Here is a 71294-nt window from a genome sequence, read left to right on the forward strand (position 1 = left end):
CACAGTCAGCAGGGAGCAGCACCAACACTGGGCTCTACGTCAGCAACACTCACATAGTCAGCAGGGAGCAGCACCAACACTGGGCTCTACGTCAGGAACACTGACACACAGTCAGCAGGGAGCAGCACCAACACTGGGCTCTACGTCAGGAACACTGACACACAGTCAGCAGGGAGCAGCACCAACACTGGGCTCTACGTCAGGAACACTGACACACTGTCAGCAGGGTGCAGCACCAACACTGGGCTCTACGTCAGGAACACTGACACACTGTCAGCAGGGAGCAGCACCAACACTGGGCTCTACGTCAGGAACACTGACACACAGTCAGCAGGGAGCAGCACCAACACTGGGCTCTACGTCCGGAACACTGACACACAGTCAGCAGGGAACAGCACCAACACTGGGCTCTACGTCAGGAACACTGACATACAGTCAGCAGGGAGCAGCACCAACACTGGGCTCTACGTCAGGAACACTGACATACAGTCAGCAGGGAGCAGCACCAACACTGGGCTCTACGTCAGCAACACTGACACACAGTCAGCAGGGAGCAGCACCAACACTGGGCTCTACATCAGGAACACTGACACACAGTCAGCAGGGAGCGGCACCAACACTGGGCTCTACGTCAGGAACACTGACATACAGTCAGCAGGGAGAAGCACCAACACTGGGCTCTACGTCAGGAACACTGACACACAGTCAGCAGGGAGCAGCACCAACACTGGGCTCTACGTCAGGAACACTGACACACTGTCAGCAGGGAGCAGCACCAACACTGGGCTCTACGTCAGCAACACTGACACACAGTCAGCAGGGAGCAGCACCAACACTGGGCTCTACGTCAGCAACACTGACACACTGTCAGCAGGGAGCAGCACCAACACTGGGCTCTACGTCAGGAACACTGACATACAGTCAGCAGGGAGCAGCACCAACACTGGGCTCTACGTCAGGAACACTGACATACAGTCAGCAGGGAGCTGCACCAACACTGGGCTCTACGTCAGCAACACTGACACACAGTCAGCAGGGAGCAGCACCAACACTGGGCTCTACATCAGGAACACTGACACACAGTCAGCAGGGAGCGGCACCAACACTGGGCTCTACGTCAGGAACACTGACACACAGTCAGCAGGGAACAGCACCAACACTGGGCTCTACGTCAGGAACACTGACATACAGTCAGCAGGGAGCAGCACCAACACTGGGCTCTACGTCAGGAACACTGACATACAGTCAGCAGGGAGCAGCACCAACACTGGGCTCTACATCAGGAACACTGACATACAGTCAGCAGGGAGCAGCACCAACACTGGGCTCTACGTCAGCAACACTGACACACAGTCAGCAGGGAGCAGCACCAACACTGGGCTCTACATCAGGAACACTGACACACAGTCAGCAGGGAGCGGCACCAACACTGGGCTCTACGTCAGGAACACTGACATACAGTCAGCAGGGAGAAGCACCAACACTGGGCTCTACGTCAGGAACACTGACATACAGTCAGCAGGGAGCAGCACCAACACTGGGCTCTACGTCAGGAACACTGACACACTGTCAGCAGGGAGCAGCACCAACACTGGGCTCTACGTCAGCAACACTGACACACAGTCAGCAGGGAGCAGCACCAACACTGGGCTCTACGTCAGCAACACTGACACACTGTCAGCAGGGAGCAGCACCAACACTGGGCTCTACGTCAGGAACACTGACATACAGTCAGCAGGGAGCAGCACCAACACTGGGCTCTACGTCAGGAACACTGACATACAGTCAGCAGGGAGCAGCACCAACACTGGGCTCTACGTCAGCAACACTGACACACAGTCAGCAGGGAGCAGCACCAACACTGGGCTCTACATCAGGAACACTGACACACAGTCAGCAGGGAGCGGCACCAACACTGGGCTCTACGTCAGGAACACTGACATACAGTCAGCAGGGAGCAGCACCAACACTGGGCTCTACGTCAGGAACACTGACATACAGTCAGCAGGGAGCAGCACCAACACTGGGCTCTACGTCAGGAACACTGACATACAGTCAGCAGGGAGCTGCACCAACACTGGGCTCTACGTCAGCAACACTGACACACAGTCAGCAGGGAGCAGCACCAACACTGGGCTCTACATCAGGAACACTGACACACAGTCAGCAGGGAGCGGCACCAACACTGGGCTCTACGTCAGGAACACTGACACACAGTCAGCAGGGAACAGCACCAACACTGGGCTCTACGTCAGGAACACTGACATACAGTCAGCAGGGAGCAGCACCAACACTGGGCTCTACGTCAGGAACACTGACATACAGTCAGCAGGGAGCAGCACCAACACTGGGCTCTACATCAGGAACACTGACATACAGTCAGCAGGGAGCAGCACCAACACTGGGCTCTACGTCAGCAACACTGACACACAGTCAGCAGGGAGCAGCACCAACACTGGGCTCTACATCAGGAACACTGACACACAGTCAGCAGGGAGCGGCACCAACACTGGGCTCTACGTCAGGAACACTGACATACAGTCAGCAGGGAGAAGCACCAACACTGGGCTCTACGTCAGGAACACTGACACACAGTCAGCAGGGAGCAGCACCAACACTGGGCTCTACGTCAGGAACACTGACACACTGTCAGCAGGGAGCAGCACCAACACTGGGCTCTACGTCAGCAACACTGACACACAGTCAGCAGGGAGCAGCACCAACACTGGGCTCTACGTCAGCAACACTGACACACTGTCAGCAGGGAGCAGCACCAACACTGGGCTCTACGTCAGGAACACTGACATACAGTCAGCAGGGAGCAGCACCAACACTGGGCTCTACGTCAGGAACACTGACATACAGTCAGCAGGGAGCAGCACCAACACTGGGCTCTACGTCAGCAACACTGACACACAGTCAGCAGGGAGCAGCACCAACACTGGGCTCTACATCAGGAACACTGACACACAGTCAGCAGGGAGCGGCACCAACACTGGGCTCTACGTCAGGAACACTGACATACAGTCAGCAGGGAGCAGCACCAACACTGGGCTCTACGTCAGGAACACTGACACACAGTCAGCAGGGAGCAGCACCAACACTGGGCTCTACGTCAGGAACACTGACACACTGTCAGCAGGGAGCAGCACCAACACTGGGCTCTACGTCAGCAACACTGACACACAGTCAGCAGGGAGCAGCACCAACACTGGGCTCTACGTCAGCAACACTGACACACTGTCAGCAGGGAGCAGCACCAACACTGGGCTCTACGTCAGGAACACTGACATACAGTCAGCAGGGAGCAGCACCAACACTGGGCTCTACGTCAGCAACACTCACATAGTCAGCAGGGAGCAGCACCAACACTGGGCTCTACGTCAGGAACACTGACACACAGTCAGCAGGGAGCAGCACCAACACTGGGCTCTACGTCAGGAACACTGACATACAGTCAGCAGGGAGCAGCACCAACACTGGGCTCTACGTCAACAACACTGAAGAAATGCTCTGGAACTTTGGCGACTAAGTATTTTTATACCTCCTGCTTTGGGCTGGATGTGTCATCACATGCATAATGTATGAGCATAATTACTGTACGAAATGCCTAGTTTGAAAGCAACAGTTTAACTGGAAGCAGTGCTGTGCCATTTCCCCTACGTGGGCCGGCCCCCTAGCAATTCCAGTTCAACCAACGAGCTTCAGCCCCTCGCCGTATGAGTGACAGCTAGCAAGATGCACATGATGCACCCACAGCAGAGAGAGAGAGAGCTATGACGTGGTACACATATCTGCACATATGTGATGTATTATGCAATTTTAGGGGACCACTTTTTGCTCGTGAGTGCTACTTTCAGAACTACTGGCTAAAAAGTTAACAAAAGTACAGGAGTACCCTTTAACATTTCCATGTTAGTCATTTAGCAGATGCCCGTATCCAGAGCGACTTACAGGAGTAATTAGGTTTAAGTGACTTGCTAAAGGGCACATTGACTGATTTTTCTCCTAGTCACCTCGGGGATTCGAACCAGTGACCTTTCGGTTACTGGCCCAACATTCTTCACTGCTAGGCTACCCAGCAATACATGCTTGTATCAAACACACACTCAGAAATACACACACATACTGTACAGTAGTGGGAGTTGAGAGAGAAAGGCAGAGGAGAAGTTTCTACATGTTGGGCAAAGGAATGTCAGTGTCATTCCAGTTTTGTAATTTGTCAATCGCTCTCACCATTGAGGCTAATTTTAGATCTCCCTTTGTGTGCCTCTGTCTGATTATCCACTCTGTCATCCTCTCCTCTCTCCCGCCACCCGCCCGCAGCTAATGTGCACATATAAAACACCAACAGAGTATATGTGTGTGTGTGTGTGTGTGTGTGTGTGTGTGTGTGTGTGTGTGTGTGTGTGTGTGTGTGTGTGTGTGTGTGTGTGTGTGTGTGTGTGTGTGTGTGTGTGTGTGTGTGTGTGTGTGTGTGTGTGTGTGTGTGTGTGCCTGCGCATGGCGTCTGTTTCCAAATATCCTCCCTAAATCTGGTCCCTATCAATAGTTGAATCAACAGTGTAACTTTCTCTTCTGCTTTATGAGGTATAGGCTCCCTCCCTTTCTCTCAGCCACTTGCTGCATCATCAAGGCTTGTGTGTAATTAAATGTGCCCAGTACAATGACCCATCAACACCCAGTGATCAGTGTTTCCTCCAATGGCTGATATGATGGAGGAAGAACATCAGAGACAAAGACATCTATAGAAAGACTCAGATAATGACAGGGACAGAGCAGACCAACCGTGTGCTTCCATCTGAAGAAGGTCCTTATAATACAACCTCATAATAATCCTTATAATAACACAGTCTTATAATAATACTCCTTATAATAATACAGCCTTATAATAATACAGCCTTATAATAACACAGCCTTATAATAATACAGCCTTATAATAATCCTTATAATAACACAGCCTTATAATAACACAGCCTTATAATAATACAGCCTTATAATAATCCTTATAATAACACAGCCTTATAATAACACAGCCTTATAATAATACAGCCTTATAATAATACTACCTTGTAATAATCCTTATAATAATACAGCCTTATAATAATATAGCCTTATAATAATACAGCCTTATAATAACACAGCCTTATAATAATACAGCCTTATAATAATCCTTATAATAATACAGCCTTATAATAATCCTTATAATAACACAGCCTTATAATAACACAGCCTTATAATAATACAGTCTTATAATAATACTACCATGTAATAATCCTTATAATAATACAGCCTTATAATAATATAGCCTTATAATAATACAGCCTTATAATAACACAGCCTTATAATAACACAGTCTTATAATAATACAGCCTTATAATAACACAGCCTTATAATAATACAGCCTTATAATAACACAGCCTTATAATAATACAGCCTTATAATAATCCTTATAATAACACAGCCTTATAATAACACGGCCTTATAATAATACAGCCTTATAATAATCCATATAATAACACAGCCTTATAATAACACAGCATTATAATAATACAGCCTTATAATAATACTACCTTGTAATAATCCTTATAATAATACAGCCTTATAATAATATAGCCTTATAATAATACAGCCTTATAATAACACAGCCTTATAATATCTCACGTCACACTTCTTCCATATTCAGCTCTACAAACCCTTCCCACAAGGACCCAGGTAAACCACCTGTGTGTGTGTGGGGGGGCGGGGTGGGGTGGGGTATGGGTATATGCAGGTTCATTCAAATGAAAGTAGATGTGGATATATACAGTAAGTGTTTGAAGTCACAGGTGCAAACGCCTTTGGATGCACAGCAAAGTGCACAATAGTGTATGTGCATATGGATGGATGGATGTATCTAAATGTCTATGTGCATGTTGGAATACATGGACAGGTGTCTCTGTGTGGCAGATCATACGTGGTAGTTCTACCCATGCAGTGTTCCCCTGGCATCATGACTGCCACTGTGTGATTGACTACGTGGTTTCAAATGGTTGTGTCTTCTGATGTGAGTACCAATCACATTCACCAGCTGCCTTGACTGTGCAGCAGTCCATCCCCATCCCTGCATGGGTACAACAGCCTTCAGTAGACTAATGAATGCCAATGGATGTGGGTGGGTGTGTAAATAACACTTCGCTGATGCCTTGTACTGAACACCACTTCCAGTGGGGCTGCCTACACAAATTGCCATCTCAAGCCAATCCTACCTTCGAGTCCTTCACTGAACTACATCTAGAAAAGGTCCCACTTTCTCTTTCCGTCCCTTTTTCCATCTGAGAATGTGAGATATATGTACTGCTATCAGAGAGTATTCTGCTGCCAAAATGTCAATGTTGCCCAACTCTCCCTTATGTTTTCTGCCTTCTCACCACCTCCTTTATCTCTCTGTCATCTTGTTCTGTCATTTATCTTCTCTCTGCACAGTATTTGCCTGTGTATCTTCCTCTACAGTCACAGTATTGATGTGACTCTCTGTCAACCCACGTGACCAATGAATTAGACACATTTACATCAACGCTGTAACTTGAATAAACAACCCGCAACCGCAACTCCCTCTAACCCTGTCCATTCTTTCCTGAGACAATCCCTGCTCTCGTCTGCTTGCCTTGCAATATTCCCCCATGCACCTCTCTCTGTCTCCCTCGGATGCAGAAAAAGCGCTTCACTTACTGTTCTTCTTCTGTTGCACTTGATTCACAGATCCCTCCTTTGGAAATGGAGAGAGTGACAGAAGTGGTGGAGGGAGGGAGGGGGGAACCACACACAGAAATAAGGAGAGAGGAGGCAGCGCAAAATAAAACTAAAAAAAGGAATGGGAGAAGTGGAAAAATCACCGCTGATAGTGAGGCCTTTGAATCACATTTTACGTGGTGTTCGGTGTCTGGTGTCCGGTGTCTGTGTGTGCTGTGGGGCGATGCATATTCTCCATGTCGGTCTTCTAGAGCCAGGCAGCACAACCCAGTAGTAACACTTCTATTTCCTCAGTCCCTCTCGCTCTCCCTCTCTCTCTCTCTCTTCCCCTCTGGCACGTTCAAACAGCCCAATCTCTCTCTCACTTTCATCTGGTTGGTTTATTTCCCTCTATCCCCCTCCCATACCTGTGTCTCTCTCGCTTTCTAGCGCTCTCGCCCCTCCCCCTCATCCTCTCCTCCCAGTCTCCCTCTCTCGCCTACACCAGCACCCAGATACAGGGCACACCCTTCCCTCTCTTTCTCTCTCGCTCTCTCTCCCTCTCTTTGATGTTTTGAAGAGTTCTTCACTCTTAGTTGGGAATAAATAAATAAAATAGACAGAACTGAAGACACTACAGAACACAGACAGTGGGAACCACCCAACACCACAGACTTCACAGGGAAACAGACCCAAACTGTCCAATTAACACGTCATACAATATCGACGGCACAAATACAATGGATAATAAAATTATCCAATTATTTTCATCATCTCAATGATTGTTTTTCCTAATCAAATGATCCCAACAGACACAGTCTGAGCAGATGCAGCAGGACTGCCGAGCGACACACATAATGAAATATAAATTAAGAATGAAAAGGATGTGTATAAGAGGATAAGGGGGGCCACTGCAGCAATGCTGATTTCCATACACAGAGACAGTGGGGAGAGACTGTATGTGTGTGTGTGGGGAGGGGTAACAGTGGGGAGAGACTGTATGTGTGTGTGTGGGGAGGGGTAAAAGTGGGGAGAGACTGTATGTGTGTGTGGGGAGGGGTAACAGTGGGGAGAGACTGTATGTGTGTGTAGGGAGGGGTAACAGTGGGGAGAGACTGTATGTGTGTGTGTGTGGGGAGGGGTAACAGTGGGGAGAGACTGTATGTGTGTGTGGGGAGGGGTAACAGTGGGGATAGACTGTATGTGTGTGTGTAGGGAGGGGTAACAGTGGGGAGAGACTGTATGTGTGTGTGTGGGGAGGGCTAACAGTGGGGAGAGACTGTATATGTGTGTGTGGGGAGGGGTAACAGTGGGGAGAGACTGTATGTGTGTGTGTAGGGAGGGGTAACAGTGGGGAGAGACTGTATGTGTGTGTGGGGAGGGGTAACAGTGGGGAGAGACTGTATGTGTGTGTGGGGAGGGGTAACAGTGGGGAGAGACTGTATGTGTGTGTGTAGGGAGGGGTAACAGTGGGGAGAGACTGTATATGTGTGTGTGGGGAGGGGTAACAGTGGGGAGAGACTGTATGTGTGTGTGTAGGGAGGGGTAACAGTGGGGAGAGACTGTATGTGTGTGTGGGGAGGGGTAACAGTGGGGAGAGACTGTATGTGTGTGTGTAGGGAGGGGTAACAGTGGGGAGAGACTGTATGTGTGTGTGGGGAGGGGTAACAGTGGGAAGAGACTGTATGTGTGTGTGGGGAGGGGTAACAGTGGGGAGAGACTGTATGTGTGTGTGGGGAGGGGTAACAGTGGGGAGAGACTGTATGTGTGTGTGTGTGGGGAGGGGTAACAGTGGGGAGAGACTGTATGTGTGTGTGGGGAGGGGTAACAGTGGGGAGAGACTGTATGTGTGTGTGTGGGGAGGGGTAACAGTGGGGAGAGACTGTATGTGTGTGTGTGGGGAGGGGTAACAGTGGGGAGAGACTGTATGTGTGTGTGTGGGGAGGGGTAACAGTGGGGAGAGACTGTATGTGTGTGTGTGGGGAGGGGTAACAGTGGGGAGAGACTGTATGTGTGTGTGTGGGAGGGGTAACAGTGGGGAGAGACTGTATGTGTGTGTGGGGAGGGGTAACAGTGGGGAGAGATTGTATGTGTGTGTGGGGAGGGGTAACAGTGGGGAGAGACTGTATGTGTGTGTGGGGAGGGGTAACAGTGGGGAGAGACTGTATGTGTGTGTGGGGAGGGGTAACAGTGGGGAGAGACTGTATGTGTGTGTGGGGAGGGGTAACAGTGGGGAGAGACTGTATGTGTGTGTGGGGAGGGGTAACAGTGGGGAGAGACTGTATGTGTGTGTGGGGAGGGGTAACAGTGGGGAGAGACTGTATGTGTGTGTGGGGAGGGGTAACAGTGGGGAGAGACTGTATGTGTGTGTGGGGAGGGGTAACAGTGGGGAGAGACTGTATGTGTGTGTGTGGGGAGGGGTAACAGTGGGGAGAGACTGTATGTGTGTGTAGGGAGGGGTAACAGTGGGGAGAGACTGTATGTGTGTGTGTAGGGAGGGGTAACAGTGGGGAGAGACTGTATGTGTGTGTGTAGGGAGGGGTAACAGTGGGTGATGGTACAGTGGGTGGATGGAGCCTTCCAACTGACTAACTGAAATGAATATCAAGTAGAAATCCCTTTGACATGAGTGAGGCATGTCAAAGCTGCTAGGGGGACTCTGATAGCAGACACGCCCCTTTCATGGCTCAAACACACTACCCTCAGAGGGAATCAGTCAGCATGGACGCCTGTGGATGTGTTCAGAAATATACATGGAGATGAAGTCTTACCTCCTAACACTCTGATATTAATATGAGTTGTGTGTGTTGGCTTGGTTAGTATCTGGATGGACAACCACAAGAAAGAGCTGTCAGTCATTCCTATGTATCCCAGGACTATCCCAGTGCCCCAGCGGTGTGCCCATCAAAGCTATCTATCAAAACCATCTCACTGGCTGAAAAATAATAAATATAAAAGTGACATATCAAAGTGTGGATAAACTCTGTACTTAGTAAAAACACTGAGAGCTAAGTTCAATCAAATCTGCTTCAAAATGTTTCCCCTGTGGGAAACGTCCACCCTTCACTCTAGCGAGTTACCTCATACAATATCAAGCACAATGTAAATGTGATCCATCATCATTGTCACTAAATTGAGATTGCATTGATTTGTGTGTGTACGCACTGCCGTTGAATAATTTGCTTTCCCCCTGCGTGATTGGGTGAGTCTGTGTGTTTACACAGGCAGACAAATTCTGATCTTCTTTCCACTAATTGGTCAATCCCATCATATCTTTTCACATCAGATATTTTTCGGAGCTGATCAGATTGGTCAAAAGACCAATTATTGGAAAAAAATATCTGAATTAGGCTGCCTGTCCAAATGCAGCCCCTGTCTGTGTCTATCTGTGAGAGTCTGTGTGTGGTTAGCTGAATTTAGTATACAATGAGTAGGTTTGCAAAGGGACGGAAACTTTCCGGGAAATTTCCATGGGAAGTCAAGCCTGGGAATTTAGCTTAAATTCATCAAAAAAGTTAGCTTATAACAGTGAACCTTTTTTGTGGGATACTAATATGTCAATTCTAGGTCTTCTGGCATATTTTGGTTAAACTATCCCCAATTTGATGGAATTGCAACCCTCTGCATGCACAGTGTCTTTTTCCATTACATGTGCAGCTGATTCCCAAGATCTTGCACACTAATGAGATGCTATTGAGCCCATACTACTACACTGTCTGAGCTCTGAGTTTTGATTATAATACTGGGTGGGGTGAATATATTCTATATGACATATATGATTTTTTGTAAACTAGTAAATAGTAGCCTCCAGCAAAGTGTGTTTAAATCATTTCTAACTTGTTAACAATTTCTGCTAGTTAGTTTTTGCTACAGTGTGGGTTTTATCTTGCTTAAGCCTGCTAACTGAGGAGTGTTAATTCACCTGTTTCCATACATGTGTCACGACTTCCGCCGAAGTTGGCTCCCCTGCCTGTTCGGGCGGGGCTCGGCGGTCGTCGTCACCGTCCTACTAGCCGCTACCGATCCCTTTTTCGTTTGTCTGTTGGTTTTGTCTTATTAGTTTCACCTGTGTGTATTTTAGTTTAATGAGCTTCCCTATATGTAGTAGTTTGTCCCGCCCTTGTTTTGTGCGGGATTGTTTTTTGTTACTCTGTTGGATGTGGTTTTCATGTGTGTATTCTCCGGACTGTTTTGTCCTGTGTTTGGGCTGGTCTGTTATATGCGCCCTGTATGTTGGCGTGACCGTTTTTTTGTCCGGAGAATAAATCACGATATACTGAACCCTGCTCTCTGCGCCTGATTCCAACCCACCACTCCTAGTATCCCGTGACAGAATCCCGCACCCCTACACATGGAATTAGCAGGAGCAGCCGCATCTCCTCTCCCATCGTTGGAGGAGAGAGTCCTCCATCATACCAGCGTTCTTCATAGGATTGGTTCGGCCATGGACCAAATGATGGAGAGGATGGATCGATGGGAGAGGAGTGGCCTCCCCACCTCATCTCCAGCACCCCCTCCTCCAGCACCTCCTGTTCCTGCTACCACATCTGGCTCCGGGGCTCTTCGGCTGACGCTCCCACGGGAGTATGATGGAACGGCGGCGGGGTGCCAGGGTTGCCTTCTACAACTGGAACTGTACCTGGCTACCGTGCGTCCTGCTCCCTCCGGAGAGGAGAGCGTGAGCGCCCTCGTCTCCTGTTTGACTGGGCGAGCCCTCGAGTGGGCCAACGCAGTGTGGAATGGTCCGGACTCGGCGAGGGATAATTACCCCGAGTTCACCCGCCGATTCCGAGCTGTGTTTGACCATCCACCAGAGGGTCGGGCGGCAGGTGAACGGCTGTTCCACCTGCGTCAGGAGACGAGGAGCGTGCAGGACTTTGCCCTGGAGTTCAGGACCTTGGCCGCAGGAGCAGGGTGGAATGACAGGGCCCTGATAGATCATTTCCGATGCAGTCTCAGGGAGGACGTCCGCAGGGAGCTAGCATGTCGGGACACCACCCTCACACTGGATGAACTCATTGACTTGGCTATCCGTCTCGACAACCTGCTGGCTGCCCACGGGCATTCGGATCAGGTCCTGTCGTTTCCACTTCCCAGCGTCCTCCTGCACCAGTTGTGGTCGGCGAGGGCACACGGCCGACCGGTGCTGGAGGAACTCTTCTGGGAGGGCAGGCGGAGCACTACTCGATCACCCCAGGTGAGTAAGCACCAGACTCACCCAGAGCTTCCTGTCGGTCATATGTATGTGTTAACTTCTTTCCCTGGGTTTCTTCCCTCTCTACAGCATAAGGCGCTAGTCGATTCAGGTGCAGCTGGGAATTTCATGGATCGTGGGCTCGCGTTAAAGCTAGGGATTCCCCTGGTGTCGTTAGACCTACCTTTCCCCATGCACTCCTTAGATAGCCGACCATTAGGGTCAGGAGTAGTTAGGGAGGCTACGGTGCCGCTGGACATGGTAACGCAGGGGGATCATAAGGAGCAGATTAGTCTGTTCCTTATAGATTCACCTGCGTTTCCAGTGGTGTTGGGAATTCCCTGGCTAGTTCAACACAACCCGGTGATTTCCTGGCGACAGGGGGCTCTTAAGGGGTGGTCAGAGGAGTGTTCAGGCAGGTGTATAGGAGTTGCCGTTGGTGCGACTACGGTGGAGAGTCCAGACCAGGTTTCCACCGTGCGCATTCCCTCTGAATATGCCGATTTGGCTATCGCCTTCAGTAAAAAGAGGGCGACCCAATTACCACCCCATCGTCGAGAGGACTGCACGATAAACCTTCTGGAGAACGCTGCACTTCCTAGGAGTCACGTGTATCCCTTGTCCCAGGAGGAGACAGTAGCGATGGAAACATATGTTGCTGAAGCGCTGGGACAGGGGTACATTCGGCCCTCCGCATCACCCGTCTCCTCAAGCTTCTTTTTTGTGAAGAAGAAGGATGGAGGTCTGCGTCCGTGCATTGATTATAGAGGTCTAAATTCCATCACAGTGGGGTTTAGTTACCCACTACCTCTCATCGCTGAGGCGGTGGAATCATTTCACGGGGCGCGCTTCTTCACAAAACTGGACCTGAGGAGTGCGTATAATCTGGTACGTATCCGGGGAGGAGATGAGTGGAAAACCGCATTTAGTACTACATCTGGTCATTATGAGTACCGCGTCATGCCATATGGGTTGAAGAATGCTCCAGCCGTCTTCCAATCCTTCGTAGATGAGATTCTCCGAGACCTGCTCGGGCAGGGAGTGGTAGTGTACATCGATGACATCTTGATCTATTCTGCCACACGCGCGGCGCATGTGTCTCTGGTGCGTAAGGTACTTGGGGGACTGCTGGAGCATGACCTGTATTGCAAGGCGGAGAAATGTGAGTTTTTCAAACAGGCCGTTTCCTTCCTGGGTTATCGTATTTCCACCTCCGTGGTGGTGATGGAGGATGACCGCGTTACAGCCGTGCGTAATTGGCTGACTCCGACCACGGTGAAAGAAGCGCAGCGGTTTTTAGGGTTTGCCAATTACTACCGGAGGTTTATCCGGGGTTTTGGTCAGGTGGCTGCTCCCATCACCTCACTGCTGAAGGGAGGACCGGTGCGCTTGCGTTGGTCAGCAGAGGCGGGCAGAGCTTTCAGTCGTTTGAAGGAGCTGTTCACCAATGCGCCCGTGTTAGCGCATCCGGACCCCTCTTTAGCGTTCATAGTGGAGGTGGACGCGTCCGAGGCGGGGGTCGGGGGCGTGCTGTCCCAGCGCTCTGGTGTGCCACCCAAGCTCCGCCCTTGTGCCTTCTTTTCGAGGAAGCTCGGTCCAGCGGAGCGAAACTATGACGTGGGGGACCGGGAGTTGTTAGCTGTAGTCAAGGCTCTGAAGGTCTGGAGACATTGGCTTGAGGGGGCGAAACACCCTTTTCTCATCTGGACTGACCATCGTAATCTCGAGTATATCCGGGCAGCGAGGAGACTAAATCCACGTCAGGCTAGATGGGCCATGTTTTTCACCAGGTTTCGCTTTACCATCTCAGGCTCCCAAAACACCAAAGCTGACGCGCTGTCCCGCCTCTATGATACCGAGGAGCTGTCCGTTGAGCCAACTACCATCATTCCACCTTCATGTCTCGTGACACCGGTGGTATGGGAGGTGGACGCGGAGATAGAGAGGGCCTCACGGTTAGAGCCGGCCCCCCCTAACTGTCCAGCGGGGACTCAGTACGTGCCGAGGGGGGTCCGGGATAAGCTGATCCGGTGGGCTCATACTCTCCCCTCCTCGGGTCATCCTGGCATCGAGAGGACAGTGCGGAGTCTTAGAGGGAGATACTGGTGGCCCACGCTGGCTAATGACGTGAGATTTTATGTCTCCTCCTGCTCAGTGTGCGTTCAGAGCAAGGCTCCTCGGCACCTGCCTAGAGGGAAGTTACAACCCCTCCCCGTTCCACAACGGCCGTGGACACACTTATCGGTGGACTTTCTTACCGACCTTCCCCCGTCCCAGGGAAGTACTTCGATCCTGGTCGTTGTGGATCGGTTTTCTAAGTCCTGTCGTCCCATCCCGTTGCCCGGTCTCCCTACGGCCCTGCAGACTGCGGAGGCCTTGTTTACCCATGTCTTCCGGCACTATGGGGTGCCTGAGGACATCGTTTCTGATCGGGGTCCCCAATTCACGTCCAGAGTGTGGAGGGCGTTTATGGAGAGACTGGGGGTCTCGGTCAGCTTAACCTCAGGTTTTCACCCTGAGAGTAATGGGCAGGTGGAGCGCGTAAACCAGGATGTGGGCAGGTTTCTGCGGTCCTATTGCCGGGACCGGCCTGGTGAGTGGGCACGGTATGTTCCTTGGGCTGAACTCGCTCAGAACTCCCTACGCCACTCCTCAACTAACTTGTCCCCTTTTGAGTGTGTGTTAGGTTACCAACCGGTCCTAGCCCCATGGCATCAGAGCCAGACCGAGGCTCCTGCGGTTGAGGAATGGGTACAGCGCTCCAAGGACACCTGGAAAGCCGTCCAGGACTCGCTAAAGTTAGCGGGAGAACGGCAGAAGAGGAGCGCTGACCAGCACCGCAGTGAGGCCCCCGTGTTTACACCGGGGGACAGGGTCTGGCTCTCGACCCGAAACCTGCCCCTCCGCCTGCCCTGTTGGAAGCTGGGGCCGCAGTGTGTGGGGCCGTTCAAAGTCCTGAGGAGAATAAACGAGGTGTGTTACAGGTTACAACTTCCTAGGTATTACCGTATTAACCCCTCGTTTCATGTGTCTCTCCTCAGGCCGGAGGTGGTTGTCCCCTGCAAGAAGGTGAGGTACCTGAGGTCCCTCCGCCCCCTCTGGACATCGAGGGGTCCCCGGCGTACACGGTTCGTGGCATTCTGGATTTGAGACGCCGGGTGGGGGGCCTACAGTACCTCGTGGACTGGGAGGGGTACGGTCCGGAGGAGAGATGCTGGTTTCCGGTGGGGGACATTTTGGGCCCTTCTCTCCTGAGAGATTTCCACCGCCTCCACCCGGATCGCCCGGCGCCTCGTCCTCCGGGTCGTCCTCGAGGCCGGTTGCGGCGCACTGCGGGAGCCGCGCGTCGGGGGGGGGGGGATCCTGTCACGACTTCCGCCGAAGTTGGCTCCCCTGCCTGTTCGGGCGGGGCTCGGCGGTCGTCGTCACCGTCCTACTAGCCGCTACCGATCCCTTTTTCGTTTGTCTGTTGGTTTTGTCTTATTAGTTTCACCTGTGTGTATTTTTGTTTAATGAGCTTCCCTATATGTAGTAGTTTGTCCCGCCCTTGTTTTGTGCGGGATTGTTTTTTGTTACTCTGTTGGATGTGGTTTTCATGTGTGTATTCTCCGGACTGTTTTGTCCTGTGTTTGGGCTGGTCCGTTATATGGCGTGACCGTTTTTTTGGCCGGAGAATAAATCACGATATACTGAACCCTGCTCTCTGCGCCTGATTCCAACCCACCGCTCCTAGTATCCCGTGAAAACATGTTTCATTTTAAAACATTTTTCTTACAAAGGAGTTGTTTAATCTAACTGCTTAACTATTTATCTGTACATGGAATTGTATTATTTTTTAAATTTCATTTACAATTTCTTTTACAATCTTTAAAGAAAAATGCCACGGGCATTATCTGATGTGTGGAGACATTTCACTGCAGGAAAAGCTGTGTACATTTGCAAATAATGTGCCAAATCATATGTGAAGAATCCAACAAAGACGCAGAATCATCTGGTCAAGTGCATAAAGTTCCCTCAGCGCTCACAACAAGCAACATCTGACAAAAGTCCCTCTACTTCTATTCAAGGTGAAAATGATGAATCAGACACCTTATCGATAGCAACAGCTCATGGTCCTACTGGAATCAGAAGTTTTTTTGACTCAATGAAGGAACGTAGTCAGAGAAATGCTGATGAATGTCTTGCTCGAGCTGTGTATGCAACTGGTTCACCTCTGAAGCTCACAGGCAACGTGTATTGGATGAGATTTCTGAATGTTCTTCGCCCAGCATACACCCCTCCAACCAGACATGCTTTATCTACTCATTTGCTGGATGCAGAGTTCAACAGAGTTCAAGTGAAGGTCAAGCAAATCATAGAGAAAGCAGACTTTATTGCAATCATCTCTGATGGTTGGTCTAATGTTCGTGGGCAAGGAATAATTAACGACATCATCTCCACACCTCAACCAGTATTCTACAAGAGCACAGACACAAGGGACAACAGACCCACCGGTCTCTTCATTGCAGATGAGCTGAAGGTAGTCATCAATGACCATGGACCACAGAAGGTATTTGCACTGGTGACAGACAATTCTGCGAACATGAAGGCTGCTTGGTCTAAAGTGGATGAGTCCTAGCCTCACATCACACCCATTGGCTGTCCTGCTCATGCATTGAATCTGCTCCTCAAGGACATCATGGTACTGAAAACAATCTACAAGAGAGCCAATGACATGCTTAGGTATGTGAAGGGTCATCAACTTATAGCAGCAATCTACCTCACCAAGCAAAGTGAGAAGAATAAGAGCACCACATTGAAGCTGCCCAGCAACACCCGTTGGGGTGGTGTTGTCATCATGTTTGTCTCCTGGAGGGGAAGGAGTCTCTCCAAGAAATGGCCATATCACAGTCTGCCAATATGGACAACCCCATCAAGAGGATCCTCCTGGATGATGTATTTTGGGAGATAGTGGTAAGCAACCTGAAACTCCTGAAACCTATAGCAGTAGCCATTGCATTGGGGGAGACAATGCCATCCTGTCTGATGTTCAGACTCTGCTTGCAGATGTAAGAGAAGAAATCCGTACTGCCCTTCCCACTTCACTGTTGCTCCAAGCAGAGGAAACTTCTGCCTGAAGCCCATACATGCCGCAGCGTACATGTTGGACCCCAAATATGCTGTCAAGAGCACCCTGTCTGGTGCAGAGATCAACAAGGCCTATGGTGTCATCACTACTGTGTCTCGCCACCTTGGCCTGGATGAGGGCAAGGTTCAACGATGTCGCTCTTGATGCGGGTGATTCCCCAATCCACCTCTACGCAGACGACACCATTCTGTATACATCTGGCCCTTCTTTGGACACTGTGTTAACTAACCTCCAAACGAGCTTCAATGCCATACAATATTCCTTCTGTGGCCTCCAACTGCTCTTAAACGCTAGCAAAACCAAATGCATGCTTTTCAACCGATCGTTGCCCGCACCCGCCCACCCGACTAGCATCACTACTCTGGACGGTTCTGACCTAGAATACGTGGACAACTACAAATACCTAGGTGTCTGGCTAGACTGTAAACTCTCCTTCTAGACTCACATCAAACATCTCCAATCCAAAATCAAATCTAGAATCAGCTTTCCATTTCGCAACAAAACCTCCTTCACTCACGCCGCCAAACTTACTCTCGTAAAACTGACTATCCTACCGATCCTCGACTTCGGCGATGTCATCTACAAAATAGCTTCCAATACTCTACTCAGCAAATTGGATGTAGTCTATCACAGTGCCATCCGTTTTGTTACCAAAGAGCCTTATACCACCCACCACTGCGACCTGTATGCTCTAGTCGGCTGGCCCTCGCTACATATTCATCGCCAGACCCACTGGCTCCAGGTCATCTATAAGTCTATGCTAGGTAAAACTCTGCCTTATCTCAGCTCACTGGTCACGATAACAACACCCACCCGTAGCATGCGCTCCAGCAGGTATATCTCACTGGGCATCCCCAAAGCAAACACCTCCTTTGGCCATCTTTCTTTCTAGTTCTCAACTGCCAGTTACTGGAACAAATTGCAAAAATCGCTGAAGCTGGAGACTTATATTTCCCTCACTAACTTGAAACATCAGCTATCTGAGCAGCTAACCGATCGATGCAGCTGTACATAGTCCATCTGTAAATAGCCCACCCAATCTACCTACCTCATCCCCATATTGTTTTTATTAACTTCGCTGCTCTTTTGCACACCAATATCACTACTTACACAGCACCATCTGCTAAATTGTAATTACTTTGCTACTATGGCCTATTTATTGCCTTACCTCCTCATGCCATTTGCACACACTGTATATAGACTTTCTTTTTTTTCTATTGTGTTATTGACTGTACGCTTGTTTATTCCATGTGTAACTCTGTGTTGTTGTTACTGTTGCACTGCTTTGCTTTATCTTGGCCAGGTCGCAGTTGTAAATGAGAACTTAGTTCTCAACTAGCTTACCTGGTTAAATAAACTTTTTTTTAAATTATAATTAAAAGTATGGAAAAGTACATTTCCAAGCAAGGGCTTTGGGATGGAGATACAATATGGCACTCGTACCAACAATCAATCAATCAATCAATCAATCAAATGTATTTATAAAGCCCTTCTTACATCAGCTGATGTCACAAAGTGCTGTACAGAAACCCAGCCTAAAACCCCAAACAGCAAGCAATGCAGGTGTAGATGCACGGTGGCTAGAAAAAACTCCCTAGAAAGGCCAAAACCAAGGAAGAAACCTAGAGAGAAACCAGGTTATGAGGGGTGGCCAGTCCTCTTATGGCTGTGCCGGGTGGAGATTATAACAAAACATGGCCAAGATGTTCAAATGTTCATAGATGAACAGCAGGGTCAAATAATAATAATCACAGTAGTTGTCGAGGGTGCAACAGGTCAGCACCTCAGGATTAAATGTCAGTTGGCTTTTCATAGCCGATCATTCAGAGTATCTCTACCGCTCCTGCTGTCTCTAGAGAGTTGAAAACAGCAGGTCTGGGACAGGTAGCACGTCCGGTGAACAGGTCAGGGTTCTATAGCCGCAGGCAGAACAGTTGAAACATATCTCATCAGCCACCTGGTGGAAGGGACTTTGTGGATATGAGGCTCTTTCCCCTGTTGCCTCCATCATCCTCCAAATCCCACCAACATCAGCCGCCTCAGAGCACAACTGGTCCTTGTTTGGGAGCACACACACCAAAGCACGCAACAGGTTGACCAATACAAGGGTTGAAAAATTGGTGGCCATCCGGGCAAAAGTTTTTTGAGCCTGACAACAAGCCATTCTCTAACAGGTTGGAAAGTGACAGTGAAGATGAGGCCTCAGATTCTGATGTTCAAGAGGTGGACATTGAGGAGATCCAGGCAGAAGACAGAGAAGCCTGAGAGGAAGACAAACAAAGTCGTTTCTAGACTATCATTTTACAGATGCATGTAAAAAAAGTTGTTTGGGAGATGCAATGGATCATTGGGGATCATTCAATATTCCCTTTCTTTTGTTGTTCAGTGAAATCATCCCATGTGAAGAGTCAACTCATTTAATTAAAGTTCAATTCGTAACTAAATTGTTTTTTAAAAATTTATATTGGAAGGATTTAATCATTTGCAAATATATCTACATATGATAAGGTAAAAGCTTCATGTTTCTGTCTCCATATGATATGGTAAATATATCCAATGTAAAAAACATTACATTTAAATGGTATTAATATTACTTTGCATATATTTATGTTAATTCCCATATATTCCTGTTAATTCCACCTCTGAAGATTCCCCAAAATGTGCAACCCTCACAGTGAGTTTAATGACTATGGGGTTAAAGTACAGACTGTACCTTTTATTATGAGGGTATTTTCATCATTTTTGTTTAGAAATAATGACACTTAAAATGTATTTAAATTTTTTTCTAAAATGTACTTTTAGAGGACCAAAAGTATTGGGACAAATTCACTTATATGTGTATTAAAGTAGGCAAAAGTGTTGTATTTGGTCCCATATTCATAGAATGCAATGATTAAATCAAGCTTGTGACTCTACAAACTTGTTGGATACATTTGCTGTTTGTTTTGGTTGTTTCTGATTATTTTGTGCCCAATAGAAATGAATAATAAATAACTCATTTTGGAGTCACTTTTATTGTAAATAAGAATAGAATATGTTTCTAAACACTCCTACATTAATGTGAATACTACCATGGTTACGGATAGCCCTGAATGAATCGTGAATAATTATGAGTGAGAAAGTTACAGACACACAAATAACCTACCCCAAGTAATTAGCCTTTTTGGGGGGGAGATATGATGTAACTTATATATGGGACCAAATACTACACTTTTGACTACTTTAATACACATAAGTGAATTTGTCCTAATACTTTTGGTCTCCTAAGATGGGGGGACTATTTACAAAAAGTGTTGTAATTTATTAACGGTTCACTTGATATGCATGAAAATACCCTACAATTAAAGCTGACAGTCTGCACTTCAACATCATAGTCATTGCATCATTTTGAATCCAAAGTGCTGGAGTACAGAGCCAAAACAACAACATGATTGTCACTGTTCCAATATGTTTGGAGCTACCTTTATATCAATTAACTCAATCTAACAAAATAGTTGAAACCCCAAGCTCTAAGAGCAAAGAGTCTGACATTAAACTACTAACAGGAACTGTCAGAAAGAAAGATGTTCATAATAACGATAAAAGCCATATCCCTGGCTGTGGAGCTGACATATTCATTCAGTCCTCTCTCTCTCCTCCACATTTGTCCAAGCCATAATTTACACTAATGCCCTGACACCACCAGCACTGGACACTCATTTGGAGCTTCAGCCTCCTGTCACCTGGGAAATAATGTCCTGCTACACCACCTTCTTCTAAGCCCTCTCTAAGCCCTCTGCTTTCTCTCTCCTCTCCTCCATTTCTGCCCTGCTCTCGAAATCTAGCTCTTTTCTCTGTCTGCTCTTCTCTCCTCCATCTCTCTTTTCTCTCTCTCCTCTCCAGCTGAGCTCATTTTTCAGGGTAACAAATGGGGATGTTCTCTCTGTCTCTCCGCTCCACTGGCAGAGTGACTGAGCTGTACTCCTACTGTACTGTCTACCGCTGGTCTCCTCTAGACTCCAACACCAAGTCCACTCAGTCCGTCTCAGCCATCTCTAAGACTACACCACTACACTACACATGGCTACAGCTACTCTCTGCCCCTCTGACAGCCTGTAATCACCAGAGGGTGTTAAAAATGGGGGCAGAGGAGCTCATGCTGCTACATACACTATATATACAAAAGTATGTGGACCTCCCTTCAAATTACTGGATTTGGCTATTTCAGCCACACCAGTTGTTGAAAATAGAGCACACAGCCATGCAATCTCCATATACAAACATTGACAGAAGAATGGCCTTACTGAAGAGCTTAGTGACTTTCAATGAGGCACCATCATAGGATGTCACCTTTCCAACAAGTCAGAGCTGCCCCGTAAGTGCTGTTATTGTGAAGTGGCCTAAGATCACAATGCGCAATGCCAAGCGTTAGCTGGAGTGGTGTAAAGCTCACCGCCATTGGACTCTGGAGCAGTGGAAATGCGTTCTCTGGAATGATGAATCACGCTTTACCATCTGGCACTCCGATGGACGAAGCTGGGTTTAGCGGATGCCAGGAGAACGCTACCTGCCCCAATACATAGTGCCAACTTTAAATGAGGAATAATGGTCTGGGGCTGTTTTCCATGGTTCGGGCTAGGCCCCTTAGTTCCAGTGAAGGGAAATGTTAAGGCTATAGCTTACAATGACAGATAGATGATTCTGATAGATGATTCTGTGCTCCGAACTTTGTGGCAACAGTTTGGGGAAGGCCCTTTCCTGTTTCAGCATGACAATGCCCACGTGCATAAAGCGAGGTCCATACAGAAATGGTTTGTCGAGATCAGTGTGGAAGAACTTGACTGTCCTGCACAGAGCCCTGACCTCAACTCCATCAAACACCTATGGGATGAATTGAAACGCCAACTGCGAGCCAGGCCTAATCGCCCAACATCAGAGCCTGACCTCACTAATGCTCGTGGCTGAACGGAAGCAAGTCCCCACAGCAATGTTCCAACGTCTAGTGGAAAGTGTTCCCAGAAGAGTGGGGGCTGTCATAGCAGCAAAGGGGGGGGACCAACTCCATATTAATGCCCATGATTTTGGAATGAGATGTTCGACGAGCACGTGTCCACATACTTATGGTCATGTAGTGTATATTTAAGAGTTGAGTGGGATTGTGAAGTACAGAAGAATAGGAGGAAGAGTGGGTGAGGCGTTATAGAATCATAGAAAAAGGAACATCACCGTTGTTAAAGATGGCCAGTTTCAGTTCCCTGAGCCAGTAAAGGAATCCTTCGCAGTGTGTGGCTATTATGCACATATATGCACTAGGCTGTGTGTAGGTGAAGCTGATGGTGCATGGTGTGGATTAATACCATTTACAAGCATTGATATCACTGATTTGATGTACATGTAGGTGTCAGCAGGTACTAGCATTGATATCACTGATTTGATGTACATGTAGGTGTCAGCAGGTACTAGCATTGATATCACTGATTTGATGTACATGTAGGTGTCAGCAGGTACTAGCATTGATATCACTGATTTGATGTACATGTAGGTGTCAGCAGGTACTAGCATTGATATCACTGATTTGATGTACATGTAGGTGTCAGCAGGTACTAGCATTGATATCACTGATTTGATGTACATGTAGGTGTCAGCAGGTACTAGCATTGATATCACTGATTTGATGTACATGTAGGTGTCAGCAGGTACTAGCATTGATATCACTGATTTGATGTACATGTAGGTGTCAGCAGGTACTAGCATTGATATCACTGATTTGATGTACATGTAGGTGTCAGCAGGTACTAGCATTGATATCACTGATTTGATGTACATGTAGGTGTCAGCAGGTATTAGCATTGATATCACTGATTTGATGTACATGTAGGTGTCAGCAGGTACTAGCATTGATATCACTGATTTGATGTACATGTAGGTGTCAGCAGGTATTAGCATTGATATCACTGATTTGATGTACATGTAGGTGTCAGCAGGTACTAGCATTGATATCACTGATTTGATGTACATGTAGGTGTCAGCAGGTACTAGCATTGATATCACTGATTTGATGTACATGTAGGTGTCAGCAGGTACTAGCATTGATATCACTGATTTGATGTACATGTAGGTGTCAGCAGGTACTAGCATTGATATCACTGATTTGATGTACATGTAGGTGTCAGCAGGTACTAGCATTGATATCACTGATTTGATGCATTTTTATCTGGATTTTTTAAATGTTATTTTGTCTCTCACTGTTCAAATGAACCTACCATTAATATTATAGACTGATCATTCTTTGTCAGTGGGCAAACGTACAAAATCAGCAGGGGATCAAATACTTTTTTCCCTCATTGTACATGTGTCAGCAGGTATTAGCATTGATATCACTGATTTGATGTACATGTAGGTGTCAGCAGGTGCTAGCATTGATATCACTGATTTGATGTACATGTAGGTGTCAGCAGGTGCTAGCATTGATACTAAGGGCTGTAGGATCATTCAGTGGTTGGTGAAACACCTCAAAGGATCCAGTCTCTTAGCACACTCTCACACCTCTCTGCTGCCTGCTTCTCTGCTCTGCTCTGCTTGTCCTCATTATGGAAAAGCTGTTCCACTTGGCATCACATTTAACCCCTCACTTTCCACTGAGACAAGCAAAGTGGGTCACAGGATCTGAAGCACTAAACATGCCAATGGGAAGTACATGCTGCTAGAAACAAGAATGAAAACTGAGTGATGGAGAAGACGGGAAACAGACAGGAGGAGGCTTAGTGACAAGACGTAAATGACAGTCTGTCAATACTGTATGGATAGAGAGAAAGACATTACAGACTGGAAAGGGACACACATCCAGTCAAGAAAGGAATATGAAAGCTTGTGTAAATATGTTGAGTAAATAAGGAAGTAGTTGCCTGAAGGAAGCTTTCATTCAAACCTACAATCAAACCAGCATATTGTTTTTCCACCCTAAACATATACACTGTTAGAAGTTTGGTATTTTCATAAACTGCAGTATAACAAAATGGCTGAATGAACAAATAAGTCAAAATAGAGTTTACAGCATTTTCTGTGGACTACAATGATGGTTGCAACCAAACAAATTCAGTCAAATAATATAATTACTGTATTTAATTAAGCAAAATGATTAACTAGCTAGGCACTATAAGCTAACATTACAAGTTCAACATAGCATGCTTCAGACGATCCACAAATCTATAAATGAATCATGGTTCATAATACAGTTTCATGCCACACGACACAAGGGGGTTTGTTGAACCAATAAATACATGTCATACCACGAAAAAATTGTGAAGACACATCCAAAGCTTAATTCAAAAAAAAGAATGCATTTTTCCTTTAATGATTTACATTTTACAATTCTACAGCAGACCATTAGAATGTTTCCCTCTTCAGAAGGCTGATTATATATCACCACCTGAAGCAACTCTAAATCTTGGTCCAGGGGAAACGTTGGGGAACCATAAATGAAATGTTAGATTTTTTTTTAAAGTAAATAAACAATATGTTCTATCATGTAATATAAACAAACCTTTCATATCTGGAACAATCAATATTATATGTAAAATATTAAATTACAATAAAGCACCATTTTCAATAATAATAATAATAATAATAATAATAATACAGACAGACATGACTGCTTCATGGTTTTACATAAGATGATGTAGTACCTCTGTTGGATTGCTACTGGAACGATGTCTAGATGACGAAGTGGAATGCTCAAATGACATTACAAATGTGTAAGAGCAACGTCCATTTCAAAAATGTGAATCTCATTCATGGATGTAAAAATAATACATGCAACCACGTGGCTGACTACACATTTCTCGGATAACATTTCATTGCGATCACCATCTACACAACTAGCCTAACCAGTGTGATCCAATTAAGTAATGAGCGAGACAAGACTAAAAGCAAGATTATCAAGTAACAAGTCACTGTCCTTGTTCTAATTCACAACAGATTGCTTTGAAGTTGCTTCATAAATAATGCCATAAGCACCAAGTATTCTCAGTGTGGATACAGAGGGGAAAGAAGGGAGGGAACACAAAATGTACCCACTTAGTCCAAGTTGCCACACTAATACAGTATCATCTACCCCTTGACCTACACCAGACCAAAGAAAAAACCTCATTCTGCAGAAAACATTGCAGTCAGTTTCCCACCCACCCGGTCTCCCTCCCTCGTATACTGTGGGTGCTCTGGACAGCGGCTGCAGAGCTGCAGTTCATATCATGCACGCCACCCCTCAGTGGAGTTGTCCTGGAATTTACAGGCCTGGACGTCATTCTACAGTACACACAATGTTGATGCACTGTGCATTTCTTAATGCACCATTGACTGCTAATCTTCACTCAAATTGGCAAGGCAGTGCACAAACATACCATGTACAGAAAAGCATGGTACCTAAAATCCCTCCTCACTCCCACACACTTGCAAGTCTATGTACTTAGAGAAACAGAGAGCAGATCCAATAAAACTGTACATTTTAGAGCTCGTAGACAGTACTTAAACCGACTGGAATCAAAGCCCTACTGCCCAAAATCACAGAAACATGATAGACACACTTGTTTTAAAACTTAAAAACACATTTTTATGTCAAAGTAATCATGTTGTAGAATGTGCAAACGTTTTGTGTAGGCCTATCTTCCTGACATGTCAACTTCAGAGAACAACCCATTCAACTATGTTACAGTACAATAAGAAGGCCTCCACATACTACTAACTAGAGGGTTCAATGTGCCCACCTTGAGGCTAACCTCTGCTATGACAGACTATGAAAGGACGTCATGCCAAAAAAGAATTGTGGAGATCAATTCACTACATATTTTCCTCTTGCAAATCACTGATCTGACACATAAGATGGTTGTATTCCCAAAATAAATAGAAGTAAAACTGTTAAGCATAAGCATTACTCGATCCACACAGATGTCAATAAAACCTCTGAGACATTCATATCATAACAGTATCCAAGAGAGGGATTAGAACAAACACCAGTAACCAAATGACAAACATAACGATAGGTAGACTGTGTAAATTGCTGTTTAAAAAAACATCAGGGCAGAGATATGCTCCTCATGAACAATTCTGTACAATAATGTTGATATATTACAAGCTGCATCAAAGTCAGATGAGAAGAACAGGTATAAATCAGTCTGTATACTGGAGGTCCAGATCCACTAGCCCATCAGTAACCACTAGCCTCAGTCTTTTGGGCTTACGGTCTGAGACTGGGGTACTCAAGGAGTGGGAGGATGTGGGAGCATGGTGGGGTGTTGGTGGGTGGTCTATGGGCTGGTACTGCTGTTGCGTGTCCCTCTTGCAGTGGTCATCCTGGCCTTTAAGCCCTGAAAAGCCCCCCACAGAGAAAGATGGTGAGTGTGAGAGTTGGGGTCCACATGGCTCCAGAACCAGCCTCCCCTGGGTGCCCGAAGGCTCCATGAGGCAGCGGTACGTATAGTTGGTGGGCGGTGACCCTGGGTAATCTCCCAGGCCCATGGTGACTGAGTGGTCACCAGTAAAGTTGACCACATAAGGTGGACCTTGGTGACCATAAGAGTAGGAGAAGGAGGAGGAGGGGGGGGGCTGCTGTTTGTTTGCTGGTGTCTGTGATCCAGAGGGAGAGCTGTGTGCTACTTGGGGGCTATTGTGCTGAGACATAGAGGGAGAGAGCGAGGTGGAAAAGGTCAAGTCTGAGGAATCGTAACAGAGTTTGTCAGGTGACGTCGATGTGGCATAGGAAGAGTGAGGGTTCTGAGAGTGCACAGCACCACAGGGCTTGTCCTGATTCAAACGTTTGCCATGAGAACCATAACTCTGAGGTGCTTGGCTGGGGAAAAAGAAAGGCCTTGGGAGAGTGGAGAAGTTTTTGCTGCCAAAGTTGGTTTCAGTGTATTGAGGTTTGTCAGAGGGAGGCTTCTCCAAAGCTGTCGTTGTACTTTTACTGGATGTCTGGAAATAATCTGGATGGACTTTGTCATTGGGAAGATTTGACTTGATGGGGTAGTTTGATGCATTGAGACGAACTGGATCTTTTCCTGAAATGATGCTATAACTGGGCATGCTACCTTTATGGCCGCCAGTGCTAAAACCTGAACATTTGTTACTCTGGTGGACCTTGTCAATGTCACTGTACCTAGATTTGGCAATATGAGGTTTGGCCGCAATTTTAGGGTTGCCAGCGACAATATTAACTTTAGAAGGGGCACTATTCAAATTCTGACTTGGTTTCCCTCCTTGAAACTTAAGCACACTCTGGATCACACTGGAGCTTTTGTCATACGTGTTGCGAAAAGCATCTCCTACATTAGGATTTAATTGTGAGCCAAACTTGTTAGAAACCACTTGAGGTGAATGGACGGACTTGACTGAGTAATTCTGGGGCACAGTTTTGAAGGAACTTGGCACTGGCTGAGAGGCGGAAAAAGATTGAGATTTATTGGAAGAGCTCATCAGGTGGAAGGGACCCGGAGTTTTGACTTGAGGCTGGACCTTAGAAAAATTGGAATGAGCAGAACTAGCCTTAGTACCATTGGTGCTCTGATGGTGAACATTGACTGGGGTATTGTGGGAATGGGAACCGATGGATGGAGTATTTGTATTAAACATGAATGATTCTTTCTGAGAGTAGTGGGTTTTGGCTGCTGAAGATAAGGCCTGTGTCTTAGAATCTTCTTTTGACAATTTCATCCCAGGATTTTTCATCAAAAAACGATCCATGAAAGTCCCCTCAGCGCTGCTCAGGGGTGTAAAACAAAAATTTGCATTGAGCTGTCCTCTGTCTTTGGAAGTATCCTTAACTCCACAATCCAGAGACTCATTTTTGGAGCACACAAGACCATTAAGAAATTGCTGATCCTCTGCATTGAAGATACTTCCTGGGCTTGGAGGGCCAAGGTATGGGGTTTCTGGGTTCCAAGCATCCGAGGGGCTATGAGAGAGGGGACTACTAAAGGGCCCGCTGGGTGGATCCATTGGACAGAGGTCTATTGGGGAGGTTTGGAGGATGTTCTGTGGATGATAGAACCCTTCAAGATTGAGACACTGGAAGTCGAGGAGATCTTCACAGCAATTAGCAAAGCTGGATTCTGTGGAAAGCATCCTTTCTGGAAAACTGAACGGTGGTGACTGAGACTGGGATGGAATCTTTGAGGTGGAAGCAGTGTAATCAGAAGGTATGTTTTTTTCTAAGGATTGTGACTGACATAACCCTTCTGAGAGTTTAGAAAGACTATTGTCTATCTGTAGCAGGTTATGACTAAGACAAGAAGTTCCCATCTCTCCAATTGCAACCTTGCGAGCAGTCTCTGTTTTCTGCCTTTCTTTCCGTCCCCTTCCCCTTCCCCTTCCTCCCCTATTAGTGATTTTTGGCATGGCCCTCTCATTCATTGTTTCAGGAGCATAGGCCATCACATCAGAACCCAAAGGTTGGGGTGAGTTAAGGGTCAAGGGTGAGAGAGATAAAGTGAGGGGGGGGGGTTCTTTTTTCAGAAGAACAGCAGAGGAATCTTTTAAAGTGTTGCACTTGATTGCACTGTTGAGTTTCTGGCAGGTGGGAGGTTGAGAAGGGCACTCTTCTTTTGGCTTAACGCATGTCATTTCCTTCTTCTCTTTTTCAGACTCTGCTTCAATCTGCTCCAACACCTGGCTGTCCACCTCCCATACACCCTGTATTTTTCTCCGCAGTTTGATCCGTGGTAAGGGTTGGTCTTCATCCTTTACTTTGTGTCCATGCAGTTCCCCACTGTCAACCAAAGTACTCTCTACTCCGATACAAGTATCCTTCACTTGTTCTCTGTCTTCAGCCAAGGATGGAATATCTTTTTCACAGATTCTAACAGGACTTGGTGTGACTTGATAGTCACATTGCAGTCCCCCCACTCCGACAGACATACCCTCACTAGAAATTGTATGGCCCTTTTCTCCTGGCAGTTGCTTTACTCCATAAACAACCTCGTCTAGCACCTCATTTATCTCTACCTCGCTGAGCTCCCCCTGTCCTTTTTTTTTCTCTTTCGAGTCTACAGCTACAACCTCACTCTGCCTGTTCATCAAAATGGGACCTCTATTTTTCAAACTCCCCAATCTGCCTCGTCTAACTTTACGTCTCTTCCAAAATCGTACGTCATGAGTCTCCTTCCCATCTGCCTGGGCACCCTTCTCCATTTCTAAGTTTAAGATTGACACAGAATCTAAAATGGCCCTATAAGGCTCCAATTGTTGTGAATCAATAGACTTTTCTGCTTCAATGATCAAATCCTCTCCTCCTGCAGGTCTGTCCAACTCCCACACCTTGCCCCTCTTTCTCTTAAAACGAATTTTGAAGTTGAGGCTCTGCCCTTTCCCGTTCTCTTCCTTGCATGTTTGTGAGGTGAGTGAATTCAGTAACTGTGATTCTGGCTTCTTCCCTCCTTCATTTACATGTTCTTTTTTAGAATCCAGTGAGATTTCACCATGTCCTGCTTTGTGTTTGTCCTCATCAGATTCATTCTCCAGTACCTCTGAGTCTCGGGTCCCTCTTTTATACTTTCCTGCACTCCTCCGTGGCCGGTCTTGTTCCAGTTGATTGACTCTGGGACGCAGCATTCTGGGCATTGCATTTTGTTTTGCTGTCCTCTTGAAGGTCTGTGTCCGAGATTGGACCCCAAACTCTGAAACGGTAGACTTAGGGTCCCTATTAGACCGCAACCCACCTCTACCGCTGTCCTCCAACACTTTGATAGCTTTAGTTTCTCTTCCTGAACACAGAGTAAGATTCTGTCTCAGCTCTGTGGAGGGTTTGAGGTCCTTGGAGGATGGCTCTGACACAGGAGAGTTGATGCTCTGCTCAGAGTCAGTCTCCACCGAATTACGGAACATCCGTTTCTTCAGAGGAATGTTGGCCTGGGTGTGTGTCTGAAGATATTCTGAAGGAGGGGGAGACTTGGAAAGCCTCTCTTTCGCTGGGATTAAATCATCATTACTTTGTGACGAGTGAATATGCAAGTCTTGACCTGGACCCTCAAGTTTCATCTTATTAGCCCTTCCTTTCCCCCGTTTGGTAGTTATCCCACTTTGTGTTGTTGCATGAGGCAAACTATTTGTCTGTGCATCAGATAATATTTGTTCCCTAACCTCTTTCCCTCCATCATTATTTGCCTCTCTGCCATCTTCCATTTGTTTATGGTTGGAAGAAATTAGATCTTTCTTTCCTGTGTTCCCACTTCCTGAGCCCCCAGCCTTCTGATCCCGCTCTTTTCTTAGAATATCAGAAAGCAGAACCCTCACCTGTTTGATGACAACACCCTTCTTGTCCATAGTTATACTACTCCCCATTTCAGACACCCTCTCATTCTTACCTCCATCCTTTCTGATAATGCTGTCACAACTTTTGCTATTTTGTCCTCCTGCTTTTCCATTACTCTGTTCTTCTGCATCATTTCGCCCTCTAAGCACCATCTTATCACAGCCAACAACTTGAGATTGTACACTTTTACTATTTAGTTTAGCCCCTCTATCAATGTCTTTTACACTCCCCCTATGCCCCTTCCCAGCCACACTAACCTCCTCCCCCCCACCAGCAGCTACTATTTCAATGACCTTCTCACCTGCCCCTTTCTCACCATGTAATAAATCGACCTTCACCACAGCAGTCTGTTCCCTTCCTACATCAACTTTGTTCATCTTAGCCTTGAAATACATTTCCCTCACCCCTTTCTTACCTTCAGCGTCTGACAACTCCCTGCCTGCTTCCTCCATGGACTTCTGCTGGGACCTGGACACTCTGGTGTCTACCTCTCCTCCCTGTGTAGCTGATCTAGCCATCTGTTCTGTTTGCACTGGTACGCTGCTCTCTCTTCTCACAATGCCCTTTCCCTCCAATCCTGGACAGGCCCTTTCTTCTGCTACACTTCCCGGCACAGACACTCTTATCAAGCTAACTGTGACTTGCTTCAGTCCTGACATTACCGGAACATGGTCAAGTGAGGGGGAAGAGAGGGAAATGGTGCTAGGGGTGGTAGTGACAAGGGGAGTACTAATGGGTTTCTGGTGATTCCCAGGCTTCTTGGCTTTGTCCAAAGCACTTTGGCAAACTTCAACTCTTTTACCAGAGGGTTTGCTCGCCACAAGTGTCCCGTCAGTCCCCGATTCTCCAATGGTTTTGATTTCCAGTTTCAGATCCACTGGTTTCTGATCTGCATCCTGAGCCTTGCTGCCTTTGGGCCCGCCTCCACCAGTGTATGTTCTGTTGCTGATGTATGCCACATCATTGTTGTTGCTGTTGGTGTTATTTTCTATGGTTATGCAATTGGTTCCATGAATATCTTTGATAACATTGTGCGTGGCATCTTTTCCACTACAGCTATCCATGTGTTTCTGAGGACTTGCGCTGTTGCTTTTTCTGCAAATGGGTTTGGTGAGTTCAATGCGCTTGCAAATGATTTTGTTGTTCTTCTTGGCTCTGGAAACAGACTGGTGTGTGTGACAGTTTCTGATCATGCTCCTTGTTCTGGAAGAGATCCTTGTCTGGACAGATACTTTTTCCACCACTCGAAGGGGCTTTCCACCCAGTATCTGTCCACAAACTGCTGGTCCAGCATTCTGTTGAGAAGACAAGGAAGGGTGAAGAGTGAAAGGCTTCAGGTTTAACTCACAAGTATTGCTGCTCTTCTCTTTTTTGTCATTCTCTTTGGTTGTACAGCAGAGAGCAGCTTGTTCCTTCCTCCACTTGTCTTTTGTCTCCACATGTTCAAGCTGGTGCAGCAAGGCCCTCTCTTTGCTGGTGGGGTCCTTGCAGCTCAACAAGAAGTTGAACGTGTGGCGCCGTACTCTGACCCGAAGGTCCCTCAACACCACCTCTGATAGGGATGGCATTATCAGCCGTTGCTGCTTCATTCCAGATATCCTCCTTTGCCCCTCCTGTTTCAACCTTTTGGTCTTCCTGCTCATCATCAGAGCATTTCTCTTCATCTGCTGGGTAAATGAATTCCTTGAAGGGATAGCTGAGACAGGAAGACAAAGAACTAAGAAATTCAGGCAAAACCAATAGCATAACAAATAAATGCATACTGCACCTGACATTACATTCTAGTTGCATACTGTCACTAACTGTCTTATCTGCAATACATTTAGCAATAGACAGTTTATTGCTCAATGACCAATACGTAGTACCACTTGTATCTTCATAGAATGAGAATTTCGGGCATTGTTAAAAGACATGAACACCATTAGCTTAATGTTTGAAACGAGAGACACAAACTTACCTGAATTTGAAAATGTAAATGTAGGCCGAAATGTAGGAGGACAGGGTGCTTTCCCTCTGTTAAGACGAAGGTCTGTGTCTCTGAGGCGGTACTTCTGGCCAGACAGGTCATTAGAGTCATCACAACCAGGCTGCCTCTCTCTGTGTCGGAAGTGACCCTCTCCTTTCCTAAATAATAAAGAAATAGTATAATATTACACGTCATTATATAGTACCAGTCAAAAGTTTGGACACACATTCAAGGGTTTTTCTTTCTTTTTTACTATTTTCTACATTGTAGAATAATAGTGAAGACATCAAAAGTATGAAATAACACATATGGAATCATGTAGTAAGCCAAAAAAGTGGTAAACAAAATCAAAATATATTTAATATTTGAGATTCTTCAAATAGCCATTCTTTGCCTTGATGACAGCTTGGCACACTCTTGGCATTCTCTCAACCAGCTTCATGAGGTAGTCACCTGGAATGCATTTCAATTAACAGGTGTGCCTTGTTAAAATTAAATTTGTTGAATTTCATTCCTTCTTAAGGTGTTTGAGACAATCAGTTGTGTTGTGACAAGGTAGGGGTAGTATACAGAAGATAAACTTATTTTGTAAAAGACCAAATCCATATTATGGACTTTAGGACATGAAGGTCAGTCAATGCGGAAAATATCAAGATCTTTGAAAGTTTCTTCAAGTGCAGTCACAAAAACCATCAAGCGCTATGATGAAACTGTCTCTCATGAGGAAGCCACAGGAATGGAAGACCCAGAGTTACCTCTGCTGCAGAGGATAAGTTTATTAGTTACCAGCCTCAGAAATTGCAGCCCAAATAAATGAATAAATGTTACTTGAACCCACTAAGGGTTCAAGTAACAGACACATCTCAACATCAGAGGAGACTGTGTGAATCAGGCCTTCGTGGTCAAATTGCTACAAAGAAACAACGACTAAAAGACACCAATAAGAAGATGGGGCTTGCTTGGGCCAAGAAACACAAGCAATGAACATTTGACCAGTCAAAATTTGTCCTTTGGTCTGGAGTCCAAAATTGAGATTTTTGGTTCCAACAAGTGTGTCTTTGTGAGACGCTGTGTGGGTGAACGGATGATCTCCGCATGTGTATTTCCCACCGTAAAATCATGGAGGAGGTAGTGTTATGGTGCTTTGCTGGTGACATGGTCAGTGATTTATTTAGAATTCAAGGCACACTTAACCACCATGGCTACCACAGCATTCTGCAGTGATGCACCATCCCACCTGGTTTGGGCTTAGTGGGACTATCATTTGTTTTTCAACAGGACAATGACCCAACACACCTCCAGGCTGTGTAAGGGCTATTTGACCAAGAAGGAGAGTGATGGAGTACTGCATCAGATGACCCGGCCTCCACAAACCCCCGACTTCAACCTAATTGAGATTGTGAAGGAAAAGCAGCTAACAAGTGCGCAGCATAAGTGGAAACTCCTTCAAGACGGTTGGAAAAGCATTGGTTGGAAAAGCTGGTTGAGAGAATGCCAAGAGTGTGCAAAGCTGTCATCAAGGCAAAGGGTGGCTACTTTGAAGAATATGAAATATATTTTTTTTTAATCTGTTTAACAATGTACAATGTAGAAAATAGTATGTATGCATGTATGTATGTATGTTAAGCTGGTCATTGAGACAATGAGCAGATATGTCTCAATCCGCTCACCTCTCACAGGTGCAGCATTCACACATTTCATTGTCTTCTCCAAAAAAGCTGTCGCCATAGTAACAGGTGATCTCCTCCCCAGGTGCGATGGGCCTCACCACTTTTACACAGCCTCCATTCTTATCGCCAGGAACAAACTGGAGAGAAGGGGGAGGTGAGGGAAGAAACAAGGTGACATCGCTAGCCCTGGGGATGTAACACTTCAAACAATAAAACCATAATAGTACAAACAAAAGACACAGACGAGGAGGATAATAACAATAATCATGTATAACATAACATAAAAAGGGAACAATGCTTAACAGAAACAAACACACAGAGTGATTAAAAATATAGAAGAGTACCATGACTAATAATATATAACATTGTTGATTACCTTACAGTTTGGTCTGCAGTCTTCCCCCAGGAAACAGAAACAAACGTATGGTTACAATACAGATATAACAACTTAAAAACACTGGAAATTATGCCATGCGTCTGTATAATAAAAGTATTGACCATTAGCAAATCCTGTGAAGCTCTGCTGTAGGGGAGCACATTGAATAACAGGATTAGATTAGTGCATTTGATTTGATCACTCTAGATCTAATATATGACTTGTTAGGATTGCCTAATTAAGAGAAATCCCATAAGCAGATGCTCTGTCTGTGTGTTCTGTGATAGTGTATGCACAGTGGATTTCTGTTTTAGTGTGTGTGTACAGTGCCTGTACAGTGTGGCAGACAGTAACTGGAGTTGAATCTTGAAAAACTCACCGTGGTTGATGAAAGCCGCAGGCCCAAGCCAGAGTTGTGCACAGCGCTTACGAGTAGAGTACATCACACTAAAGTCATTCACCCCTGCTCTCAGAACAGCACTGTCTGCTGGACTCAGCTCGGCTATACAACCCAACAGAACCTCCATCCGCTCACCTACAAACCTGCAGCATTCAGCGTCACAGTTAAACATGATATATAAAAACACAGACAAGATTTATCTAATCTGCAGAGTTACACATGACTATTGAATGCAACTGTTAAAAGAAGTTGATCCTTACCAGTGCTTGGTAGAGGTTATCTTTGCTCCGTTGGTTTCTGAAGAGTATCGGTCACATGACTCAATCTGGACACCACTATCCAACAGGAAGGCACAGAGGTAACGATACACCTGAAGAAATAATAGCTGTCAAGACCATGCATATAGCCAAGCATGTTCATGCACACAATCATGAATACCCACAGAGTGAAAATAGGTCATATTAGCGAACTGCCCAAACTAATAAGAAAAAATGACAGAGGCAATAAAAATAAATGAACAAATGAAAGAAATTACACTGACTAAAGAAAGGAAGGGGCAATCAAAAACATACTTCTAGTGCACACTGATATAACAGGGTTAACTGATCCTGCAAACACACACTTACATGCTGTTTCAGTAGTTCCAGACGGTGTGTTCCCAGTCCAGTGAAGTAGTCACAGGCCCAGTCTCCCACTGTGAGGGCCTCAAAGGTGGCCTGCAAGTCATGTGTGCGTTGGAAGCGTAGCAGAGTCTCTTTGAGGTAGCCCCAACGACGGACCTCTGGGGGGGGACTGCAGGGCGACAAGAATTAGGTGTGTGCTGTTCTTCGCATTTGTGAATTAACTTTTCACCCTCTCTTTGAAGAACGCTGAAGTTGTGCCTTAACTGCCTGATGAAGACTGATTACTAGATGCATAGAGGAACCATCAAGACCAAGCACAAGAACAATGGTACAATGCATACATCTATGGCAAAAGTTTGTCATTTCACACAATTTTGTCAAATATAATGTAATGGATAGGTGTAACGAGATTACCTGACGTTCATTTTATGGGTGCTGAACCCCAGCAAGGGGTCCAGCACCAAGCTGGTGGCCAGATCATCCGTCTCACACAGCTCCATCACACTCATTTTACTGCATCCGTCCATCGCCTCCCACCATCAGCATGCTGAAGGGACAGGGTTCGGGGTCAAGGGACAGGGCGATGCGACTGACAACCACCCACAACTGAGTCAAGTTGCCCTCGTATCCCCATACAAGCTAACGTTAGCCTTTATGTACGGCTTCGATAAGCTAGTTCTAGCTCAAACATCAATAAGGTTGTTAGAAACTAGCAAACTGACCAGCTAACTAGCCTTCTGATTTTGATGTCTAAATTAGCATCATAGCTAGCAGCTAGCTACCGCAGGACATAGCGTTAAGCTGAAAGTCTAGCTAGTTAGCGTCTGACTCAGGCATAAGCAAACATGATAAATATAACTAGCTATATTGATTTATACAAGTTAGTCTGCAGATATATTTAGCATAACATTACCTGGGAGTATTTGATAACGAAAGCCGTTAGCTAGATTGTATCCGTAGTGGTTGCTAGCTAACCGCTAGCTGGCTATGTCAGATGTCGAGTCAGCTAACGTTACGTAGCTAGCTGATCCGCCGAAACACAGCAGTTTCTTGGTGTTGCCTCGTTGATTCAACGCTGCAAATGTAATCAAATTAGCTAATCAGCTAGTTTCCACAGCAAAACGACTGACCCGAGGGAAGGAATATATTTTTTTAATGTTTGTTATTCTCGTATCAGAAGTTGGGCGAACAACCACTGAGGTATGCGAGTAACACTGCTGCAGTGAAACCGAACTAGGGCCATATCCGTTGTTTTTCATTGGCTAGTGCCAAGGTCAATTTTACGCCAGTTACGAAATCTCTCACAGGCCATTTGTCAATAGGGAGAGGATGTACTTCAGTTCTAGTAATACTGTTGGTTGTACCTGGTCATAGTAGGTTGGGTTTCAGTTGCTTGAATGGACAGTCGTTATTTATAAATCAGTTTAACAACTTTCACGTTACACAAATTGATAACCCTCTCAAAAATACCACTGTTACATCGACAGAATGGTTAAATGTCTCAGCCATCTACTACATTGGTGTAAGCAGTGGGATCATGTCAGTGGTCCTTCATGGTCTTTGAAGTGTGCCCTTACACACACACACATGCCTGCTGGGGGTCTTGCACGGGACAACGCATCAGTGGAAGCGTGTAACTTCCCAGGCTTGAGATACAAATCATTGTAGATCGAGCCCATTCCAACTACACTGAAGTTTTGGGCCAGTTTTCCAGACCTTGATTAAGCCTATACGCTTACGGCAGGGTTAAATACAAAGCCAATATTACGATGTTGGCCTAATAAAATTTACACAGGCAGACCAATTCTGATTTCTTCCTACCAATGGGTCAGCTCTGAAATGTGATTGGGCAAACGACAATAGAACAAGCCAGAAAACTGGAATCACCGAGGATTGATCAAGGACAGTGGATACTACCCCCCATGTCCTATGAACAATATTACAATCTATGGCACCACTGAATAAGGAAGACATGCAAAGTTCCCCTATACCAGCAAGGGCCTAAATTTGGCCCCAGGTGGTACCCACTACAGACAGATCACACATTTACTTAGCCAGACATTTAACTTGCCAAGGAAATGGTAATGTCACTGAAATTCACATTAGTGCTCACTAAAAAGCAAGGAGACAGTTTCACATGATTGAAGACAGACAAAATTGGAGATGCAATTTATTACAATGCTCATCTTGTTCAACCGGGATAATGTCATGTGCACGGGTAGAGGACATGGAGTGTTATGTGTCAAGCCCTCACTGACAGCAGCTTGTGTCGCACGTCTTGCCCTCCTTGCACACACAACCAGAGGCGCACTTGCTGCATCCAGTCGGGCAGCAGGAACAACAACCTGGAGGAATGATAGAAGAGATTAGTACTGATTAATGACCCTGACTGGTTTTCCAACAAGACCTGTGGCTGCTATACAACAGGCCTGAAGTCATTTTATCTGGGTTAAAAGTTCAGCTGAATGTTAGACATGCCACTAGTGGCAGCATCCAGAGTTTGACTGGATATTCAATTTTTTAAATTATTTGGGCATTGCACTAAATGCTTACAATGTAAGGAAAGATATGCAACTGTAATTTCAGGTGAAGGATTCCTTTAAAGCAGGTTTTCCAAACTTGGATCTTGGGCCCATGTTTAGATTATTGCCCAAGCGCTACACAGCTGATTCAAATATTCAAAGTTGATTATTTGAATCCGCTGTAGTGTTTGGGCGAAAAAAAAAAAATATCAAAGCGTGCACCCAAGGGGGGCCCCAGGACCGAGTTTGGGAACCCATGCTTTTAAGGGACACTAGGGTAGTCAATTTCGATCTTAAATCGCAATGGTGGGTTGCGCGTTGACACTGGGCGGATTTGATTATGCCGAGCACAGTTTATGGCTCTTGATGTGAACCGGCAAAGGCGGTGAGGGAGGAGCCGATTCGCAAATCGAACAGTCATTAATCTGCACCGCACCGAATTTGCAAACGAATTGTGTTCATAGGGAAGACAAGATAGAGATTACTATTGCACGTGAAGGCAATCCTACTCATTACTCCACGCGCATAATTACGTCACTTTGAGCCGACTTTGCCGTGGGCGTTCTCCGGGCACCTGGCTAACGAACGCAAATCTCTTTTTTTTTTCGAATCCTTGGTTTGGGATGACCAGTCTGTCGAAGACGTGGCTACCAATTGTTCACAACTAAACTGTAAAGTAAAAAAATAAAAAATAAAATGCAATCTGCACTTGTTATAGCCATTGACAAATTCGACATGTACCCATTGATTCGTTAAGTATCTAACTTAAATGCATAATGCTCTTGGTTTAACTGTCCTACGCATATTCCATCAGAACACAATATAAAATGCTTAAAATATTGGAGTATAACTACATATTGTTTAATGGATAGTCAGTCCTTACAACCCGTAGCGCAGTCAATGTGTACATTTCTCCAGCTCCATCAGTTATCCTCGCTTTCCTTCGACGGATTGCACTTGATCAAGTTTTATAGATCACACATTTAGCAGAAGTTACTGCGGGTGAAACAATTCTTGTTCCGAGCTTAAACGGATCAACACATACTTACTTTTCGTGGCACATCCGCAGTTTGTAGACTTGCAGAGTCCACCGCAACTGCAGCGTCCAGCTGTAAACAAAACACGTCAACTACTAAATTAATAAGGGTCACCTGCATTGCAAATCCATTGTACCCGTTCAGGTCAATTCGGAATTTAGAGATCAATTCCATTAGACAAACTTACTTTTTGAGCAATCACAAGGATCCATTTTCAGTTTGAATTATATCTTAGCTCAAACAATTCAACAAGGCTGACCTGACTCCGTTCCAGTTGCGCTTTGTCTGCTATTGATTTGAGATTTGGTTCAGCTGTTTTATATGATCGGAATTGATAGGGCAATGTGCAAAATAGAAACGTGCATTCCTGCTCCGCCTATTTCTCCCTATAATATAATTTGACTGTAAATTATGTCCTATAGATGAACTGCATACGTTGTTGTAAACACTAGATGGCGCCCATTTAAATGTAATCTCAAACATACAATATGTAGTATGTATCACAATATGGGTAATTCAACATTAGTGGCCTATAGCGTCAATTTATTTTACATTATACACAAACCATGGCTCATTTAAAGTTCCATTATGGAATATTGGCCGTTTCTTGAGACAAAAATGGTCCACTATTATGGACAGTAATATTGTCCAGAAATGACTTCTTCAGAAGGGGGTCCAACCTCCCCACACCCATGAGCAAAAGGTTATGTTGCACATCATGCATACAAACCTTACAGCCAACACTCGAGTAAAACTTCCATATTGTATCATCTTCAAGACAAAAACAGACAAAGTACAAATTCATTATTTTTTATTTTCTACCCGGTAACAGAGACAGGATTTGTGATTGGTTGGAAAACAAATTACATAAAAATAAAACATCATTTTATTTTTATTTAACGTTTTTGATTCATTTATATTTTAGCTTTTCTAGCCTGGGGCGCGTTCAGCAGGACTTAACGTTTTGATACGTTCGGATAGAAATAGGCTATGTAGAACAAGCGCCTCTGACATATAGAATACGAACCCATCAGCTCTATTCATGGCATTTCTATCTGCAACGTTCGACAACGTTTGGCAACTGAACGTGGCCTTGTATTGCCTCCAGCGACAGTGCATTAAGGAAAAACGTCCCTGATTGGTTCAAATAAAATAAAAACGTTTTACATTATCACAATATCTATATTGCCCTAGTCCTTGAAATAAAAGTTCTAAAGAAATAAGATTGATATCGATAGTTACAGTAGATTGTTGGTGATGTCTTAATGATTTTAGCAAATTAATGATCTGACCAACATTACAAGCAGAATGTTTACCCTGCTATGAACAGAGTAGGGTCGGGTGAAATTGGAAGTATCATTCAGAACAGCAATACAAAGACCTGCAATGATCCCCAAAACAATTTATCTTCAAGTTGAGGCATTGCTCTACCCTACTGCCTAAAGCATATAAGCAAAAGCTTGTTTCCAAAATGCATATTTTCAAAAAATTGCAGATGATCTACATTACAGCTCTGAATCATTGTCTTAAAGCCTTGCCAGAAAACAAGCCATTGACAATTCCGACAACTTGAAACAAACTGTTATTTGATCAGCAAAAAAGTTTTCCAACCCAAAATGTTCTCTAATATTACAGCTCTTTTAAAAACAATTGTATTACCTTTCCATGTAACATATTGTATATCAAGCATTCAATATCCTTATCTAACAGCAATTAACACTTCCTCTGGTCAATAGATCATAACATGTCATTAAAACCAACACTCCTTGGTCTCACAATATGATCAATTTTCTTTATAAACTACAAAGCCAAAAAACCTTGAGCCATGTACTCTTTAAAAAACATACTGCCGCCTATGCACCATGAATGCACTCAGCACTGTTGGGGGAGCATTGAATGTACAGTACTGATCCCGTCTTCAGTGAGATGACGCAATGGTGAGTGTTGTATGAAATGCACCACCTAGTGGAGAGGAGAGAGCACTAGAAGCAGATATGAGCTAGCTACTAAAATATGAGAAAGAACCCAGCACAGGAAATGAGCATTAATGCTGTCTGGCAAGTTGTTACACATCTTTAAATATAAAAGAGAAGAGAAAAACATGAGCTGAGTAAGGGGTGGGGGCCAGATGCAAAGTGGGGTGAGAATTGAGGTATGACATTCTTTGACTACTCAGAACCCAGAGGGAAACTGCTGAGCAAAATGGGAGACAGAATATGGAAGATGGGGGGGGGGGGGGGGGTGAGAACCAGAGAGATGAACATTGACCGTGTTTAAAGGATCGGGGCAAGGAGAACACATTTTAAGGAAAGGGGACGATAGAAAATGGCTAAGCAAAAGCCCCCAAAATGCTGTGTATTTCTTGGAGCCAGCAACTTATGCCAACATCCCACTCTGAACAAAGCGTTCGATACCGTTCAGACAAGAGAAGAGCAAGTGGGAATGACAAAGGGGGTAGAGCAGAGGGGTCAAACTCATTGAATGGAGGGCCAAATGTAACTAGGCAAGTCAGTTAAGAACAAATTCTTTACAATGACGCCCTACCCCGGCCAAACACTAACCCGGACGACACTGGGCCAATTGTGCACCGCCCTATGGGACTCCCACTCACGACTGGTTGTGATACAGCCTGGAATCAGACCAGGGACTGTAGTGACTCCTCTAGCACCGAGATGCAGTGCCTTAGACTGCGCCACTCGGGATCCCTGAAATTCATGACTATTTAGTGACCTTAATTCAACCACCAAGTGGTGGAGCAAAAACCCATGGAAACGCAACCCTTTGTGGAATGAGTTCGACATGTGGGTTAGAGGAATTTAATATATAAAACAAATATCAAAGTAATGGTGAGGTGAACATAATGAACAGTGTGATGGAATACTTTAAATAAATGGTTCTTTATTAATCATCGGCTTCCAAATAAACTAAAACTCAAGGATTCAAACCTTTTTTTATGCATCTACAAAAAAATAAAATAAAAAAAACAAACAGAAAAGCCAAACTATTTCACATCCATGATTGAGTTTTCAAATCATTGGTTTTTGGGAGAGAAAAAAAATAAACGTGTCCGCTTCTTGATCTTTGTGAATCCATAAACTAAAAGGGTCCATCTGCACATATCCACCTGTGCTCTCAGTGTGTGGTGTGTGCCGTTGTTACCATCTGACCATGCAGATTGACCCCATTCCATACACACCTCTCAAACAGGATGTACAAAAGCTTGTGTTGAGCATCAAAACAGTGCAGGGCCCTAACAAACAGTAAAGGCTCCTTTCCCCTCCTCTCCCCCCCAGGTGTGCATTTACATCACTGAAAAGAAGGACCAATTTCATCTACAAAGTGACAGGAGAACAGAGCAGGGGAAAGGAAGGACATACAAACAGAATACAATAAACCTCTCTTTCAGACACACGGACATACATACACTCAAACAGTTAAAAACAGTATCAGAGAAAAAGAGGACCGAACCCTAGGTACTGTCTGCTTTGTTGCTGTTTGGTGATGAGGGGAAAAGTAGGGAGGTAGAGAAAGAGTATGGGGGGGGGTCCAGTTGGTGTTATTTCTTGGCCTTTCCGCCTTTGGCGGAATTCCGTGGCGGGGTGACGGGGCGTCCAGATCCCATTCCTCCACCTCCACCATAAGAGTAGAGCTTCTTATCCGCTGGCTTGAGAATCTGAGGAACAGAGAGGCTTTCTTTAGACAGCTATAAATATACATATACTCCTACAGACTGAACACTGCAGCACGTAACAGGTAAGACAGGGGACTGGCAGAGCTTAAAAATCTAGACTGACGGACAGGAACAGCCAGACTGAAGGAGAGAGAAAAGGGGCAGAGAGAAAAGCAGAAGAGTACACACCTGAAAGGAACACATGAGGGTCTCATCCACACTCATCATGGCACCGGCATTATCAAACTCTCCACAGTAGTTAGGGGCAGAGAACAGAGTAACAAGCTGTCTCTTTGCAAAGAACTCGTAACCGTCTTCTACCACCTGAGGACAGGAATGAAAGAGGTAAGAACGCAATGAAAAATAAACAGGAAAAATACCAGGAGTGGATAACCAACAACTGCAGGGCCATCAGTACATTTCAAACAGAGGAGTTACCATCTTAAATGAACACAACCTCCATCGCCAGTAAAAACACAAAATGACTCGCTTTAAAGATGGAATCCGCATCGGGGGAAACAGCCACTGTTCACCCCAGCACCTTTGTTGTTGTTTGTGTTGTGAAACGGAGTCTTCGTCTTCGGCAGCATGGACCAAAAAAATTGCAGTACATATTCTTCTGTTCTATCGCGCGTGCAATGATGTCAGAGAGGAAAAATAGGGTTTGTTGTTTAGAACTTCAGTGTTGTTGTAATGTCCCAAACAGACGCGGCAGTGTCACCAATTAAGGATTCCAGCTTTAAAAAAAGTGCTTCAATATTTTATGTAGGTGCAATGACCTTTGATCATCTGATTTCCCTGATTAATAACAAAATCCCTCTATTCTTCCAAACCTACCATTGGTCTGAGTGTCCTGCAAAATACTCTCTTCCCAGCCCCTAACCCCCATCCAAAACTCTAAACCACTGAGCTAAGCCATTACCTGATGTGCCCTGCATATAAGGTCCATGTCGTGTTTGTGCAGAAATTTGGCCACCACGTCTGCCCCAAATGTGAAAGAGACCCCGCGGTCATTCTCGCCCCAGCCCAGGACATCTTTGTCTGGGTCGGCCCAAAGCAGGTCACACAGCAGGCCCTGGTCAGGCACATCTGTGGGTCGCATCACTCTGCGCACCTGCTCCATGGACTGGAGGTCTGGAGAGAGGCCTGGACAGAACATAGCACACAGAAACATTACATCACCATACAAATGAATGCTGACTGCCATGATACTGTCTTCTACCACCAAGAACAGGAAGATCTGAAATCACACCTTGATAACTACCACCTCTTATCACACGTATAGTGTATACACTCGAGTCATCTTCTACCACAAACACTTAAGGGGAGTGGTTAATCCAAACGATCATGAGGCCACCAAGTGCTTATTGATAAGGCCCACAGGGGAAAGACCCACACACACAGATCATGCAAGCATACACCACCCACCTCCATGGCAGCAGAAGATCTTCTCATCTACAATGGCAGCCACGGGTAAACAGTTGAAGCAGTCTGTGAACGTCTTCCACAGCTTGATGTTATACCGTCTCTTACCTAAAGAGGAGCAAGGGGCATTACTAAATGGTTAATACTCTGTGTGTGCTCCGGTCTCCTGTTGTTAAGCATGTGTTCCAGCTTCTCGTCTCGGCACTTACACTCGTCATAAAAGCCGTAGATACGGTTAATGGAGGCACACTCGTGGTTGCCGCGCAGCAAGAAGAAGTTCTCTGGGTATTTGACCTTGTAGGCCAGAAGCAAGCAGATGGTCTCCAGGGACTGCTTCCCTCGGTCCACGTAGTCCCCTAGAAACAGGTAGTTGCTCTCCGGGGGGAAGCCTCCGTACTCAAACAGCCGCAGCAGGTCGTAGTACTGACCATGGACGTCACCTGCAGGGGGCAGCACAGAGTCAGTCACTACCACACCCTCCCTGACTACATTAGATCTGTGTGTGTATACAGGCCGTTGGACAGAGATAGCAAAGGCAATTAGAGATTAGAATTCTACAGTAAATCAGACAGTCAGTCGTGTTATGAAACCTTGGAGCTTTCACTATCAGTTGTGTCAGAGAGGCGCAGCTGCTTTGCTACACTGACATTAATTACTATGAAACCAATTTCAGCCATCATAACTTATCCAATATGACTCACCGCAGATCTTGAGTGGTGCCTCAAGCTCGAGCAGGATTGGCTGGCTGAGGAAGATTTCGCGAGACTTGAGGCAAAGGCCACGGATCTCGTTCTCTGTCAGCTGAACGTTCTTGCCTGGCCGAGAGCCCTTAACTGGAGAGAGAAAGACAGAGCAAACAGAGTGAGGACTGACGTTGCGCTTATTGGAACAAACATGCTAGGCCAAGACCATGGAAACAACACATACGCAAATAGCACAGCCACACATCTAGCACACCAGAGCAGAGAAACCAATCAATATCACGGGCCCCGCTGACAGCACAACCCTGAGCATACTGCAGAGCCAAGGTGAATCTGCTCACACAGCATAAGCCAGGAGGATGAACTATTTGATGTGAGAATCTCAAGGTTACAGAGCGAGAAACCTAAATGAAAAGGGTGTTGTGGTCTTTGTTTCTGAGCACTCAAGACTAGGGGATGATGATGGCAGTGTTGAACTGAGGACCAGCAGAAGGTACAGGCCTGGCTATGTGTGAACAAATGTGTGCAGTGTGCACCCAGCCCCAGAAGCACGTATGAACACACCACCTGCCTGTCTGCTGATGTAACCAGGACAGAGAGGCTGCAACGGAAAAGGGCATATGCAGCGAATCTCACACTGTTCGACTCAAACAAGGATCAAATACACTGCCCTTCAAATCAAAGTAGGCCTAAATCACAATTAAATAAACATATCATTGATGGCCAACTTCAGAGCTCTCTGGTTACAAGTACACCGCATGCAGTCTGGTAGCATAGAGCCTGTTAACTGACAGCAAACGTTGCTAGGCCGCCTCTGACCACACGGCAGAGCTAAGCAGGCTAGTAGTAGCAGGCTAGTAGTAGCAGGCTGGTCTGAGATGTGGTCAGGTCACAAGGGACACATGCACAGTGCTGAGCATCTTCCTGAGGCAGGCTGTCCCCTAACTCTGCTCTGGATCTCAAGAATCTTACATGTTTGTTAAGTACAGTAGCTAGTTATGACATTCACACATATTCTAGCAGGAAAAGGAAAACCCACCCTGTGGCTGTGTAAGTGTTACATGTGTGTTACATGTTCATCAAGCAGAGCTGCAAATCCACAGTGTAACTGATATGAGTGTTCAATGATCAACACGGACAGGTGATCAGCTCTACTGGAGCCACAAATTGGGAAATGTTTAATGTTATCGCACCATTGTAGCCCTGGAGCAGCAAATACTCTTAAGTATGTTGGCATGATTTGCAGGGCAGCTTGAGGCTTTTGTGGTGCTGCAGGTCAAGTACAGGTTTAATATGATCAGCTGGATGAGGCTCCTACTTCAATCTCAATACTCCTTCCAAACTAGAACCTTCCCTATAGCTGCAAGGGATCACTACAACAGCACATCTATAGTCAAACAAATACAACAGTAGGACTGTATTATTCAGAAATCCTGTTTGCATGACAAGCTCCAGGCAAGGATATAACGGAGCATGTAGTAAGTGTATTCCAGTGACTCATGATGTACGGGGGACTTGTGCAAGAATGCGCATCAGGGTTGTTTGTGTCACATAATCAATTCCACCCCCTTTCCTGCACGTTCTGCTGTCTTCCCTAGGCGCAGGTGAAAAGTCCAATGCCAGCGCTCTATAAACCATCACAAGAGAACTAGGCAATGACAAACAAGCATCAACAGAAAACCTTCTAATATCAAACCATAGACACTTGTTGTGCTCCATCATGCACCTGGTACTGTAATTGCTGAAGATAAATGGGTTAGACACACTTAAGAGAGCAGAACAATAAAATAGCCTGAAACCCTTCAGTGACATTCTGCTTTACAAGCTGGGTGCAGACAGTGTTCTTTACAAAAACACACACCGGGGTTAATTGAACACTTCAGCTCAAACTGAACGCTGCTGACCTTGCCAAATACCAAACTAGAGAACATGCAGTTATCACACAACACAATGCCACAGATGTCTCAAGTTGAGGGAGAGTGCAATCGACTGCAGGAATGTCCACCAGAGCTGTTGCCAGAGAATGTCATGTTCATTTCTCTACCATAAGCCGCCTCCAACATTGTTTTAGAAAAATTGAGGCCAGTTGGACGTACTGACAACTGCATACCACGTTGTATAGGCGAGCATTTTGCTGATGCCAACGTTATGGTACGGGCTGGCAGATACGAACAACAAACATTTGCATTGTAATCGATGGCAATTTGAATGCACAGAGAAACCGTGACGAGCTCGTAAGTCTCATTGTCGTGTCATTCATCCGCCGACATCACCTCATGTTTCATAATAATGGACGGCCCCTTGTCGCAAGGATCTGTGCACAATTCCTGGAAGCTGAAAATGTCCCAGTTCTTCCACGACCTGCATACTCACCAGACATGTCACCCAACAAGCATGTTTGGGATGCTCTAGATCGACGTGTACGACAGCGTGTTCCAGTTCCCGCTAAAATCCAGCAACTTCACACAGCCATTGAAGAGTCGTGGGACAACATTCGGCTTGCAACCAGCAACCTTTCAGTTACTGGCCCAACGCTCTAACCACTGAGCTACCTGCCGCCCAACTATGTGAAGGAGATCTGTCACAAGATACTGACTGGTTTTCTGATCCATGCCCCTACCTTTTTTGTAAAGTATTTGTGACCAACAGATGCATGTGTATTCCTAATCATGTGAAATCCATAGATTAGGGCATAATGAATTTCCTTATTTGAGCTGTAACTGTCAAATCTTAGAAATTGTTACATGTTGCGTTAATATTTTTGTTCAGTGTAGTGCTTTCACAAAAATATATTCTGCCCTAATAAAATCACAGGCAGTGGGAGAGGGGCACACATATTTGTTCTGAAAATGGAGGATGGAAACGGACGAGGACTTCCAGGTAGGACCTCAGCAATAGATCTAAATGAGCAGTGTCATGTTAGGGCAGCAACACAGGCCTTGGCCCTAAAGAGTGAAATGTGGGTATAAATAGGGTAGCGCTGCTTGTCACTTTAAACCTGGATTAGGGTCGGCTAAGCCATGACAGAGCTTACTCTAAAGTTAGCCACATGGCCAATAGCAACAGTGAGCCTAGAGAAGGGGCGTGGGGGATGGGGTCAGACAAAGGGATTTCTGCTTTGCTGGTCACGGGATAGAAAATAAAGTTGGACAAGCACAATAGGAAAGCCGTTGGGAATCAACAGTTGGCTGCTGGCTTCAGATTCCCCTCCTGATATGTCCATGGCTGATATGGACATCCTCATAGATAGTGACAGGAGGTGGTAGTAGCGGCCTGGACTGACCGTTCAGATGTACAGGTCAGGAGGCTGATGGTTAATCCCATTGAAACTAGTCACACCGTCACCACATTTAACTGGTTTGCAAACATTGTCACCAGGCTGGCCCATGTGTTACGGTGTACATGGTGCAGCTAAAGGTTGATGGTGGCCAGTCACCATTCTCTGTCAAAAGAGAGATTAAGCAACCAGAAGGCAGTTACCTTGGCTTGTCTCTACATCATAGAAATACATCAGGATTGGATGGACAAAAAGACACAGGCGATGGTTTATGGACTGGCCAAGACCTCAAAGCTAATTTAGAAAATGCCATACATGACGTTAGGCTAAATACGACAACTCTCACAGAGGCAAACACTCTGCCTTGTAATGAGTTGCCACACCGCTAGATTAAAAAAAAGTCTGCTATATACTGCCAGTACAGCAGTTTTTAAAAATTATTTTACTGAACTTGTCAGACAACCTTATCATGGACAGAGTAGAACATGGTTTCCACAACACTTCCACCCATCAAGAGCCACAGTCAAAGTCAGAAGGGGGCTAGGGCTGAGCGATATATCTCATTCATTTCAATGTGCATTTTAAAGCGAAATTCTAAACACATGCATCTCAAGAATAACGTTCTCTCGTTTTTATGAGCTTTTATGCCCGCTTGTATTTTTACTCCAGTGCTGTGTGCACCTTCCCATTCACACACACCAGGCCCCTCCCCATAACAACAAAGTTGATAGATTACTTCTTTCTCCATGACAAGCCGTTTCAACTGGCTATTTGCATTTGAGGTTTGGTACAACAGAATCATTCATATGGACACCAATTTTTTTATTCAACTTTATTTAACCAGGTAAGCTAGTTGAGAACAAGTTCTCATTTACAACTGCGACCTGGCCAAGATAGAGCATTTGCCTCCATGCAAAAACACCTCAGTCGACGAGCGAAAAATATAAAAACACCACCTGCTGGAGAAGACAGATTTTGGGCCCAGCTATCACTCTCGTTTCACCTCTTCCTCTCTGGTGTGACTCACAAATTTCAGTTAATTACTATAGCTCCTGCCTAGGGCCAATCAGTGTCATCATTCACCCAAGTTTCAACAAACTCAGGCAAGTGCTGTCTGAGATGGCGTTTTTACTAACGTACGAACAGAGACCGATCCACAGTCCCCATACCTGATTTCATTGTGGGAAACAACAAAGTGGACAGGCTAGTATGTTGTTCAAACAGTTGGAGACAGACAACATGGTAGAGCCAAAGATTTTTTATAACTAACCCAAGATAGAAACGCCAGGCTGTGGTCTATCGGGAACAAATGAGTCATAGTGGGCAGAACAAGCAAGGAGTGGGCAGAGCCAAGCAAGAGCTAGAGAGGTCCTATTGGCGCGTTCTAGCATGTATCTGCATATTTCCGTTAAGGAACAACTACTCTGAAGTGTGTGTGCAATAATTCAATTTGCCTTTGCACTCCTTCTAAACAAAATTGTAATTGTTTTACTTTGACAAAGGGTAAAATCTCCCAAACTTAGTCCACTCTTCATAATGGATTCTAGCTTTGAGAACAGAAAACTGTGTTGAGGTCATATGTTTCATCAAGGAGAAAATGATCACGATGTCTGCAAAAATACATCTCGTTCCATCTTGTCTCACTGCCGGACACTGGGCGCTCTCTCATCACCATATTAGGTAGCTTCATCGGATGCTTCACACATACACATCGGATGAAATGTCTGGATTATTGTTCCATCTGTGGTGGAGCCCTACAACATGATGCACCGCTATTACCATGATGTAGAGGAGCGATAACACTGAGAAAACAGACATGGGAAAATGTCTAGGTTAACTGCAGTACCATTACAGTCAATAATTGTCAAAAAATAAATAAGTGATAGCCTATAAATTGCTACAGTAATAATCTGTATACATCAAGATCAATAGATTTCAAAAAGGGAAGAACAAAACAGCAGATGCAGGGTTTTGAACACCTGACGTGACTTTTAAACCAGTTAGACCAGACTTGGAGAGAGACATTTTTTTAATCTAACTAGACAAGTTCCAAAAGCAGCAGAATGCCCCACTTCCTGTTTTCTGAACTGTTCCCAGGCCAGCAGAAGCTCATGTCTGGCTCAGCCACTGTGCTCATTACAGCAGAAGGCCCCTGCAGATTTAGTAGCTGAGGGGTTTATGATGGTCTGACAGCCTCAGGTCTCCCATTACGCAACATTTATCATACAGATCATAAGATTGAGACTTGGGGGCAGAAGCATATCTGTTACTATAGAAGCCATCATAAATCTAAGGAGTGGCCAGGACTGAGGGCAAACCTGTGTGGTATAGACAGCTTCTCCCGTGCACCAAACACTAACACCTACAGTGGGGCAAAAAAAGTATTTAGTCAGCAAGCAATCCCACTTAAAAAGATGAGGCCTGTAATGTTCATCATAGGTACACTTCAACAATGACAGAGAAAATGAGGGAAAAAAATCCAGAAAATCACATTGTAGGATTTTAATGAATTTATTTGCAAATTATGGTGGAAAATAAGTATTTGGTCAATAACAAAAGTTTCTCAAAACTTTGTTATATACTCTTTGTTGGCAATGACAAAGGTCAAACATTTTCTGTAAGTCTTCACAAGGTTTTCACACACTGTTGCTGGTATTTTGGCCCATTCCTCCATGCAGATCTCCTCTAGAGCAGTGATGTTTTGGGGCTGTTGCTGGGCAACACGGACTTTCAACTCCCTCCAAAGATTTTCTATGGGGTTGAGATCTGGAGTCTGGCTAGGCCACTCCAGGACCTTGAAATGCTTCTTACGAAGCCACTCCGTTGCCCGGGCGGTGTGTTTGGGATCATTGTTATGCTGAAAGACCCAGCCACGTTTCATCTTCAATGCTCTTGCTGATGGAAGGAGGTTTTCACTCAAAATCTCATGATACATGGCCCCATTCATACTTTCCTTTACACGGATCAGTCGTCCTGGTCCCTTTGCAGAAAAACAGCCCCAAAGCATGTTTCCACCCCCATGCTTCACAGTAGGTATGGTGTTCTTTGGATGCAACTCAGCATTCTTTGTCCTCCAAACACAACGAGTTGAGTTTTTACCAAAAAGTTATATTTTGGTTTCATCTGACCATATGACATTCTCCCCATCTTCTTCTGGATCATCCAAATGCTCTCTAGCAAGATTCAGACAGGCCTGGACATGTACTGGTTTAAGCAGGGGGACACGTCTGGCACTGCAGGATTTGAGTCCCTGGCGGCGTAGTGTGTTACTGATGGTAGGCTTTGTTACTTTGGTCCCAGTTCTCTGCAGGTCATTCACTAGGTACCCCCGTGTGGTTCTGGGATTTTTGCTCACCGTTCTTGTGATCATTTTGACCCCACGGGGTGAGATCTTGCGTGGAGCCCCAGATCGAGGGGGATTATCAGTGGTCTTGTATGTCTTCCATTTCCTAATAATTGCACCCACAGTTGATTTCTTCAAACCAAGCTACTTACCCATTGCAGATTCAGTCTTCCCAGCCTGGTGCAGGTCTACAATTGTTTCTGGTGTCCTTTGACAGTTTGGAGTGTGACTGCTTGAGGTTGGACAGGTGTCTTTTATACTGATAAGTTCAAACAGGTGCCATTAATACAGGTAACGAGTGGAGGACAGAGGAGCCTCTTAAAGAAGAAGTTACAGGTCTGTGAGAGCCAGAAATCTTGCTTGTTTGTAGGTGACCAAATACTTATTTTCCACCATAATTTGCAAATAAATTCATTAAAAATCCTACAATTTTCCCTCATTTTGTCTGTCATAGTTGAAGTGTACCATGATGAAAATTACAGGCCTCTCATCTTTTTAAGTGGGAGAACTTGCACAATTGGTGGCTGACTAAATACTTTTTTGCCCCACTGTACATATTATTCAACAGTCATTAACCTCCACAATACTCCAAGAGTGGTGTGGTGGTCACAATCAGAAACACAGTTAGCGTAATCGTTTTAATCCATCCATAAGCTGCCCACAACAAAAGACGTGTTCAGAGTAAAAACCCAAGAGAAAGCGAGACATTAGGCCTGCTACTTGCAAACAACACTGTCCCTCTCATTCCCCAAGACAGCCCATATTTCAGCCCAATGAAAAACAAACCAAAACAAACCAGGGCACTGATGTTTCCTGTCCATGGAATTTGGAGTATCACAGTAGTACGTTATCATGGTGGAAACAATTGCACCAAATGAAAGCCAGTGTGACCCATTGGTGCCCTTCACTCTGTGTAACCAACCACTAATGATATGGCTAAACCCACTGTAGCTTGCATTTAAACAATAAGAGCAAGTTATTACTTCAGCCAGCACGCTTTCAGCACATGATAATTGCATCCGCAGCCCTGAAAAACATGCTTAAGTATGCTTCTCCCTCATCCAGGCATGAATTGCAATGGGCCTGCTCCTACATGCAGCATCCTCCATTCAGGCTGCAAATGCATCATTTTCCTCCTTAACTAGCTTTAATGGGCATTAAAAAAAACTGAAAATATGCATACTTTCTTTATGAAACGATTTGTCTTTTCGGTCAATTTTGGATATTGCACATTCTTGGTTGAACATGGTGTGCAACATATTATATCGTCCAAAAATATAAACGATTGTGTTTCAAAAATAAAGTAAGCATACTTCCCTTGAATGGGGATGTTTTATGTACAAGCCGATCCATAGGGGGACACTAGTGTAATACCGGGAATGCACATCCAACCTAGACGATAGTACATGGGCGCTAGATCTGTACTATCGTCTGCCTAGGCTACATAGCTAGCTAAATACTGGCAAACAAAAAAACGACATTATGGAAAGATTGGCTGCAGGAAACAGTAATAAATGGTAAACAAAACCTACTAACAGACGTTACTGGCTAGCTTTGCATTCATTTTTATAACAGCATACACTTGACAGAACACGGAACATATTTCACGTTACAGTAGCTAGCTAGAATTAGTTAGCTAACAGTATCATCGTAAAATAGCGGTGTTTGTCATCTTAATAATGATTTGCCATTAATACTAATAATACAACAAAATGGGCACTTCAGGACGAGTGATAACGATTGAAGCAGCAAGCCAGCAATCTCTCATTTGCCCTACTAGTTCGTAGACCTAGGTAACGTTATCTCGCGCTCTAACCCGGACACATCGTTTTCAAAGAGAACAGCTAACTTGACGTTAAGACTGCTAACTACGCTAACATACACCAGACATCGTTAGAATTCCGACGCTTCTTTGAAAATACAAAAATCCAAATAGCAAATGATTCGTAATTAATCAAATTAAGTGGCTTGATTCCTAGTTAAGTGCAAATCCTCACCTTCCAGAAGACGCTGTATTATGGAGTCGATGTTTAATTTGTCCGGCTCCGCCATTTTACTTATTTTTTTGTCGTGGTTCAGGCAGTCAAGACCTTCGTTTCGTGTTGCTTCTTTGATGAGACAAAAAACAAGTACCGATCAAGTTAAACAAACAACTAGGCAGCTTATATTTCAGCTTATATTTTGTTATGTCAAATTGAGGGGAAAAAAATGTAATTTGGCTTTACTTTCTCTTCCGTGTTGTAGCTAGCTGGCTAAATGGGCTAGCTAGTTAGTTCAAGCTAGCTAGCCGATGTTAGTTAGCTAACAAACCAAGCTACCCGCTTTAGTTATAGCTAGCCAATAATGAATGATGCAAATACGAAATGTTAACATATAATCAACCTTTGATTTGACAATAGTCTTCCCGTGTAGAAGACAGGGCCCTTTCAGGTCTGTTTAGTGTCTTTTTGTCTTCGTATTTCAGATTCCCCCTTTCTCTTCCCCCACTGAACTTAAAAAGGGCCGTGTTGTTCAGGGGAAGCGAGAAGACAGGGGGTTGATACTAAGGCGAGTTTTAGATTTACTCAATGATGATTGGGTCACTGCTTGATTTTGAACCCATGTTGTCGTTTTCCATTGGATACATTGTACATCCGTCACTCAGTGGTGCCCCACCTCCAGCTGTTTTACGGATGACATCAACGGTCGTCACTAGTTACCACTACTGAGGTATAAAGAACTACCACAGCCACAAAGTCAGAAACTCCGCCTATTTCTACAATGTATCTTCTTAAAATGTGATTTTAGACCTAGCCTTTACCATAACCACACTGCTAACCATATACGCAACCCTAACCCCAAATTAAGACCAAAAAGCATGTTTTCAAGAATTTTTACGATATAGTCCATTTCTACTTTGTGACTGTGCTATCTAGTGGAAACCGACGTCGACGGGGTTGGTACCGGCTGCCACCGTGTGTTAGAAGTTAAAAGTGTAAGGCATATTTTGCATTATGGTAGAGTCCAGGGTTTCCCATGCTCAGTCTTGGTTTTTGCCCTATCACTACACAGATTATTCAAATAATGTAGTAGTTTAGTGTGTCGTGTGTATAACTTTGTGGGAAGGTAATATGTGGATGTTGTGCAACCCTAATTCATCTCTTTCCCGACATTCCTAATTGCTTCCCATAATCTCCACAAATTCACGTTCCTCCATTACAGGTCACTATTACACAATCCTCCTCCTTACTTGTTCTTTACCGGTTTCTAAATCCATCCCTCACCTCACTGTGTTTCTATTCGTCAGACAGAGGTATGGGGTGGGACATTGTGAGTTCTGTGCCTTATGATACAGGTAGGGGAGGGGGTGACTTCGACTGAATTCACAGTGAATCATAGGCTACATGTTTACTATGAATCAGAGCCTAAACGTGTGAACTCCAAATGATTCATGGTTTCATGATGGTATTGAGAGACCTCTGCTGTTATTGTTGTTTATGTCTTCAATCTATACAACCAAAAATAAATCATTTATCTTTCACTCACATATCCTTTGTTTTCATTTTTTCATGTAGTGGGTAGTGGGTAACACTTTATAGTCCATCTGTAGATGTTCTTCAGACTATCCGTAACATCTCAACTATCTACTAAGCCTAGCCCTAACCCCAAACTGAATCCTTATCCTAACACTAAACTTAATAACCCTATCCCAAGCCCTAACCCTTACCCTAACTCTTATTCTAAACCTAACTCTAACCTTAGCAAGCAGTTTCTTATCAACAGATAGTTTGTTGTCAATTTTGCAGTAGCTTGTAGGTAGTTGAACTCAATTTGATTCGAGGTAGTGTTTTCAGTATTGAATTACTTTTTATGTAGCGGTGTAGCTAACTACTTGAAGTACACACTACTTTTTTACAAAAATATCATATGGGTGAAGTGGGCAATCATTTCCTTTCTTTTTCAGCATCAGACCTTCATAATTCTCACTTGAAACAGTTATGTTTTATTGTTTCTTTTCATTTATTTGGATCCTATTAGCTCTTGCTGTAACGATCTTCTTCTTCTGATGAGGAGTATGAAAGATCGGACCAAAACGCAGCGTGGTAAGTGTTAATTTCAATGAAATATAACTGAACATTGAATACAAAATAACCAAAATGAAACTATGAAAATCAAAACAGTTCTGTATAGTGAAACACAGAAAACAACTACCTACAAAACCCATGTGGGCAAGAGCTACCTCAGTATGGTTCTCAATCAGAGACAACGACAGACAGCTGTCCCTGATTGAGAACCATACCCGGCCAAAAACAAAGAAATACAAAAACATAGGAAAAACAGCATAGAACGCCCACCCTAGTCACACCCTGGCCTAACCAAAATAGAGAATAAAAAGCCTCTCTATGGCCAGGGTGTGACACTTGCAGAAGCAGCAGCTATTCTTCCTGGGGTCCACACAAAAACATAAAACACGACAAGTAACAAAACACTGATAAACTGACAGACAAGAAAAGTCACACAAATTTGAAATACAAACAATACAATTAAAGAATAATGTGTGTGTAGATTGTGTGTGTGTGTTAGATTGTGTTTATGTGTGCATGTGTTTGTGTGTGAGTGTCATTTCACAGTCCCTATTGTGCCATTAGATGTTGTTTTATAATTTAGCTTTTTACTTTAGTAATAAGAGATGGGAGTTCAATGCGATCACGGCTCTGTATAATACTGTGTGTTGCCGTTAATTTGTTTTGGACTTGGGACTGAGAAGAGACCCCTGGTGGAATGTCTTGTGGGGTATGTGTAGGTGTCTGAGCTGTATGTCATTTGATTGTGAAGACCATCAGGAATTTTTATCACAGTAATATTTTTCATAAAAACTAGAAGAGAAGCAGTTAATCTCTCCTCAGCCTTCAACCAGGGAAGGCTGGCATGCATGTTGTTGATGTTAGTTCTGTATGTGCCGTTTAGGCCAAGGCGTGCTGCTCTGTTTTGAGCCAGCTGCAGCTTTGCTAGGTCTTTCTTTGTTGCATTTGACCATTTTACCAGACAGTAATCACTTCAAACAAATCACTTCAAAAAGTAGGTTACTTGTGCAATTTGACCCACCCTAATAATTAAGTTACTGTAAATGTCTGCTTATAATTTCTGACATTTGGTAGGCAATATTCAGTGGCGACCTGTCATTCAAGGCAGTTTTGAGCCACACATTTTTTGCAAAATATAAGTAAATAAAAAGGCTTGCCTGTTTTCTATGTTATTTTGACATTAATACGTGTCAGTTTGCAAACAATAAAAAAAAATATATATATAATTGAGTTAATAAAGCCGCATACAAACAAGGTCTCTTTTAAAAAAAACATTTATAAGGAAGCTCCAAAATGTAGGTGTTTCAGCCTAGCTCAGTGCTTTCTGTTGTGGTGGGACAAGCCAGCAGAAAATACGGAGCATTGCGCCGTGATTGGCGCAGTGTACTGTCAGTCATGGGGACACGACGTCACTGCCAAGGCTAAGGGCAGAGCTCTAAAATGCTAGCTCCTTGAGTGCTGCCATAGAGTTACATTAGAAGTGTCCATCCAAGATGGCTCAAGGTCATTGGCCACAGATAAAATTACGTTAAATCACATTATATCTACAGTAGCTTTGATTGGACTGATCATGTCAACATCATACATTCAAAATCTTATCAAGTAGTCATCATCATGAATCAAGTCACCAATCTACTGGCAAAACCTTTTTAATCCTTGTCATGTGAAGATAAATAATGAAGAGAAATTATAGATAAAAGCCATATCAGCTGTGTTTTTTTTAAAGGCAGTAAATGAACTGTTTCACTGCAAGACAAGGCTCCGCTGATAGCAAGGTGTAGCAGTCGTATAGTGCAATTCATGTATTGTTTAGTGTTGTGGCTTTGCTGGCATACATACCACTTTTTTTGTTTTTGCCACACCAAGATTTACATGCTAAAATCGCCACGGGCCATATTATAATTTCTGACATTTGGTAGGTCATTTGTTTATCAACTATAGTTTGATACATGCAGCTTCTCTTCTGTCATAAGTTGCTGCCCCAGAAAATTCAATAAAGTAGTGCTCACCAGAATAATGTCTTACATCAATAGAATGAATGCATTAGTAATGTACTTAATACCAGTAAAGTTGTCTGTTTTGTTTAGGGACCGGGGACAAAACGCAGTAACTCCAAAACAACAGAAAGATTGGTCCTGTGCAAAATGTTTGACCAGTTTTAAGGAAATGAAAGGCTGAGAAAACATGTTTCTGATAAGATTTCAGTTTGTCTTGGGTGCATATTTTATGTGGTTGAAACACTGTGCTTGCATAACAGTGTGAAAGATAACACATTACATGGGAATTTGCATTTTCTCAAGAGATCCTGAAAGAAAGAAATCCTAGTTCTCAACAAAATTAGAATTTGTTGTATAATTTCACTGCAAGAAATGCATAATTCTGCAGGAGTTAATATTATATTATGCTACACGTGAGAGGTTGTAGGCCTACAGTCAGTGTCCATATGGCTTATACCTATAAAGACCTTAAGTGGGATATGAGCTACTATCCGGATTACTGTGCGCATATTAATGTGGTCAATGTTATGGTCACTACAGCCAATGGGAACTGATATTGCTCTGGAGCAAAGCTCTGCAGTATTAGTGAAGAGATGATCAATACAAGTCGATGTAACAAATCCAACACTATTTGTATGCACTGTAGTTGGTTGAGTGATAACCTGGGTCGTATTACAGGCATTAGTCACAGTTAGAAGCTTCCTTTTGAGAGAAAATAGACTTCTCTGTTAATATCACACACAATATCGAGCATTTCACACATACTGTACGATCACATATGATCCAAATACTGAGTGTTAGCACTTTGTGGCGAAATGTAGCACCCCAAAGGGGCTGAATACTTATTGACTCAAGACATTTCAGATTTTCATTTTTAATTAATTTGTTAAAAAAAATAAAAATAAAATAGAAAAACATAATTTCACATTATGGGGTTCAGGCTGTAACACAACAAATGTTTTTTTGTGAGTAATTGTTTATTGTATTGCGGTCCGTATTTGTGGCCTTGTATTTATACAACGTGTATTGTTGTATTATTTGAGTAAAATTGCTTTCATTACTCATACAGTGCCTTGCGAAAGTATTCGGCCCCCTTGAACTTTGCGACCTTTTGCCACATTTCAGGCTTCAAACATAAATATATAAAACTGTATTTTTTTGTGAAGAATCAACAACAAGTGGGACACAATCATGAAGTGGAACGACATTTATTGGATATTTCAATTTTTTTTAACAAATCAAAAACTGAAAAATTGGGCGTGCTAAATTATTCAGCCCCTTTACTTTCAGTGCAGCAAACTCTCTCCAGAAGTTCAGTGAGGATCTCTGAATGATCCAATGTTGACCTAAATGACTAATGATGATAAATACAATCCACCTGTGTGTAATCAAGTCTCCGTATAAATGCACCTGCACTGTGATAGTCTCAGAGGTCCGTTAAAAGCGCAGAGAGCATCATGAAGAACAAGGAACACACCAGGCAGGTCCGAGATACTGTTGTGAAGAAGTTTAAAGCCGGATTTGGATACAAAAAGATTTCCCAAGCTTTAAACATCCCAAGGAGCACTGTGCAAGCGATAACATTGAAATGGAAGGAGTATCAGACCACTGCAAATCTACCAAGACCTGGCCGTCCCTCTAAACTTTCAGCTCATACAAGGAGAAGACTGATCAGAGATGCAGCCAAGAGGCCCATGATCACTCTGGATGAACTGCAGAGATCTACAGCTGAGGTGGGAGACTCTGTCCATAGGACAACAATCAGTCGTATATTGCACAAATCTGGCCTTTATGGAAGAGTGGCAAGAAGAAAGCCATTTCTTAAAGATATCCATAAAAAGTGTCGTTTAAAGTTTGCCACAAGCCACCTGGGAGACACACCAAACATGTGGAAGAAGGTGCTCTGGTCAGATGAAACCAAAATTGAACTTTTTGGCAACAATGCAAAACGTTATGTTTGGCGTAAAAGCAACACAGCTCATCACCCTGAACACACCATCCCCACTGTCAAACATGGTGGTGGCAGCATCATGGTTTGGGCCTGCTTTTCTTCAGCAGGGACAGGGAAGATGGTTAAAATTGATGGGAAGATGGATGGAGCCAAATACAGGACCATTCTGGAAGAAAACCTGATGGAGTCTGCAAAAGAACTGAGACTGGGACGGAGATTTGTCTTCCAACAAGACAATGATCCAAAACATAAAGCAAAATCTACAATGGAATGGTTCAAAAATAAACATATCCAGGTGTTAGAATGGCCAAGTCAAAGTCCAGACCTGAATCCAATCGAGAATCTGTGGAAAGAACTGAAAACTGCTGTTCACAAATGCTCTCCATCCAACCTCACTGAGCTCAAGCTGTTTTGCAAGGAGGAATGGGAAAAAAAATTCGCTCTCTCGATGTGCAAAACTGATAGAGACATACCCCAAGCGACTTACAGCTGTAATCGCAGCAAAAGGTGGCGCTACAAAGTATTAACTTAAGGGGGCTGAATAATTTTGCACGCCCAATTTTTCAGTTTTTGATTTGTTAAAAAAGTTTGAAATATCCAATAAATGTCGTTCCACTTCATGATTGTGTCCCACTTGTTGTTGATTCTTCACAAAAAAATACAGTTTTATATCTTTATGTTTGAAGCCTGAAATGTGGCAAAAGGTCGCAAAGTTCAAGGGGGCCGAATACTTTCGCAAGGCACTGTATCTGCTGTCCTGCGCCTGACTCATCTCACCAGCTTCACACAGACGCATTACACCCATGCTCTCTGGCAGCTTTCATAGCTGGGATAAGTTCTTTCCACCTCTGGCACACAGGTTCAGAGTAGTCCCTCGTTGAGGAAGATAATTCCTCTCAAGTTTTTGTCTCTCTCCAAAACAGCCATCTTGTCCTTGAACCTTAGGAACTTGACCACTATCGGCCTGGGTCTGTCACCTGAGCTGGTTACAGGGTTTCCAGATCTATTGGCGCGCTCCACCGCAATCTTCCTATGATCCATCTGCAGCTTTTCAGTAAAAAAATTGCTCACTTTCTCCTCAGACTATATTCAGGTCAGATGTGGAGACTCTGGTATGCCATCTACAAGAATGTTATTCCTCATGGATTGTCCTTCAAGTCTGTTTTCCCAGTCATTTGTAATAATGATTCACAGACATTGCTCATGTCATCTCGCATAGACTTAGAGTTTGTTGTCAACTTGCTGCAAGTCTCTTTCAGGGCATCCACATCTCCCTGGGAGAACTGCAAACTGTTCTTAAGGTCTTGGATCTCTCTGGTTATATTGTCCATTCTTTTGTTAGCTGAGTCCACCAATATTTGGACAAAGTTCTTGAAGCTATTTTCCTGTTGCTGTAACAATTGCGTGTAGACATATTTTTGTTGATTTAAAAGATCACGCACTTGCGATAGCAAAACACAGTCCTCTCCATTACTCCCACCTTCTTTAGCTTTGGGCAGCATGATGGTAGCGTTACACATTCTGGTAACAAAGTGTTCTGTTGCAATTTTATAGTCTATGACATTTCCGATTTACATATGATAATTTTTCACAAAGTAGTTTGGATGTAGTGAACTCGTTTTTCAAAGTAACTTTAGTTCAGCAAACTATATTTGTCTTATGGGTAGCTTTAATGTAGCTTAACTTCTTCCAGTGTGAAGTAATTGGTAGGTTGGTAAACTATTTTCAGAGTAGCTTCCCCAACACTGCTAAAAAGTTGTGACTAAACCTGGAATGTCAACACTGGAAACAAATGAAAGCTGGAAAAAGAGTGGGAAAGAGAGGCATGAGACAAGTCCAGTCTGGTTGTGAGGTACATCCCTCTCTCTCCTGTTCTTCCCAGCCCCACCCAACACCTCACAGTCCACTACAAAACCCTTTACATCACACCAGCTACATAACAGACCACCGCTTTACACAGATCAACACCTGAATTAAGAGAGTAGAATTTCCTTTTTAAGGAGAAGGAAAACCCTTGACAAAGAACTTTACTTTTCAAATTTCCAATCAAGACAAGAGGACACATAAGGTATTAGTTAAACTTTTCAACTTGTAACTCTGATTTTGTGCTATTTGAAATATGAAACATACCAGCTCCATAGTGCATTATAACTGCATTTGAATTTGTTGTAACTCTTAGTGGAGTAACCAATCCAATCAAGTTTAAATAAATGAATATTGATGGTATGTTTAGGGGGCAGACACATGCATGTGTCCTTATACCTTCATGAATGTCACTTAATTCAAACAGACTAAGGTATGTATGATTCAAGCCATATGCAAAGTACAAACAAATACACTTTTCTTTTGCTCTCTATCGATTAAAAGATAATAAGTTCTGAGGAACATTTCCACCCAAACTTTGACTTTTGACATGAATCTATTGTGAAACACTCTATGGTTAATCCAAAATACGCTACTTTTTCAATATGGTATAAGAAATGTATTCATACTCTATTCCATTGATGAATCAAACATAACGCCTTCATGTTATGCTCAGGATTCAGTGATTCACCAGGATCTATAAGTAGCAACAATTACTTTTAGTAATTTTGTTCTTTCCACTCACCCCCATCCTCTCGACCTCCTCCTCTTCCTCTTACCCTCACCTCTATGGGTCCTTGTGAGAAGAGAAGACACATGTATGTCTTTGTTTTACTAGTCTGCCTGGTCTTGTCCAGTTGAATATAAGGAGAAGGGTCCAAGTAAGCACTATTGCATGTTTTCTTAATTCAATGATAGTAGCATACCATCAAGGGGCAGCAGGTAACCTAGTGGTTAGAGTGTTGGGCCAGTCACCGAAAGGTTTCTAGATCGAATTACCTAGCGGACAAGATAAAAATCTGTAGTTTTGCCCCTGAACAAGGCAGTTGTTCCTAGGCCGTCATTGTGACAAAAGCATTTGTTCTAACTGACATGCCTAGTTAAATAAAATAAAAAAAATTGCTTAGATGGAATAAATAATATGATCCAGTGGAGAAAATAAAGGGATGACATTTTACAAGGCTACTGACTGTTGTGGTGGAAGAAAAGCTCTTTTGCTTGATTTAGTAAAGTTGTACTCAGCTAAAGGGATGACATTTGCTGGACTTTTTCGCAGGGCTAGGTGAGATTGAGTGGATCCAGGTGAGGAGAGGTTGAAGTCTCAGTGAGACTAGGAGTGGCAGCATGCCTCTGAGCTGCAGCAGCAGGCTGAGGTAGACCGGGCCTGTCACAACATGACTTAGTCCCAGGGCTGTGCTTTCTGAGACTTTGTTTTTAAATGCACCTCTGAGCTACACAATCCTGACTTGTACAGGCCTGTCATAGGGAATGAGTCCGTGTGTGTAAGTATGTGTGTGTAGGTGTTTGTGGGGTACTCTGCTGTGTGATGATCACAGAAATAACCATGTAATTCTATATCTACGTTTAAAGAAACCACATTCCTTTAATACCAGAATGGGAACTGTTTTGTATCCCCCCCTCTCTCTCTTCCAGGATGGGATCTGCTGGGGTACAGATTGTATGTGTGGCCCTTGGGGTCCTGGGCCTGATCGGGGGCATTGTGTGCTGTGCCATCCCTAGGTGGAAAGTGTCATCATTTACAGGACAGAACATCGTAACGGCACAGGTACTGAGCAGATCAAGTGTTTTATTAGCCCTATGTGGTTTTCATTTTGAACTTCTAAATACTTTCTAACATTATATTGACTCTAATGACTCTAATAACTCGGAAAACATAGAATGAATGCAATATGCTGAAGTCAAATAAGCTGTAATGAATGAATGGCGTGTGTATTACTGTAACTATTTGTCTCTGTGTGTAGGAAACTGAAGAGGGCCTGTGGATGACCTGTGTGGTGCAGAGTACTGGCCAGCAGCAGTGTAAGAGCTATGAGTCCCTGCTGGTTCTGCCATCTAACCTGCAGGCGTCCCGCGCCATGACCATCATCAGCTGCATGGTCACCTCCCTGGCCATCCTCATCTTGTTCGCCGGCGCCGACTTCACCACCTGCGTGGAGAATGAGGACATCAAGCCCAAGATCAGCCTTGTGGCTGGGATCGCTCTGTTGGTGTCTGGCCTCCTCCTCATCATCCCTGTCAGCTGGTCCGCCCACAACGTCATCAGCAACTTCTACAACCCCCTTGTGGCCCAGAAGATGGAGCTGGGAACCTGTATCTTTATTGGCTGGGCTGCTGGGGTGCTGCTGATTCTGGCCGGAGGCCTGCTCATGTGCTTCAGCAGAGCCAAATCTGGCAGCTCGGGAGGAACCGCCAAGTACTACAGTAACAGCGCTTCAGCCCCCGCTGCCAACAAGAACTACGTCTAGTGCATGTATTACACCTCTGTATGTTTGTATGTGTGTAGAGAGATAGTTTGATGTACTACACCTCTGTATGTTTGTATGTGTGTAGAGAGATAGTTTGATGGAAAGGAAATGGGTCAGACAGAATGAAAACAAGAAAGGGGAGGGGTTTAACCTTGAGGATAAAGAAGGGACATTATGAGTGGAAATAATGGTTGTAAATATTGAATATTTCAAAATAGTAAAACTGGTTTAGTTGTAGTTAATCCAAGGGTCCAATATGGTGGTTCAATTTAAAATACAAATATATGTTTATTTTTTTGGGGGGGGGGGACTAACTCAATATACTATAATATACTACAAATCGAAACTGTGTAGGGATGATGATGTACCTACATTCATACAGTTTCTTAACTGTGTCCAACTCACTAAGAATCACCTACATGAAGGTTAGACAGTCAAGGAGCACCGTAAATTCCAAAAACGATGGATAGAGGAAATGATCTTACAAATTGTGACGGCGAGGAAATATAACCAATTTTCAGTGTGGATCTCCGGACCTCGTTGAAGACCAAATGCAGCCCCCAGGGCAGAAGGAGTTTGACACCCTTGTTGTAATGTGTTATCTCGTTGAGTTTTTTAATGCTGGATGGCATGCTTCTATAATGCCATGAATGAACAACAGAGAGCAAGGTGAGGGACTCAGTGGTCATGCATCTCCAAATACAGGTAGAGTTAAATGACTGTATATATCAATTACATCCATGAGATCACAACTTTTTTACTTATGTAAATCAGCTTGTCTTTTACTTTTGTGTATCAAATACTAAATACATGTTTTTATTTTATTCTGTTGCAATAGAAAGGATTGTCATCTCCTTCAGGTGTGCCATCCTTTGGTTTGGAAATGTTAACAAAAGCAAAACAAGTTTAAATATTTTGGATAATATTAAGGACTTTTATTTCCAACTATGTAAGAGCATATATTAAAAACAAGTCTCTATAAATGGGAAAACTGACACCAAAAAAGAAATTCAAGCTTCCAGACCCAAAAATATTTGGCTGCTGATATTGATGGATCCTGTCTCCAACTCTCCCTTTAAACATCTTTCCTTCAAACATCCCCAACTATTTATAACTATTTGACTTTCATCTCCTCTTTATCTTCTCCTCTTTACACCTCCTTTCTCTTTCTCCATCAGCTCCATCTCGAACCCAATGGCTCTGTTTCAATTCTTGCTCTCCAGTTTGCTCACGCGCTTGGTAAGCTCCTCTACTGTTTCCTTCAGAGCCTTCACCTCCTTCTGCAAGGCATGTACCTCCTGAGAGAGAAAGAGAGGGAGAGAGAGAGAGAGAAAGAGAGAAAGAGAGAAAGATAGAGACAAAAAAGAGAGAAAAACAGAGAGAGAGAGAGAGAGAGAGAGAGAGGGGAGATTCCTGGTGAAATGTGCAAAAGAGGAAGCCATATCTAAAATACAGTATCTATTCACAGATATATCAAAGCATGTAGGTAGATGCAGCCATGTCCTTACCCCAGTGTTACCGTGCTGATGCCCCATGGCTGTTGATGTGGTCTTCAGAAGACTTTTGTGAACTTTGAACTCTTTGGATTTGGTGGTTGTCGCAAAACCGTCCTTCAAGGAGATCAGGATAGGTTGGCCCTCTTTGCCTTCAAACCACTCATTGGCCTCCACAGACGGCTCTGGACCCATGGTGTCTGGATACAAATCCTCCTGAAACAGGTCAGACTGAAGAGAGAGAGAGAGAAAGTGAGATATTTAAGAATCACATGCTTTGAGTTATAGTCATTTTTTAAAAGTGTTTTTACCTTGCGGGGCACCGTCATGACAATGGGCTCACACTTCCTCTCATGGAGCTTGTAAAACCTGGTGGAGGACGAATAAAACAATATAAATTCCCATTTTACAAACAGCGCTTGTGTGTATGTGTGTGTATACTGGCGAGTGAAAATGTCCATGACTCTGTGGTTACCTGGCGATTTCACACTTGTTGACCTCCAGGCCCCTCTTGGGCATGTAGCCCATGCCCTTCTGACTCTCCTTACTACTGTACATGGACAGGTAGTGAACATAGGGAGCCTCATCTGTCACCTCAAAGTACCGGATACTGCTGTCACCCTGAGGCACGAAAATGAATGGTTAGTAAACCATAGTGTGTGTGTGTCAAAGGAGGTTGGTGGCATCTTATTTGGGGAGAAAGGGCTCATGGTAATGGCTGGAGCGGAATAAGTGGAATGGTATCGAATATATAAAACACATGGTTTCAATGTGTTTGAGGCCATTTGCTTTCTTCTGGCCATTATTTTGAGCTGTTCTCAAAAAACATTTGAGCCTCCTGGGTGTGTGTGTGTTTTTAACTCTAACCTTGCCACAGAGGTAGACGATGCCAGTGTCAGGGTCAAAGAAGGGCAATAGGACACCACTGCTGGTGTCCAACTCCTGCAGGGTGAGTGGCTCCCCAAAGCTCTTCTGTCAAACACATACAGGTCATGTCGGGTATTAAGACACTATTCATAAGGCTTTATAAGAAGTTCATAATTGTCTCATAACACTCACCGGGTCCCAAAGTGCCACCTGTCTCTCACTCATGCGACTGAAGCCGGTGCTCAGGATCTTCCCTTCGGACACAAACACAGCCTTGACAGGCCTGGAGCCTTCGTGTGTCTTCTCCTTCTCCTGAGAGAGACAGAGAGGCAGAGAGAGAGATTGCAGATTCAGGGAAAGACAGACACTCAACAAAAGAGGTTCATCTATCAAAGACACATGAAGGGAACTATATGAACTAATCCCTGACTGTGATTCTATTGAGATCTATGACATTAAACCTGGTAGCTAGGTGCATCTGACTGTCCAGGGTTAGAGTGGCTGGTTCTCCTGTGGTATTGATGGGGGCAGGGAGGGGGGCACTCACGGCAATGACTGTGCCCTTGCGGGGGTCCAGCACACGTATGGTCTTGTCCTTACAGGAGGTGAGGATCTGGGAGCCGTCCCTGTTCCAGCAGGCACTGTAGATTAGGTCAGGGTGGACCGAATCGATCCTCACCATGGCCTCTCCACATGCCACGTTCCACAGGATCACCACGTTGTCACAGCCTGGAAGCCAGGGAAGAGAGAGACGGAGGAACAGGCATTTAGGCCATGCAGTGCTACTCCACTTATGTTAACAGTTGAAGAGGCACTTGTATTCTGAGGCGATGCATCATAGCAGTGCTATACCTGCGCTCATGAGCACATTGTGGGCAGTGGGGTGCCAACTGAGGATGCCCACGCGTTTGGAGTGCCCCTCCAGCTTCACCACGGGGTCGTTCAAGGGCGTGACCAGGCCACCCTCCGGGATCTCCCAAATCTGAACGATGGAGAGGTAGAGGAAGAGGATGGTATGGCATTACACTGAGTTAACACAGTACATAGATACAGAACACTGATCAACTGGATCACACAGGGACATATGTCCTAAAGTGCGTCCATAATATAATTCTACTTAACAAGCTCAACATTATGGCTAGTGAAAAGTTGTGACCTCTACTTACCATGACACTGCAGTCCTCTGAACCACTGGCAATGATGTTGTCGTTGTGGGGACAGAACTCAATATCCAGCACTGGGCCTGTGTGTCCACAGACTGTGGGCTGGGACATGTCAATACGACCCGTCTACAGGGAGACACAAATGAAAAAGGTGAGTTACTATGACACAAATAAACACACACACACACACAAGCTGATGGCTCAAACAGGATATAAATACTACAGTATGCAGTAAGAACACATGGAGATGTATAGTGTTGCTACCACTGTGGTCTTGGCAATAGAAAGACCTAGAGAGGGTTCAGAGGAGAGGAACTCAGTCAGCTGATGACAATTGTATAGCTATGCCTGAAATCAGCCTTAGAGAGCAGAGAACTCTACTGGGAGAGCACTAGCAGTCTGCAGGGTTCCCATGGCCCTGGAGGAACACACACAGGATCTGGACTGTTGGCCCTGGTGGAACACACACAGGATCTGGACTGTTGGCCCTGGTGGAACACACACAGGATCTGGACTGTTGGCTCTGGTGGAACATACACAGGAACTGGACTGTTGGTCCTCTCTGTCACGTTGGCCCTCGCCCATCATTCACAGTACCAAAACAAAACCATCTACATTCAATAATGTACTAAGGATGTACAGTACATGCCTTATTTTGAAAATGAAGTGGCATAATGTTTTTTTCATACTTTATTCAAATGTTTCTCCTAATGTTCCTGCCTTCATTGTAGATGAACAATCAGCTGCCATCCTAAAACCTCTTAGTCACCTTCTCAATAGTGATCACATACGGGTTATATGGCTGTAGTAATATCTATAGAGTAGTTAAGTGACAGAAAAATTTACTTCTCCAACATATAAATCAAGGTAGACTCAGCGATATGACGTAGATGCAGAAAGTAAACAGCATAGTGGGTCAATTTCCACAACAACTAAGAACGTTGAAGCACGAGACTCAACTTCTCAGCGTTTTTGGTCCCGTGGCTCATGAGCACATGAGCAGATACTTTGTGTGACTGTGTGAAGTCGTGCATCTCGCTCATCTCAATATCTGCAGTCATTTCGCTGTCTACCTTTTAATCAAATTATCGTTCACTTGGGAACAATGGCTGCCTTTGACCAAATCATTAGGCCTTAAATGCACTGTGAATTTTGATTGAGAGGGCTACTATTCATCCCTGTTACAGGGAAGTCCAAACAGTGATGCAATGGCGTCTACCCATGACGTTGAGACAGTCTATATCTTTGGGTAAAATAAATCTGTTATATCTACGTATCTGTTCTATATATGAATATGCATACAGTTAATGTCAAAGTCTTTCAATTACACCTTTATGCTTCAATATCACATAACGCATTCAAAATCAATCTAGATATGGACTACTATAAGACCATTACATACACTATATATACAGTACAAAAGAATGTGGACACCCTTTCAAATTAATGCATTTGGCTATTTCAGCCCCACCCGTTGCTGACAGGTGTATAAAATAGAGCACACAGCCATGCAAACTCCATTAACAAACTGGCAATTTAAATGGCTTTACTGAAGAGCTCAGTGACTTTCAATGTGGCACTGTCATAGGATGCCACCTTTCCAACAAGTCAGTTTGTCAAATTTCTGCCCTGCTAGAGCTTCCCCGGTCAACTCTATGTGCTCTTATTGTGAAGTGGAAACGTCTAGGAGAAGTGGTAGGCCACACAAGCTCACAGAACGGGACTGCCGAGTGCTGAAGCACGTAGCATGTAAATATCGTCTGTCCTCGGTTGCAACGCTCACTACCGAGTTCCAAACTGCCACCTGAAGCAATGTCAGCACAAGAACTGTTTGTCGGGAGCTTCATGAAATGGGTTTCCATGGCCGAGCAGCTGCTCATCACCATGCACAATGCCAAGCATCTCCTGGAGTGGTGTAAAGCTCGCTGCAATTGGACTCCAGAGCAGTGGAAATGTGTTCTCTGGAGTGATTAATCACACTTCACCATCTGGCAGTCCGATGGACGAATCTGGGTTTGGTGGATGCCAGGAGAACGCTACCTGCCCCAATGCATACTGTCAACTGTAAAGTTTGGTGGAGGAGAAATAATGATATGGGGCTGTTTTTCATGGTTCGGGCTAGGCACCTTAGTTCCAGTGAAGGGAAATATTAATGCTACAGCATACAATTACATTCTAGATGATTCTGTGCTTCCAACTTTGTGGCAACAGTTTGGGGAAGGCCCTTTCCCATTTCAGCATGACAATGCCCCCGTGCACAAAGCGATGTCCATACAGAAATGGTTTGTCAAGATCGGTGTGGAAGAATTTAACTGGCCTGCACAGAGCCCTGACCTCAAACCCATTGAACACCTTTGGGATGAATTGGAATGCCGACAGGGTGCCAGGCCTAATCGTCCAACATCAGTTCCAAACCTCACTAATGCTCTTGTGGCTGAATGGAAGCAAGTCCCTGCAGCAATGTTCCAACATCGAGTGGAAAGCCTTCACAGAAGAGTGGAGGCTGTTATAGCAGCAAAGGGGGGACCAACTTCCTACTAATGCCCATGATATTGGAATGAAATGTTCGACAAGCAGGTGTCAACATACTTTTGGTCATGTAGTGTATGTGTTTGTTGCTGATATTGCAGCACATTCGTCCCATGCTGATACTGTACCTGCATCCCACATATGCTTCTGTTTTTCAATGTCAAACCCACCACTGGTATGCATGACCAAAGAGCTATATTTTCATGTTATCTGACCATAGCACCGGTTCCAATTCATGTGCCAATGCTATTGATCAAACTCCAGGCGGTGCTATAGTCAGATGGCATGAAAATATAACTCTAGCTCAGTAAATAGCTCAGTATATATATATTTTATACAGTCTTTTTTTCTCATCTTTATCAAGTGTGCTAATAATTTTGGGCCTGACTGTATATGCAGCTGCACTATACTGCGCCCTAGCCACATCCTGTCAAGACTGTGTTGCACTGAACCTCTCCAAATATGGTGAAAAACTAGCAACAACACAGAGAGAGCCAGTGACGTGTAGAACTGAAACACTGCCCCAAACTTCCTTATTCAGCACAATGTGTGATGCCGCCTTGCAATATTCAAAATTAAAATGAACACTGTATAAACGACACGCCAATGAGCATTTTCATCACAATTGTAGCGTAGTTGGGAAAATCTGGGCATGAATGAAAGTGACATTTTGAAACTTCAAGATTTGAGACTGAGGCCACTTCTGAGACCTGAAAACGTCTAACTTCACTTAAGGCATTCACTTTGACCTCTGTCTCTCTGCTCAGGCCCACCTTGTTCAGAGGCAGCACTAGGAAGGCCCCTCCTCCGCTGGCATCCACAATCATGGCCACGAACTTGGGGTTGACAGAGCAGAAGTTGCTGTCCCAGGTCATCTGGGAGATGCGGATGTCATCGTAGCACTGGTCAGCCTTCACCCCCTGGCCGAAGACATGACGGAACTTACTGGCCCTGACTACCTTCCTGGACATGGTGACCTGATAGGGGAGAGAGATGAGGATGGGGAGAGGAGAGAGGGGGGGGGGGGGGTTAGTGTGAGAATTAAGAGGAGATATAAGAAGAAAAGGGAAGAGGGCAGAGCTTTTAATGCACAGCAGTAGACTAATCAAGTGGTTATTGTATTTAAGAATATGCAGACTGCTACATAGACAGAGAGAGAGAGAGAGAGAGAGAGAGAGAGAGAGAGAGAGAGAGAGAGAGAGAGAGAGAGAGAAAAAGAGAGGGAGTGAGAGAGAGAGAGAGAGAGAGAGAGAGAGAGAGAGAGAGAGAGAGAGAAAAAAAGAGAGGGAGTGAGAGAGAGAGAGAGAGAGAGAGAGAGAGAGAGAGAGAGAGTGAGAGAGAGAGAGAGAGAGTGAGAGAGAGAGAGAGAGAGTGAGAGAGAGAGAGAGAGAGAGAGAGAGATGTATAGAAGAAAAGCAGTAATCTGTGAAATAAATGTAACTGTTTTCATTTGCATAAATAATACACAGATGCAAGTATAAACATTTTACAGGATATGAAGAGCAATGTAGGGATTTGAATACTGTGACCTTAGATGCCACAAAATGTCTTAAGAACAT

General features: G+C 44.4%; 4 protein-coding genes and 1 long non-coding RNA gene across 8 annotated transcripts in view; 1 reads left to right on the top strand and 4 right to left on the bottom strand.

Moving 5' to 3' along the window:
- Positions 1-24111: 24111 nt before the first annotated feature.
- LOC116374488 (uncharacterized) lies at positions 24112-36588 on the bottom strand. 2 transcript variants are annotated; one of them, XM_031827913.1, is made up of 10 exons: positions 36261-36588; positions 35762-35894; positions 35351-35516; positions 34985-35094; positions 34704-34867; positions 34325-34344; positions 33949-34085; positions 32270-32436; positions 30728-32008; positions 24112-26374 (listed from the first exon to the last, which is right to left on the bottom strand). In XM_031827913.1, the coding sequence occupies exons 2-10, from the start codon at positions 35872-35874 to the stop codon at positions 26178-26180; spliced, it is 2355 nt and encodes a 784-aa protein (XP_031683773.1). In that variant the 5' UTR covers positions 35875-35894; positions 36261-36588; the 3' UTR covers positions 24112-26177. The 2 variants fall into 2 exon arrangements, with proteins under 2 accessions (XP_031683773.1, XP_031683772.1); XM_031827912.1 differs by having other exon boundaries at positions 24112-32008.
- A 1047-nt stretch (positions 36589-37635) lies between these two features.
- On the bottom strand, positions 37636-39285 carry LOC109878673 (uncharacterized). Its single transcript, XR_004210452.1, has 3 exons — positions 39166-39285; positions 38919-38978; positions 37636-37692 (listed from the first exon to the last, which is right to left on the bottom strand). It is a non-coding gene; the product is annotated as an uncharacterized LOC109878673 (long non-coding RNA).
- Positions 39286-39700: 415 nt separating this feature from the next.
- LOC116374489 (serine/threonine-protein phosphatase alpha-2 isoform-like) lies at positions 39701-53849 on the bottom strand. 2 transcript variants are annotated; one of them, XM_031827915.1, is made up of 8 exons: positions 53705-53849; positions 53320-53430; positions 44703-44834; positions 44211-44441; positions 44005-44109; positions 43499-43722; positions 42766-42900; positions 39701-42579 (listed from the first exon to the last, which is right to left on the bottom strand). In XM_031827915.1, the coding sequence occupies exons 2-8, from the start codon at positions 53372-53374 to the stop codon at positions 42463-42465; spliced, it is 999 nt and encodes a 332-aa protein (XP_031683775.1). In that variant the 5' UTR covers positions 53375-53430; positions 53705-53849; the 3' UTR covers positions 39701-42462. The 2 variants fall into 2 exon arrangements, with proteins under 2 accessions (XP_031683775.1, XP_031683776.1); XM_031827916.1 differs by having other exon boundaries at positions 53320-53427; positions 53705-53845.
- A 7382-nt stretch (positions 53850-61231) lies between these two features.
- On the top strand, positions 61232-65592 carry LOC109878676 (claudin-4). The gene is made up of 3 exons (XM_020470886.2): positions 61232-61402; positions 62851-62983; positions 63180-65592. Exons 2-3 carry the CDS (start codon positions 62852-62854, stop codon positions 63681-63683), a joined length of 636 nt encoding a protein of 211 aa, XP_020326475.1. The 5' UTR covers positions 61232-61402; position 62851; the 3' UTR covers positions 63684-65592.
- LOC109878675 (coronin-1A) overlaps positions 64595-71294 on the bottom strand; it is a 7929-nt gene continuing 1229 nt past the window's right edge. For both annotated transcript variants that reach the window (XM_020470885.2, XM_031827917.1), the window contains exons 2-11: positions 70509-70712; positions 67210-67332; positions 66896-67025; positions 66591-66772; positions 66236-66355; positions 66044-66148; positions 65652-65797; positions 65488-65545; positions 65192-65407; positions 64595-64981 (exon numbers count right to left, since the gene is read on the bottom strand). In XM_020470885.2, the coding sequence (XP_020326474.2) occupies positions 64889-64981; positions 65192-65407; positions 65488-65545; positions 65652-65797; positions 66044-66148; positions 66236-66355; positions 66591-66772; positions 66896-67025; positions 67210-67332; positions 70509-70706 (1371 nt within the window). In that variant the 5' untranslated portion in view covers positions 70707-70712 and the 3' untranslated portion in view covers positions 64595-64888. The remainder of the gene's footprint in view (positions 64982-65191; positions 65408-65487; positions 65546-65651; positions 65798-66043; positions 66149-66235; positions 66356-66590; positions 66773-66895; positions 67026-67209; positions 67333-70508; positions 70713-71294) is intronic.

This window comes from Oncorhynchus kisutch, linkage group LG6 (genome assembly GCF_002021735.2).
Source record: "Oncorhynchus kisutch isolate 150728-3 linkage group LG6, Okis_V2, whole genome shotgun sequence".
In the NCBI taxonomy this organism is placed as follows: domain Eukaryota; kingdom Metazoa; phylum Chordata; class Actinopteri; order Salmoniformes; family Salmonidae; genus Oncorhynchus; species Oncorhynchus kisutch.

Bases quoted from the DNA above. Each gene is read 5' to 3' on its own strand.
- LOC109878676 (XM_020470886.2), top strand. From the start codon at position 62,852: ATGGGATCTGCTGGGGTACAGATTGTATGTGTGGCCCTTGGGGTCCTG. The intron at 62,984-63,179 runs GTACTGAGCAGA...CTCTGTGTGTAG, and splicing joins AGAACATCGTAACGGCACAG to GAAACTGAAGAGGGCCTGTG.
- LOC116374488 (XM_031827912.1), bottom strand. From the start codon at position 35,874: ATGGACGGATGCAGTAAAATGAGTGTGATGGAGCTGTGTGAGACGGAT. The intron at 35,095-35,350 runs GTAAGTGTGTGT...TTATTTCTTCAG, and splicing joins TGGAACTACTGAAACAGCAT to GTGTATCGTTACCTCTGTGC. The intron at 34,868-34,984 runs GTAAGGATCAAC...TGAATGCTGCAG, and splicing joins ATAACCTCTACCAAGCACTG to GTTTGTAGGTGAGCGGATGG.
- LOC116374489 (XM_031827915.1), bottom strand. From the start codon at position 53,374: ATGGCGGAGCCGGACAAATTAAACATCGACTCCATAATACAGCGTCTT. The intron at 44,835-53,319 runs GTGAGGATTTGC...TTCTCTCTCCAG, and splicing joins AATACAGCGTCTTCTGGAAG to TTAAGGGCTCTCGGCCAGGC. The intron at 44,442-44,702 runs GTGAGTCATATT...TGCCCCCTGCAG, and splicing joins GGCACCACTCAAGATCTGCG to GTGACGTCCATGGTCAGTAC.